Genomic DNA, 60948 nt, shown 5'->3' on the forward strand with positions numbered 1-60948 from the left:
GTGACTTTCAACGTGGCACCGTCAAAGGATGCCACCTTTCCAACAAGTCAGTTCATCAAATTCCTGCCCTGCTAGAGCTTCCCCCGGTCAACTGTAAGTGCTTTTATTGTGAAGTGGAAACGTCTAGGAGCAACAACGGCTCAGCCAAGAAGTGGTAGGCCACACAAGTTCACAAAATGGGACCGCCGAGTGCTGAAGCGTGTAGCATGTAAAAACCATCTGCTCTTGGTTGCAACACTCATTACGAGTTCCAATCTGCCTCTGGAAGAAATGTCAGCACACGAACTGTTAGTCGGGACCTTCATGAAATGGGTTTCCATGGTCAAGCAGCCGCACATAAGCCTAAAATCACCATGCGGAATGCCAAGGGTCGGCTGGAGTGGTGTACAGCTCGCCGCCATTGGACACCGGAGCAGTGGAAACGTGTTCTCTGGAGTGATGAATCAAGCTTCACCATCTGGGACTCCGACGCACGAATCTGGGTTTTGCGGATGCCCGAATACATAGTGCCAATTGTAAAGTTTGGTGGAAGAGTAATAATGGTCTGGGGCTGTTTTTCATGGGATGGGCTAGGCCCCTTAATTCCAGTGAAGGGAAATCCTAGCACTACAGCATACAATTACATTCTAGATCATTCTGTGCTTCCAACATAGTGGCAACAGTTTGGGGAAGGTCCTTTCCTGTTTCAGCATGACATTGCCCCCGTGCACAAAGCGAGGTCCATACAGAAATGTTTTTTTTTTCGAGATCGTTGTGGAAGAACATGACTGGCTTGCACAGAGCCCTTACCTCAACCCTATCGAACACCTTTGGGATGAATTGGAACGCCGACTGCGAACCAGGCCTAATCGCCCAACATCAGTGCCCAACCTCACTAATGCTCTTCTGGCTGAATGGAAGCAAGTCCCCGCAGCAATGTTCGAAAATCTAGTGGATAGCCTTACCAGAACAATGGAGGCTGTTATAACAGCAAAGGGGGGGACCAACTCCATTTAATGCCGAGTATTTTGGAATGAGATGTTCGACGAGCAGATGTCCACATACTTTTGGTCATTTTAGTGTGAACCTAAAAAGGGTTATGTATTTAAAACTGTTACTTCTACACTGAGATACATAAAGTACAAAATGGCTGCAGTCACAATCAATTGGACCTCTGGTAGGATGGGTGATAGATAGAATGTTCAATAAAGTATATAAACTAAGAATTTAATCATATCAACTGTATTGAACTCCTTAATTTGCCAAATTGGTATACTGTTTGGAATGTAGAATTTGGAATTATTATAAACCAATCTGTAAACATTCAAGTTTAGCAAGATATTTGTTTATATATTGTAACTGTTGATTAGTCCACTAGCAGTTCTGTAAGGAAAGCCTGTAAATGTAACTAAAAATGTGATATTTAATAAATTAACACATTTTACATTTTTACATTTAAGTCATTTAGCAGACGCTCTTATCCAGAGCGACTTACAAGTTGGTGCATTCACCTTATGATGTCCAATGGAACAAACACTTTACAATAGTGCATCTAACTCTAAGGGGGGGGGGGGGGGGTTAGAAGGATTACTTTATCCTATCCTAGGTATTCCTTAAAGAGGTGGGGTTTCAGGTGTCTCCGGAAGGTGGTGATTGATTCCGCTGACCTGGCGTCGTGGGGGAGTTTGTTCCACCATTGGGGTGCCAGAGCAGCGAACAGTTTTGACTGGGCTGAGCGGGAGCTGTACTTCCTCAGAGGTAGGGAGGCGAGCAGGCCAGAGGTGGATGAACGCAGTGCCCTTGTTTGGGTGTAGGGCCTGATCAGAGCCTGAAGGTACGGAGGTGCCGTTCCCCTCACAGCTCCGTAGGCAAGCACCATGGTCTTGTAGCGGATGCGAGCTTCAACTGGAAGCCAGTGGAGAGAGCGGAGGAGCGGGGTGACGTGAGAGAACTTGGGAAGGTTGAACACCAGACGGGCTGCGGCGTTCTGGATGAGTTGTAGGGGTTTAATCGCACAGGCAGGGAGCCCAGCCAACAGCGAGTTGCAGTAATCCAGACGGGAGATGACAAGTGCCTGGATTAGGACCTGCGCCGCTTCCTGTGTGAGGCAGGGTCGTACTCTGCGAATGTTGTAGAGCATGAACCTACAGGAACGGGTCACCGCCTTGATGTTGGTTGAGAACGACAGGGTGTTGTCCAGGATCACGCCAAGGTTCTTAGCGCTCTGGGAGGAGGACACAATGGAGTTGTCAAGCGTGATGGCAAGATCATGGAACGGGCAGTCCTTCCCCGGGAGGAAGAGCAGCTCCGTCTTGCCGAGGTTCAGCTTGAGGTGGTGATCCGTCATCCACACTGATATGTCTGCCAGACATGCAGAGATGCGATTCGCCACCTGGTTATCAGAAGGGGGAAAGGAGAAGATTAATTGTGTGTCGTCTGCATAGCAATGATAGGAGAGACCATGTGAGGATATGACAGAGCCAAGTGACTTGGTGTATAGCGAGAATAGGAGAGGGCCTAGAACAGAGCCCTGGGGGACACCAGTGGTGAGAGCACGTGGTGCGGAGACAGATTCTCGCCACGCCACCTGGTAGGAGCGACCTGTCAGGTAGGACACAATCCAAGCGTGGGCCGCGCCGGAGATGCCCAACTCGGAGAGGGTGGAGAGGAGGATCTGATGGTTCACAGTATCAAAGGCAGCCGATAGGTCTAGAAGGATGAGAGCAGAGGAGAGAGAGTTAGCTTTAGCAGTGCGGAGCGCCTCCGTGACACAGAGAAGAGCAGTCTCAGTTGAATGACTAGTCTTGAAACCTGACTGATTTGGATCAAGAAGGTCATTCTGAGAGAGATAGCAGGAGAGCTGGCCAAGGACGGCACGTTCAAGAGTTTTGGAGAGAAAAGAAAGAAGGGATACTGGTCTGTAGTTGTTGACATCAGAGGGATCGAGTGTAGGTTTTTTCAGAAGGGGTGCAACTCTCGCTCTCTTGAAGGCGGAAGGGACGTAGCCAGCGGTCAAGGATGAGTTGATGAGCGAGGTGAGGTAGGGGAGAAGATCTCCGGAAATGGTCTGGAGAAGAGAGGAGGGGATAGGGTCAAGCGGGCAGGTTGTTGGGCGGCCGGCCGTCACAAGACGCGAGATTTCATCTGGAGAGAGAGGGGAGAAAGAGGTCAAAGCACAGGGTAGGGCAGTGTGAGCAGAACCAGCGGTGTCGTTTGACTTAGCAAACGAGGATCGGATGTCGTCGACCTTCTTTTCAAAATGGTTGACGAAGTCATCCGCAGAGAGGGAGGAGGGGGGGGAGGGGGAGGAGGATTCAGGAGGGAGGAGAAGGTGGCAAAGAGCTTCCTAGGGTTAGAGGCAGATGCTTGGAATTTAGAGTGGTAGAAAGTGGCTTTAGCAGCAGAGACAGAAGAGGAGAATGTAGAGAGGAGGGAGTGAAAGGATGCCAGGTCCGCAGGGAGGCGAGTTTTCCTCCATTTCCGCTCGGCTGCCCGGAGCCCTGTTCTGTGAGCTCGCAATGAGTCGTCGAGCCACGGAGCAGGAGGGGAGGACCGAGCCGGCTTGGAGGATAGGGGACATAGAGAGTCAAAGGATGCAGAAAGGGAGGAGAGGAGGGTTGAGGAGGCAGAATCAGGAGATAGGTTGGAGAAGGTTTGAGCAGAGGGAAGAGATGATAGGATGGAAGAGGAGAGAGTAGCGGGGGAGAGAGAGCGAAGGTTGGGACGGCGCGATACCATCCGAGTAGGGGCAGTGTGGGAAGTGTTAGATGAGAGCGAGAGGGAAAAGGATACAAGGTAGTGGTCGGAGACTTGGAGGGGAGTTGCAATGAGATTAGTGGAAGAACAGCATCTAGTAAAGATGAGGTCAAGCGTATTGCCTGCCTTGTGAGTAGGGGGGGAAGGTGAGAGGGTGAGGTCAAAAGAGGAGAGGAGTGGAAAGAAGGAGGCAGAGAGGAATGAGTCAAAGGTAGACGTGGGGAGGTTAAAGTCACCCAGAACTGTGAGAGGTGAGCCATCCTCAGGAAAGGAGCTTATCAAGGCGTCAAGCTCATTGATGAACTCTCCAAGGGAACCTGGGGGGCGATAAATGATAAGGATGTTAAGCTTGAAAGGGCTGGTAACTGTGACAGCATGGAATTCAAACAAGGCGATAGACAGATGGGTCAGGGGAGAAAGAGAGAATGTCCACTTGGGGGAGATGAGGATCCCAGTGCCACCACCCCGCTGACCAGAAGCTCACATTTGATATAAAGTTCTATATGTTGCTGATGATTTCAATGGTAGCTTATGTACCAGGCCACTTCTCCTCTGCAACATAAGGGTGTGACACTGTAATGTCGAAGTGGCTTTGTTACGAAAGTATGAAAAATATGTCCAAAGTATTTGAGAAAACGCACCAAACAGACTTATGTTCCGGGTTTTGATTCGTACAATGCGTGGTTACTATCATTAGTCTGAATAGGTAAGGTACGTCAGCAATGCATTTCGCTGAAACCATCACTCCACACCACTGAAGTCTCAGCCAACATCATGGCAGCATTAGGACTCCTATGGCTTGTGAGCTGTGAGTATTTTCTACATTTCAAGTAATACAAACATTTTCAGATAAATATTTATGTTCATTTCCTGAACAAAATACTTTCCCTAAGTGTATTCATTTGTCCATGCAGCCACAGCATCCATCCTTGTCAAATGTGAAGATGCAAAATCTGAAAACAAAAGTAAAGTATTTCTGTATATTTTTTTTGTAGTGATTAGTATTTTGGCAATATTTAATACATCAGTGTATAAAATACAGTATATACTTTTAAAACACAAACTGCATTCTTAGTAATACACACACTTACATTTAAGTGAAATCCTAACTTCCACTTAAGTCAAATTTTCAAAAAGAAACTGAGGGGTTCACCCTTAATTGGTATTTGTTTTTTTGCAGAGATCTACCCAGCAAAGATCTTTGGATCATCTAATGTGACTGAAGGGGTAAATGTCCATTTTAAATGTAGCACTACTGGCATCAGAGAACCTGAGGACAAGTTTAATTTTTACCTTTGCAAGAATGGAGTTGGGATAAGAATTGCGGCGCTGGAGAAAGGTGACAATGACGCTATTTTCACCATGAAGGATGTTACAAGAGAAGACTCAGGCAACTACAGCTGTGTGTACACCAGAGATAAACCTATAACCAGTCAGGTGAACTCAACAGGAGAGAATTTACTAGTCTTTCAGGTTGATGGAGAACGGAAAGGTAAGATTCTGTCGATATTTGTGTATAATGTATGTTTGTAGTGATAAGATTGCTATCCATACGGTATATTTGTCCATTTGTTTCAGTGCAGTTTGAAATCTTGTGATTGAGTCACATTTTCAGCCAATATATTGCTTTGTAGTTAAAGGCTACATACTCTGACTCAGCAACAAGTTAAATATGTGAATCTTACAGACAGTTTTTTGTTTCTTACTTTTATGCAACTGGAAAGCCCAGTGATAAATAATACATATATTAACGTATGGCTTTATATTTGCATATTCACTGCTGTACCACATAGTCCAACTGCAACCTACGGACAATTATATCAGGAAATTAGACTGGCACTGCAAGGCTAATCATTAATTACACGGTATCAGACACATTTCAATGTTGCTGATGTGAACACCATAACAATGAAGATGAGGTCAGAGGACTGATGTGTTTCTTCAAAATGAATAATTCAGTTGACTAGACTCGAATTTGGTAAAGATGTCTGTCTCTATAGAAAACTGGTATTAAGGTCCATACCACAAATACACAAGGTAGAGAGAGTTATCTAATGTTTCAACAAAATGTTTAAACCGTGATCATATTCATCTTTATCCTGTGTGAGTATATTTCAAATAATGAACCTATTTTATCATATTTTTGTAACAATATTAACTTTCAATTTGTTTCACGTTTTGCAATTTATTCCTTGTCAAGAGGCCATAGCCCAAGCAAAAGGTATGTCAATGTTGTTTCATTAACATTGCTATCGTTAACCAAAAAGGTTGTAGTATGTTTTTGACATTTTTGAAGATTGAATTCTAATTTAAAGTTGCTACACATGTTTTTTGTTGTTGTTGAATTTTTGTATTTTAATTTCAGAAAATATTCATAACATATCTGTAGTAATAGTGGAATGATAGTGTTTCACAGTATTACTTAACCGCCAGTGTTGTGATTGGCTGTGATATTCGCCTATTGATTTTGTTCTGCTGTCGGCTTCTACGCCCCAGCCGGCTTGTCCAGCGCCCATGCCTCGGCCGGCCTATCAGGTTCGCCCAAGTGGGACGCCGGGTGGCGCCCCTAGAGGGACTCACCTGGACTCCATTACCTTGTTGATTGCCACTCCTATATCTGTCTGTTTCTTTGGTTAGATCCCTGTGTCAGCATTAATGTCGTTGTGTGTTCCTGTCCAGATGCTGTCCTGTCCTCTTCCATGTCCGTGGTTAATTAAATGTTCACTCCCTGTACCTGCTTCTCATCCCCAGCATTGTTCCTTACAGTGACTCCCCATCACTTACAAAGCCCTAGCTAAAACAGACTCAAAGATCGAATGTTGTTGAAAAAAATAAAATCCACTTCAGTAGATACCAACCTACACCGTTAGTCACTACATATGAATCCCAGAGCCTCTAGTCTCTAACTGTAATGATACAGTTATCAAGGTGACGGAGAACTAGAAAGTCAAAGAAGATGATAAAGTAGTAACCCATAGTAACTGATTGAACAAATACATTACATGTTTGGGTTGCATTGTAATCAGAACATCATATTATAGAAATTGTCCAAGTCACTGCTTCCTAAATGCTGCTGCATTAGCGATCATTTACCATACATTTTGCTGTTGTTAAATTCATCACAATAAATGCATGTGGCACACAGGTTTTCTCTTATTAAAGATGGATAGCCATTGTAATATATTATTTTCATGATCTCTTTTCTACGGATTATGTGTGTGTAAACAATCACATAGTTTATAATAAGCAGTTGTGCTGCGTCCAGCCATCTCACTCAATGTATTACCTGGTGTTCATCAGAAAGGTGTGTGGTAGTTGGGAGAGAACTCAAAGGTACAGTAATACCTAAGTACCGGTGCTTGTTATGGTGAATCAAAAATAAGTAACAACTAGTTAATTATTATGTAACTACTAGATGAAATGAACTAAGACATTTGACTATGTGTGTCTTTAATATAAGCAGGGCGAAGTGGGTCATTGGATCTCTGTGATGTAAACTCTCATCATGATCAAAGATGCTTCTAATAGGCCCCTATTGTTTCCCAGATATTCACACTCAAAAACTGTACATGATGATACCTACCTACCTCCTCAGTCTTTTATAGTGTCAGATAGGCCTAGAAATCACAAAAGGCTTCAAGTCACATCATGGGTTCCATCTTTCTTATGATATGTGAGTATCTTTACAAATGCAGATTAGAGTAAGAAAAAGGTCTCAAAATGATCCATACATACAGTACGTACTCAGTATGCAGTCAGTCTACTACTAATAGTTGTATGTTTATCTATTTTTATTAGGACTGCCTGTTTCGTAAATCTCCCATTATTTCTACACAGTCACAGTAACAGCAGCTGGTGGGAGGAGCTATAGGAGGATGGGCTCATTGTAAAGACGGGAATGGAATGAATGGAACGGTATCAAACACATCAAACATATGGAAAACACGTTTGACTCTGTTCCGTCTATGCCATTCTAGTCATTACAATGAGCCTGTACTCCTATAGCTCCTCCACCAGCCTCCTCTGGTTAACATTGACTATTCCTCTGGCCGATTATATACTTAATACTTCCGTTGAAGTAAGATTTGTCCTTATTGATGTTATAGGGGAAGTTTTAGGGTGTGGCAGATGGAGGGGGGTTTATTCCATGTCATTGACCACATGGATACACTTAGATAGAATAAGTTCTGTCTAAATGATGATGCATCCATCTACATTTGGTCTCTATTTCAGAAGCTGCACATGATGTGATACTGGTCAATGTAATCCGACTGATAAGTTCAGCTGTTGTGGTCATACTTCTGCTGACTGTGGTGGCTGTTAGTTCCTGCTGTTCAAAAAGAGGTAATTATGATGATTAATGTCTCTTTTCTGGATGACATACAGTAGTGATCTACTGACAGATAACAACTTTTGGTAACCCTTCCTGTGAATACTCTCTTCATAATGCATTACAAACACACGTACACTGACTGTACAAAACATTAAGAACACCTTTCCATGACATCGACTGACCAGGTGAATCCAGGTGAAAGCTATGATCCCTTATTGATGTCACTTGTTAAATCCACTTAGATGTTCTTAACTGACCTGCCTAGTTAGATGAAGGGGAGGAGACTGGTTAAATATGTTTTTTAAGCCTTGAGACATGGATTGTGTATGTGTGCCATTCAGAGGGTGAATGGGCAAGACACAAAATTGAAGAGCCTTTGAAAGGGGTATGGTAGTAGGTGCCAGGCGCTCTGGTTTGTGTCAAGAGCTGCAACGCTGCTGTGGTTTTCCACATTCAACAGTTTGCTGTGTGTACCACCACCTGAAGGACACCCAGCCAACTTGACAACTGTGGGAAGCATTTGAGTCAACATGGGCCAGCATCCCTGTGGAAAGCTTTCGATACCTTGTAGGAACGTTATACCCCGACGAATTGAGGCTGTTCTGAGGGCAAAAGGGGGTGCAACTCAATATTTAGGAAGGTGTTCATAATGTTAGGTATACTCAGTGTATAATGCCTTATGAGACATGCATAACACATTATAATTGCAGGAGCTAATAACTGCTCTTAAATATAACTACATTCATGAAGCATTAAACACTAGTTTTACTGTACTCCTCACACATGGCATAATTGTATTGAACAAGGGATTATGCTGTTACATTTTAGTGGGATATACATTATCAATAGGCTTTTATTTGTCTTTTGGCAAAAAGTTATTAACATGCTAAGATATGTGTTAATATATTGTAGAGAAAAGAGCCAAGCAGCGAGTGCCCAAGGAAGATACTTGAGGTAAGCCTAATAATAGTCTATTATCGTCTCCATACTAATGTTGCACAACAAGAGATATTGAAACAATAGACCTTGTTTCATTTTCACAGGCACTGAAGCTAAAAAGGACTACTACAGTACGTACTGTAATCTGCCAACCTGGTCCAATGGTACAATATGACGGTGACCCCAAGGGGCAAATTAGCTTTACAGGGCCAGCCTTTTGTCAAGAATATGTGGGAAATGAATGAGCAACCTACAATCAATAACCAATGTTACTTTGCTCAATGGTTATTTATAGTACTGTTTTTAGCATTAATTGCTATAAGTTTGTTGTAACATTACCTGATGCTATGGGGTAGTGACATTCACTATAAAGGAATTAATTCAGAATATATTGACAGAATGCTTAAGAATGTATAGCTTGTTTATTGGTATAATTAAGAAATAAGGCATGGGGGGGTGTGGTTTATGTCCAATATACCACGGCTAAGGGCTGTTCTTATGGATACCATATAGCCATATATCACAAACCCCAGAGGTGACTTATTTCTATTATAAACTGGTTACCAATGTAATTAGAGCAGTAAAAATAAACGTTTTGTCATACCCGTTGTATAGGTCTGATATATCACGGCCTCTCAGCCAATGAGCATTCAGGGCTGGAACCACACAGTTTATAATGCATCTTAAGATTCAAGAGTATAATGCGTTTTTTTGTATATTGAAGGAAAACTCTGCCCAAAAACTATCTTTTGGCATTTGTTTTATTAGTCCATTGTTGATATAGTCCCAAAATGTTTTGCATGTCATCAATGAAGTTTTGAAGATAAGGGCCAGATATCTCTATTTTTTAAAGTTATATATGATACATTTTGCATCATATAATGCAAAATGCAGCATCTGATACAAAATGCATCATACAGGCCAGATTTCTGTATTTTGAAAGTTACATATCTTTAAAACGTCATTGCTGACATGCAAAACATTTTTGGACTATGTCAACAACGGACTAATGAATATAGTTTTTGAGTGGAGTTTTTCTTTAATAGCCATTTATTTCACACAGTTTTTGTCTATGCAAAGATACATGCACAGTTCTTCTCTTATTTGTCTTTTGTCATTTACACTATAGCTACATGTGAAACTGTATCAGTTAGCCATATAACACTATGAATATAACAGAATCTCTTCATTTTTCTAATGACACGCCTACTCTTGAAACTGAACGTATAAGCGATTGAACACTTTGTTACAAAAGTATGGCTGAATCCATTCTCAGTATATGAGGAACGTTATCAGCTATAGTCCGTTTTTTTATTTGTACAATGTGAGGTTACTGTTGTGAGTCTACATTTGTGAGGGACATCAACATTGGATTTCTCTGAAACCAAACCTCTACACAATGTCTCAGCCAAAACATCATGGCAGCAATTAGGACTCACATGGCTTGTGACCTGTGAGTATGTTCTACTTTTCGAGTGATAGAAATGATCAAGAGCAACATTTCTTTAAATGATCTATGTTTCTAGTATCTTACAAAGCTCATCTACATTATAGAGAAACAGGACTTAATCAAGTATCCTTGTTCCAAGTAGTCACAGCATCCAAACTTGCCAAATCTGAATACACAGGTAAAGTATTTCTGTTTAAAAATATAGTATCTACATTATATACAGTACTCAGAAAACAAAAAACAAAATTTTATTCAAACAAACAGTTGTTTATCATCCACTTATTCTTGGAAGTTATCCACTTATTGAGTATTCTGATCTATGCAGATACCTACCCTGCAAGGCTCTTTGTCACAACATTCATGGTGAGAGAAGGGGGTAACATAGATTTTAAATGTAGCACTGTCGGCCTGGAACAACACTGGGTCGAGGTTCAGGTTTACCTTTGTAAGAATGGAGATGGGATAAGAATGACTGTTCTGTAAGAAGCTGAAGATGACACCAGTTTCACCATGAAGGATGTTACAAAAGAAGCCTCCGGCATCTACAGCTGTGTGTACACCAGAGATAACCTTCTACCAGATCGAGTGAAGTCAACAGGAGAGAATTTACTAGTCATCCAGGTCTATGGGGAAGAAAGTAAGCTTTTGTTAATGTGTGTGTATGTTTGTAATGATTAGAAATAATGGTGAGTGGATTGCTGTGCATATTCAGAATTGATCAATTAGATGTCTGGTTGAGTATTTTTTCTTCAGACACAAAAATACAGCATATACTATTAAACCACAAATTACATTCTTGATACTAAATCAGCTTACACTTATGGGCAAATTTTTACTTCCACTTGACACGTTGGCATGAATGATTCGGGAGACAGGCGCAGGAATGCGTAATAGGGGTTTTATTCAGCCCAAATTACGGCGTGCAGTGTAAAGGCACGGGGACAAGGCCAAACACGTAACAAAACACAGGGTTGAAACACAAACAAATAAGCGAGGAGTACCTCGAATAAATAACAGAAGCGCACAATGATTATCACACGGGACGAGACCCGTAACCATCTGTGCAATCCACAAGGGCACGAAAGCCCAGAAAACACAGCACAGGTACTCACACGACCAACGGACATAGTAACAATAATCAACACCACTATGGTGAACAAAGGGGACATATATATAAATACGATCAGTGGGAATAGGGGCCAGGTGTGCACAATGAAAGTTCCAGGGGGTTCCGTAACACCACTTAAATTAAATATTTTTTACGTAGAAGTTACGGTTCACAACTTATTTAGTATTTTGTTTCATGCAGAGATCAACCCCACAAAGCTCTATGGACCACCTAATGTGAGTGAAGGGGGGACTGTAGATTTTAAATGTAGCACTGCTGGCGTCAGAGGACCTGAGGACAAGGTTCATGTTGACCTTTGCAAGAATGGAGTTGGGATAAGGATTGCGGCGCTGGAGAAAGGTGAAGATTATGCTATTTTCACCCATATTGATGTTACAAGAGAAGACTCAGGCAACTACAGCTATGTATACACCAGAAATATACTCATACCCAGTCAGGTGAACTCAACAGGGGAGAATTATCTTGTCTTTCAGGTCTATGGAGATGTGGAAGGTAAGATTCTGACAATGTTTGTGTATATTGTATAATGTACACTACAGTTCAAAAGTTTGGGGTCACTTAGAAATGTCCTTATTTTTGAAAGAAAGCAACAAAAAAATATCCTTTAAAATAACATCAAACTGATCAGAAATACAGTGTAAAGGCGATTCCGTGATGCAGGTCTTCTAGGCAGAGTTCATCTGTGTTCTTTTGCCCATCTTAATATTTTATTTTTATTGGCCAGTCTGAGATAAGGCTTTTTCTTTGCAACTGTTGACGTTGAGACTGGTGTACTATTTAATGAAGCTGCCAGTTGAGGACTTGTGAGGTGTCTGTTTCTCAAACTAGACACTCTAATGTACTTGTCCTCTTGCTCAGGCCTCCCACTCCTCTTTCTATTCTGGTTACAGCCAGTTTGCGTTGTTCTGTGAAGGGAGTAGTACACAGCGTTGTATGAGATCTTCAGGTTCTTGGCAATTTCTCGCATGGAATAGCCTTCATTTCTCAGAACAAGAATAGACTGACGAGTTTCAGAAGAAAATTATTTGTTTCTAGCCATTTTAGGCTGTAATCGAACCCACAAATGCTGATGCTCCAGATACTCAACTAGTCTAAAGAAGGCCAGTTTCATTGCTTCTTTAATCAGGACAACAGTTTTCAGCTTTGGTAACATAATTGCAAAAGGGTTTTCTAATGATCAATTAGCCTTTTAAAACGATAAACTTGGATTAGCTAACACAACGTGCTATGGGAACACAGGAGTGATGGTTGCTGATAATGGGCCTCTGTACGCCTACGTAGATATTCCAATAAAAATCAGCCATTTCCAACTACAATAGTAATTTACAACATTAACAATGTCTACACTGTATTTCTGATCAATTTGGTGTATTTTAATGGACAAAAATGTGCTTTTCTTTCAAAAACAAGGACATTTCTAAGTGACCCCAAACTTTTGAACGGTAGTGTATGTTTGTGTTGATTAAATTAGATTGCTATACTATTATATTTGTCAATTCAGATTTTCTTTTGCCAATATATTGCTTTGTAAAAAAGGGCAATATGTACTCTGATACCATTGTTTTACATTAGATAGAGCGTCAATTCTGCCTGCACTGATCTGTCTTGTATCTCACAAAGCGTAATGGGATTGATCAAAAGTACTGTAGTTCAGCTACAATGTGCTGTCTAACATTCAAAAATATTATCTAGGTGACATCGTCTGCTGAATCCCATTTCTGCCTCATAACAGTCTGAATTAAAGATAAAACAATAATTCCGTAATTTTGCAGTGTTTGGGTGAGGAAGTCATAGTCGCCCCATTTTCCATCTAGCTAAGGATTTGTGTGCTTCAAAAAGCAGTATTTCTCAAGTTTGACAATAAAGCTAACATAAATAGGCCAGCAGCATACCACAATGCATCCCACTGCTGGCTTGTTTCTGAAGCTAAGCAGGGTTGGTCCTGGTCAGGGATGGTCCTCGGGATGAGAGACCAGATGCTGCTGAAAGTGGTGTTGGAGGGCTAGTAAGAGGCACCATTTCCTAGGTTAAATGTTTTTTCTCCCAATTCCCCAGAGCAGTGATTGGGGACAATGCCCTGTGAAGGGGGCTGTCTTTCGGATGGGACATTAACAAGAATTTAAGCTTTCTACCGATATCAGATATGTCTATGTCCTGGGAAATGTTCTTGTTACTTACAACCTCCTGCTAATCACATTAGCCTACATTAGCTCAACCGTCCCGCAGGGGACCCATCAATCCTGAAGATTAAAGTTCCATGGGAACTTTAGTGACCACAGATTCAGGACACCCATTTAACCCTTGTGTCCTGTTGAAATTCCCAATCTGGCCTTCCTACCATCATGGCCACCTAATCATCCCCAGCTTACAATTGGCTCATTCATCCCCCCTCCTCTCCCCTGTAACTATTCCCAAGGTTTTTTCTGTAAATGAGAATGTGTTCTCAGTCAACTTACCTGGTAAAATAAGGGTAAAAAATAAATAAATAATAAGGTGTCCAACATTAGCAACCTGCTCGTGCTAGCTGAGCCAGTCAGTGAAATGATGCTGCAAACCAACCAGCTACCTGCTTAGTGCTGCACACACAATGTTGAATGCTTTCATCAAAAGCTAGCTAACTAGCAGGCTACTGTAGTAGAGCTAATTCTAAAATGATTCAGAGTTTTCATGAAGCAGCTGTTCTGCCGTGAGTCATTGAGTAGCCTCCTGTCCCTAGTCAGCCGTTGTGCTCAGCTGACCCAACGAAGCAAGGTAGAGCTAGCTATGTCAGTAAACTAGCTAGCTAACGTTTACAACAGTAAACTAAGCAGCTGGTCAAGAGTAGCCTTCAGTCCCGAGTAAGCCGTGATCACAATGACAAACTATTGAATCACTGTCACAACTTTTGTAATAAAATAATGTGGAACTATGTTTTAACTATTTGAATGGTGGATGCTCAATATTTGAGTTTGAATATGAGTTCCACATCCTACAAGACAGATTGATTGAGGGACGAGCGTCGCATAGAAGTGACACAATCTGACACAAGACAATGCTCTGATACAGCATCAAGTGAAACACCAGTCTAATATATCAATGGTCTTTACAGAGGGGCCAGAGAGTGGAGAAGAAGTTGGGGAAGCATATGGAGTTGAACATGTGAGACTGGTCAATGTAATCCGATTGATAAATTCAGCTGTTTTGGTCATACTTCTACTGACTGTAATGCACTGTAAGATAAATATTCTTTATTGAGAAATATGTGGTTATACCATATAAAATACATTTTTTACTGTACTTACCACATATGGAGCATTTGTAATTCAACCTATAAATGTTAAAACTGTTACTTCTATAGTGGGATACATAAAGTACCAAATGGTTGCACCCACAGTCAGTTGAATCTCTGACTGGTAGGATGGGTGATAGGTGAAATGTTCAATAAACTATACAAACTGAGAATGTAATCATATCAACTGTATTGAACTTGTAATTTGCCAAATTGGTTTACTGTTTGGAATGTGGAATATGGAATTTTAATAAACAAATCTGTTAACAGTGAAGTTTATCAACATATAATAATTGTTCTTTGGCGTAAAATGAACAGCTTAGTAACATAAGATATTTGTTATATATGTTGAAATTGTAGATTAGTCCACTAGCAGTTCTGCAAGGAAAACCTGTACATTCTACAGTAAATATGCTATTTATTAAATAAACAAATTTGATATAAAGTTCTACATGTTTCTGATGATTTCATTTGATAACTTTATGGGCCTGTATGTACCAGACTGTCTTCATTAATGGCACTCCCCTTTAACATAAGGGTGTGACCACTGGCGTAGTGGAAACCTCAGCAGCCCCCGTAAGGCGGGGGGCCCACAAGCTCTGGGGGCCCATGCGCCAGTCATCTCAAACCTATGTCTAAATTGTATTACTTTTTAAAATAAATAATTTTGACAGTAACCCTCCTTTTTCATTTACACATGTAGCAAGAGAAGTGTTTGTGTTGTGTTGTCCAGTCTACATGTTAGTAGGTGAGTCAGACAGGCAATATAGTTTTCATGCCTCGATTTAGCCTATTTCTCAGCGACGCCGGCGGCATCAGGCCTCGGCCTCCTCGCCTATTGGGTGTCAAGTTAAAAAATGTTACGTGAATTAGGTCGTACTCAGATGGAGAGTGATAAACAAAAGACAAGACCAAGTGGCAGTGGCGGTGGGTGGGTAAAATTTACCGGGGAAGCCAAACCTGCTGACTCACCCTCCTTGTAGAGAAACGCCAATGCCATCCTCCTCTTTCATGTTCCCTAAACGGTCTTTTACTCTGTGCTTTTAGTTTTAGTTGTCCTTGGCTACCTGACTAAAATACTTGATTGCTAGCCTAACTTCCTTTCATGGGCAACGAATCGCCAGGCCAGCTAGTTAATATTAGCATATTACATCTACTGTAGCTACATTTTGAACTTCTATCCTCTCAGGCCAAGGGCACAATGTATGAATTTATGGTTGGATTACCGTTCAAATCATTGGTCAGTACGGAGAATTAAGTAAAACCACAAGTCCAAATCCCTATCGCCATCCATGTTAAATTCAGGAAAGGGATGATTTTAGCTAGCTGGCTAGTCACCGGAGAACAACGACACAACGAGATGCAACAATTCAAATGTATTTTTTCTGTCAATGACATTTGGCTTCTGATGTGATTGGTCTGAAGCCAAATCCAAATTGTCTTTCCTTTACATTTTTTTTAAAATTGATGTGCCAGCACCATTCACAGCTGAGCTCACTCAGTTTAACTCAATGCTGATTTGCTATTATTTTTTATCAAGGGAGGCCAAATGCTCGCTGGCCTCCCTTGCAGTGAGATAGATACTCTACACATACTGAGATAGAGGGGCACTGTTTCGTTCGCTCAGATGCTTCTTCGGTGAGATACATTCAGACTCCCGCGAATTCAAGGAAATTGATGAAACACCGAGAGACGAAAGATTAATTATAAAAAATGTTTAAAAAAAATTCTTGCCACATTTTTTGGGAAAGCCTGGCTTCCCTTGGCATCCATAAATACTTGCCACTGCCAAGTGGTGTACAAAAATGCAGCAAAAAAGCTTTGATACAAAAATCTGATCAAGCTCGTGCCAAATTAACAAAGATAACAACATTGGCAAAGCGACCACCTTGTTCTCAACTGATGAAACACCATCGCAGCTGGAAGCGAGTAGGCCTATTTTTATGCAGCAGCTAACACCAGCAGCGTCCCAATCTCGACGGAGAGTGGACTAAGTTTAATAGATTTAACCCTTTGCCAAAGTAAAAAAGAAATGGCATTGTTTAGAAGGTGTGCAAGGGACAGTTGAGTTACTGCACACGCACATTTCAAAGAATAGGTGCCAATAGGATCTCCCTAGCTCGTGTTTGGCTCTGCCCCCCTCCTTGCTTGTTCTGCCCACTATGACTAATTTGTTCCCATTGGAAACGACAGGCTGTGGTCGATCTTGGGTTAGTTATAAAAGTCTTTGGTTCTTCTAGTGAGAGTACACCCTTATTGGGGCATTGGGGCCTCCTCTCCCAGAAAACCAAGCTGACGACTGCCAGAGACCAAGCGGTGCTCAAGAAAGCAACCCCCATTCTGTGAACACTGATAAGCCTCAGAGTGATGAGACGGATAGCCCTGACAGCGTGGAGTCCGAGTTTCAATGCATAATATTATCATGACACAAGGCGAGATCCAGATGCAGACATAGGAGGCAGATGGTTGGCGTTTAAGATGTTTAATAATCCAAAAAGGATTAGGCAAGAGAATGGTCGTGGACAGGCAAATGGTCACAACCAGTTCAGAGTAGGTACAGAGTGGCAGAAAGGCTCGAGGTCAAGGCAGGCAGAACGGTCAGGCAGGCGGGTACAGAGTCCAGAACAGGCAAGGGTCAAAACCGCAAGGACTAGAAAAGAGGAATAGCAAAGGCAGGAGTACAGAAAAAAACGCTGGTTGACTTGGAACATACAAGACGAACTGGCACAGAGAGACAGGAAACACAGGGATAAATACACTGGTACATGGAGACAGGAAACACAGGGATAAATACACTAGGGAAAACAAGCGACACCTGGAGGGGGTGGAGACAATAACAAGGACAGGTGAAACATATCAGGGTGTGGCAAAATATAAATAGGCTACCAGCTAATACTGTACTGTCTGTATTTAGCTATCGATAGGCTAGTAGCCTAGACGGCGTTGTCTGCATAATGGAACAATACCTAGTAAGCTTTTGTTTTAACCAGAGGAGGCTCCTCAGAGGAGGAAGGGGAGTACCATCCTCCTCAGTGATTAACCTTTTTAACCTTTTTAGATTAAACTATATTAAATATATTCATATGTCACTAAATAACTGATTGAAATACACTGTTTTGCAATGAAGGTCTACTGTAACTTCAATAGCACTTTCTGGGGAAGAACCATGGCGTAGCCGGAGAACAGCTAGCTTCCACCCTCCTCTGGCTACATTGACTTCAATACAAAGCCTAGGAGGCTCGTAGGACTCACTCCCTTCCATAGACATACATTGTAATTATGACCACTTCTGGAGGACGTCCTCCAACCAATCAGAGCTTTTGCAGTATGAACTGACATGTTATCCATCCAATCACAGAATTCGGATCAGAGAACGAACCATCAATCAATCAATCAATCAATCAAATCAATCAATTAAATGTATTTATAAAGCCCTTTTTACATCAGCCGATGTCACAAAGTGCAATACAGAAACCCAGCCTAAAACCCCAAACAGCAAGCAATGCAGATGTAGAAGCACAGTGGCTAGGAACAACTCCCTAGAAACGCCGAACATAGGAAGAAACCTAGAGAGGAACCATGCTCTGAGGGGTGGCAAGTCCTCTTCTGGCTGAGCCAGGTGGAGATTTTAACAGTACATGGCCAAGATGTTCAAACATTCATAGATGACCAGCAGGGTAAAATAACAATAATCACAGTGGTTGTAGAGGGTGCAACAGGTCAGCACCTCAGGAGTAAATGTCAGTTGGCTTTTCATAGCCGATCATGCAGAGTTAGAGACTGCAGGTGCGGTAGAGAGAGTCGAAAACAGCAGGTCTGGAATAAGGTAGCACGTCCGGTGAACAGGTCAGGGTTCCATAGCCGCAGGCAGAACAGTTGAAACTGGAGCAGCAGCAGGTGGACTGGGGTGGACTGGGGACAGCAAGGAGTCATCAGGCCAGGTAGTCTTGAGGCATGGTCCAAGTGCTCAGGTCCTCCGAGAGAAGAGAGAAAAGAGAAAGAGACAGAGATAGAGAGAGTGAGCATACTTAAATTCACACAGGACACCGGATAACACAGGAGAAATATTCCAGATATAACAGACTGATCCTAGCTCCCCGACACATAAACTATTGCAGAATAAATACTGGAGGCTGAGACAGGAGGGGTGACAGGTGGGGAGAACCTAGTGAGTTGTATTGGGATTGTGCCACTTAGCATTATGGGGGTTCTATGTGTTGAGAAGCTTGGTGACATTGTTGGATGGAGATTATGAGTGAAAAGCGATAGTTGAGCATTTTTGGGGGGATATTATTCACTTCAAATTTGTTTTTTCAAATTACAGGAGATGGAGGAGATATATTATAAATTGTTTTCTTGGTTTTAGAAATGTATTTTTGTGTCCAGTCAGCGCAATTTATTTAAATTTGCCTTGCTAACTTCGGTACCTAGCTACAGTACCAGCACGAGTTGCAGTTGTCTCCACCAGAATGGTAGAATGGCCAACGCTGCCAAAATTGTTGTGGACTTTTTGTTGAAGAACCCATTTCGTTCTCTGGGGTACACGGAAAAGGTGCGAATTAAATGCGAGGGTCGACCTCTGCCTGAGATCAGTTTCATGAAGAAGAATGAAAAGGTGAGGGCCTTCAATACCAACTGGTATCAAAAGTTCCTGTCTCACTACCTCCCCCCTTCTACTTCTGCCCCAGCCCCAGAGAGACCCCTTCCTGGTGGCCAGCAAATTGGCACACACCCCTAACCGCCTGTCCCTGGTTCTGTCCATCACCCTCTTCACCCAGTCCTCTCTGCTTCCCCTCACCTTCCACTCTGTTGTTATGGCTCCCTCTCCATCCTCTTCTTGCCGCTCTTCCTCCCCTCTCTGTTCTTGTTCATTTTCTATTCTCATGTAAAAATACACTGAAAGCAAGGATGAGGATATGGAGAAGAGAGAGGGAGAGAGAGGACTGGGATGACGCCACAACAGGAGGAGACTTTAAAGATGACTGGAAATCTGTGTCCCAGATGACACCCTATCCCCTATATAGCCCTATGGGCCCTGGTCAAAAGTACACTGAGTGTACAGAACATTAGGAACACCTTCCTAATATTGAGTTGCACCCCCCTTTGCCCTCAGAACAACCTCAATTCATTGGGGAATGGACTCTACAAGGTGTCAAAAGCGTTCCACAGGGATGCTGGCCTGTGTTGACTCCAATGCTTCTTCAGCTGGTTAACAGGGAGCCTTTCATAAAGCCGCCTATATTGCTGGCCTTGCCTGCTTCTGGTAAAGTCGGAGTCTTGGTCGAAAGGTGGTTACAGTGACCCGAAGAACATCGATCGTTCAGCTTAATGGCAAATCAAAAGCAGGGAGCATATAAATGCCCACATCAGATTCAAGCTTTTGGGATAAAGCTGCATCGATTAGGACGAAGGTCTGTGTATTCAAACTGCGGAACACAATGAGAAAGTAAGAAGAAACAGGGATGTTCTCAAAAGGCTTATCAACACCACTGCGTTTTTGTGCATGCAAGAATTTGCTTTTAGAGGACACGACGAGAGGGAAAGTTCTGCTGACAAGGGCAACTACAAGGAGCTTGCAGAGGTAATTGCACGTTACGATGCTTTACTTACTGAACATATCGAAGTTTCGACTGTCCATTCTGGGATGTCGAAAACAATTCTGAATGATTTGATAACTTCCACTGCATCATCCATTAAAAGATTCAAGAAAGAGGTTGACGCAGCGCATTTTTTCAGGTGCACTCAAGTTGGCTTTCCACTTATTACGTATTTAATTAGAAATGATGATAACACATATTCACTCCAGACAGACACAAGCAAAAACTCATGATATAAATGTTGCAGCAGCATAGGCTACACCTAAACATTAGACATCTGACATGCGCAGTGGTCTAAGGCACTGCATCGCAGTTCCAGATGTGCCACTAGAGATTCTGGGTTCGAGTCCAGGCTCTGTCGCAGCCGGCCGCGACTGGGAGACCCATGGGGCGGCGCACAATTGGCCCAGCGTCGTCCACGTTAGGGGAGAGTTTGGCAGGCAGGGATGTCCTTGTTCCATCGCGCACTAGCGACTCCTGTGGCGGGCCGGGCGCAGTGCACGCTGACACGGTCGCCAGGTGTACTGTGTTTCCTCTGACACATTGATGCGGCTGGCTTCCGGGTTAAGTGGGTATCGTGTCAAGAAGCAGTGCGGCTTGGTTGGGTTGTGCTCACGACCTTCCCCTCTCCCGAGTCCGTACTGGAGTTGCAGCGATGAGACAAGACTGTAACTACCAATTGGAAACCACGAACTTGGGGAGAAAAAGGGGTAAAATATTTGTTTTAATAAATCAAATTCTGATATGCTGTATGGAATGAAAACTAGACAATTTTTAAGTCTGATCAACTGTAGGTTACTAATAAGAGCAGCTGCATACAGCCTATGTGCCCTGTCCATCTGGTCAGGGTAAACTAATTGGCAACGTAATGTATTTATTGTCCATTTGTGTGTCAGGAGAAAGGTCTACCAACTGAGTCCCGTGTGGCTCAGTTGGTAGAGCATGGCGCTTGCAACGCCAGGGTTGTGGGTTCATTCCCCACGGGGGGACCAGGATGAATATGTATGAACTTTCCAATTTGTAAGTCGCTCTGGATAAGAGCGTCTGCTAAATGACTTAAATGTGAATGTGATCAAAAAATATATATTTTCAAAATTGGGCTGGCTATATGTTTTTAATCCAACATTACTAACTGGAATTAATGAATCCACATAATAGTGATGACAGTAAAAATTGTGTAAGGCCTACAGTTGCATAGGCCTGCATGATGCAAACATGCATAAAGCAAGCTCAGCCCTGTGAGTTGTATTGTCTTTCAGTTGTTGTCTATGTGTCTGAGTAGAGGACATCCCCGTCCTAATCTAGTCTAAATATAATTTATATGAACAAATATAAGGTAGCTGCAGTTTGACAGGGTTTCCTTCCCCGCCAGGGCCAGGAGTTTTTTTCAGGAGTTTTTTATAACCATGTGACCTGTTTTGAAAAAACTGGTCCCATCATACCCTATATGAAACCTTTTTACAACTGATTAATCATTGTCATACCTTATAGCGTCCAGAGTTTTCCTAGTTATGGTTAACATATAAGGAAAAACTCCAGGCCCCAGGGGAGTAAAATTGCCCCACCACTCTGGGACCTATGGTGCCACCAGTCTGCTTGCAGTTGTCAGTTATCTTCAGGTATGCAGATGATCAGGGCTTTATTCAGTACATTTTTGGGATACTTTGACGTGTCAAGTTAGCGAGATGCACAGTCTGTGTTTGACTTCATGAAGTTTGAGATGTCTGAGTTTAAGTTCATAGAGAAACTCGTTGTCCAAACCTACGATGGCGCAGCTGTAATGGAATGTATCTGCTATTTGTATTTACAGCTAAGTCCCTTCCTGTTCCCTGATTAAGAGGTGATGACTACTCCACTACCATTGTCAACTTTCTCCTGACATGAACTGAAGCCACTTCTCATGTGCCCGCTCATCCACTGGCACATTAAATGTTTCCCCTCCAAGCACTGTGTGTACCCCTATCAATTTTCTCTCATTATTGAAAGTAAGCTTTTGTTAATGTTTGTGTGTGTTTGCAATGATTAGAAAGAATGGTGAGTGGATTGCTGTGCACATTCAGTATTTGTCCGTTTGTTGTGTGGTCGAGTATTTTTTTCAGATGCTAAAATACAGTATATACTATTAAACTACAAATTACATTCTTAATACAAAATCAACTTACAGTTAGGGGAATATTTTTACTTCCACTTAAGTCAAATTTAGGGTTTGCACCTTTTGTTTTATGCAGAGATCTACTCCGTAAAGCTCTATGGACCATCTAATGTGACTGAAAGGGGGAATGTAGATTTGAAACGTAGCACTACTGGCATCACAAGAAGCTCGGACAAGGTTGGAGTTGGATGTGCAAATGGCCAATGAAATCCGATTAGGGTTGCAAAGCTACTGGTAATTTACCAAGGTTACAGGAATCTTCAGTAATTTTGGTAATTAACAGAAAATCTATGGCAATCTATCGTAAAGTTGGCAAATTAAATAATTTATAATATTCATTTATTATATCTGTGTCGATATTGCCCATGAGTTTCTAGTAGATAGACCATACGGTTCAAGAGAAAATAGCTTAATTAATTTTTAAAAACTATGGTATTCACTAAGTTGATGGTTTATATTTAGGATAATTTTTTACAGCTTTGTCATGAATTTCTTTACATCTTATTTAATTGTTTCATATGATAAGGCCACACGGAGGTCCAGAGACTATTACAGACACCTGTGATAATCTGAAGTACCCAAAAGGGCCACTAGATGTCTTGTGATAGATTACATCAAATCCTTAAAAGATACCAACATTCTGGAAGTTTAATGGTAAAATGGGAAAGTTTCCAGTAATATACCCTCCCTTTGCAACCCTAAATCTGATTGATATGTTCAGTTATTGTGGTCATACTTCTACTGACTGTAGTGACTGTTAGTTATTGAAAAGTAGGCTAATCATGATGTCTCTTTCTCTTTCTGGAAGACAAACAGTAGTAATGCACTGGCAGATAAAAAAATAATTATTGAGAACTACACTATATAAACAAAAGTATGTGGAGAACCCCTTCAAATCAGTGGAATCAACTATTTCAGCCACAGTCATTGCTGAAAGGTGTATAAAATCGAGCACATAGCCATGTAATCTCCATAGACAAAAATTTGCAGTAGAATGGCCTTACTGAAGAGCTCAGTGACTTTCAATGTGAGCACTTGAAATGTTATTCGGGAGCTTCATGAAATGGGTTTCCATGGCCAAGTAGCCGCACACAAGCCTAAAATCACCATGTGCAATGCCAAGGGTCGGCTGGAGTGGTGTACAGCTCTCCACCATTGGACTTTGGAACAGTGGAAATGTGGAAATGTGTTCTCTGGAGTGATGAATCAAGCTTCACCATCTGGCAGTCCAACGGACAAATCTGGGTTTGGCGGATGCCCGAATGCATAGTGCCAATTGTAACGTTTGGTGGAGGAGTAATAATGGTCTGGGGCTGTTTTTCATGGGATGGGTTAGGCCGCTTAGTTCCAGTGAAGGGAAATCCTAGCACTACAGCATACGATGACATTCTAGATCATTCTGTGCTTCCAACATAGTGGCAACAGTTTGGGGAAGGTCCTTTCATGTTTCAGCATGACACTGTCCCCGTGCACAAAGCGAGGTCCATACAGAAATGTATTTTTTTCGAGATCGTTTTGGAAGAACATGACTGGCTCAGCCCTGACCTCAACCCTATCGAACACCTTTGGGATGAATTGGAACACTGACTGTGAGCCAGGCCTAATCGCCCAACTTCAGTGCCCGACCTCACTATTGCTCTTCTGGCTGAATGGAAGCAAGTCCCCGCAGCAATGTTCGAAAATCTAGTGGATAGCCTTCCCAGAACAATGGAGGCTGTTATAGCAGCAAAAGGGGGACCAACTCCATGTTAATGCCAATGACTTTGGAATGAGATGTTCGACGAGCAGATGTTATAGGTTCACATTTTAGTGTGAACCTAAAAAGGGTTGTATTTAAAACTGTTACTTCTACAGTGGGATACATAAAGTACAAAATGGCTGCAGTCACAATCAATTGGACCTCTGGTAGGATGGGTGATAGATAGAATGTTATATAAAGTATATAAACTGAGAATTGAATCATATCAACTGTATTGAACCCCTTAATTTGCCAAATTGGTATACTGTTTGGAATGTAGAATTTGGAATTATTATAAACCAATCTGTAAACAGTCAAGTTTAGCAAGATATTTGTTTATATATTGTAACTGTAGATTAGTCCACTAGCAGTTCTGTAAGGAAAGCCTGTAAATGTTACTAAAAATGTGATATTTAATAAATGAACACATTTGATATAAAGTTCTACATGTTGCTGATGATTTCAATGGTAGCTTATGTACCAGGCCACTTCTCCTCTGCAACATAAGGGTGTGACACTGTAATGTCGAAGTGGCTTTGTTACGAACGTATGCCTAAATATGTCCAAAGTATTTGAGAAAACGCACCAAACAGACTTATGTTCCGGGTTTTGATTCGTACAATGCGTGGTTACTATCATTAGTCTGAATAGGTAAGGTACGTCAGCAATGCATTTCGCTGAAACCATCACTCCACACCACTGAAGTCTCAGCCAACATCATGGCAGCATTAGGACTCCTATGGCTTGTGAGCTGTGAGTATTTTCTACTTTTCAAGTAATACAAACATTTTCAGAGAAATATTTATGTTCATTTCCTGAACAAAATACTTTCCCTAAGTGTATACATCTTTCCATGCAGCCACAGCATCCATCCTTGTCAAATATGAGGGCGCAAAATCTGAAGACAAAAGTAAAGTATTTCTGTATATTTTTTTGTAGTGATTAGTATTTTGGCAATATTTAATACATCAGTGTATAAAATACAGTATATACTTTTAAAACACAAATTGCATTCTTAATAATACACACACTTACATTTAAGTGAAATCCTAACTTCCACTTAAGTCAAATTTTCAAAAAGAAAATGAAGGGTTCACCCTTTATTGGTATTTGTTTTTATGCAGAGATCTACCCAGCAAAGATCTTTGGACCATCTAATGTGACTGAAGGGGTAACCATCGATTTTAAATGTAGCACTACTGGCATCAGAGAACCTGAGGACAAGTTACATTTTTACCTTTGCAAGAATGGAGTTGGGATAAGAATTGCGGCGCTGGAGAAAGGTGAAGATGACACTATTTTCACCATGAAGAATGTTACAAGAGAAGACTCAGGCAACTACAGCTGTGTGTACACCAGAGATAAACCTGTAACCAGTCAAGTGAACTCAACAGGAGAGAATTTACTAGTCTTTCAGGTTGATGGAGAACGGAAAGGTAAGATTCTGTCGATATTTGTGTATAATGTATGTTTGTAATGATAAGATTGCTATCCATACGGTATATTTGTCAATTTGTTGCAGTGCAGTTTGAATATTTGTAATTCAGTCACATTTTCAGCCAATATATTGCTTTGTAATGAAAGGCTACATACTCTGACTCAGTAACAAGTTAAACACCAGCGTTTACTGTATTCCAGAGTCTATTATATCAATGTTCTTCACAGAGGGACTAAATAATGTTGGAGGACAAGGGGGAGCAGGACATGGAGCAGGACTGGCAGCAGCCTTGGTCCTCCTGTTTCTGACTCTGTCTGTACTTCTGTTACTGTGGAGGTACTGGGGAATCCTGAAACGAAGTAAGTCAAGTTGATACTCTCTGTTTGGTTTAGGCCAGGAATCAATTCTTAACACAGTGCGCTGGACAGCCGAAGATTCAGCTTTAAAAGGCATTTTCACCACCGTTTGCGGAGATCGCATTCACAAAATGCTGCAGATGACGGCTCAATCGGAAATTCCCTTTAAATGTCAAACAAGCAATGTGGGATTTGGAATTTTGATAAACTAATCTGTTAACAGTCAAGTTTAGCAATATATTTGTTAATATATTGTAACTGTAGATTAGTCCACTAGCAGTTCGCATTCACGAAACACTGCAGATGACAGGTCAATCAGAAATCCCATTTAAATGTCAAGCAGCCTATAACGCAGATCTAACGCGGATATGATTGAATCCCATTCTTACAATCACCATGTCTAGCTATGTGACATTGTCGGGGAAAGTGAACAATGTTTGTTGTTAAACTAAGTGTCTATGTATTTTAACACAATGGTTTAAGTCATTCCTTACTGTTGCTTTCTGTTACAGTGATAAGCATTGACCATCAACCAAGGTATAGAAAACCTACCAAACGAAAACAAAATATTATTGATTTATCAACATCCACATTGTTGAGACAGGGCAAAAAACATTTTTATTCTTCCCTTAGTGAGAATCAGGATACGGATCAAACATACAGTCTAATCTCAGTTGTACCAGGTATTGTATATCAGTTCATATTTTTACATAGCATATTTTGCATGACATATTGTTCCTTTTCTTAAGTTCTTTAAGTACTAAGTTAGAGTGTATGTTTTCTGTCTTTGATTTTCATATGCTGGATGTTCTAGTCACAGCTGGTGTAATGTAAGTTTCTCTTCAGCACCATTTAAAAAAAATGTCCAATTATGCTATTTCACCACACTATTGAGATTATACAGTTTTCATAAAAGTGTCATAGGCCTGGGTTAGTTTTTCATATTTTGGTACAGAAAATATATCTGATATGCAGTATCTTTGATGAAACAATGAAGTTACCATATAGGTTTAGTATGCATTTTTTAAGAGTACTTTTCATACAATAACCTTTCATAGTCTAACATGATATCCCTTTTCCATGGCTTCTGTAAGTTGTTTACAATGGTGTCAATGTCTTGTCTGTTCAGTAGTGAGGTCCCCCTTGATGGTGATGAAGGACCCTATTCTATGATAGGTGACTGGAGAGATACAGTTTGTCTAATCATTACACTACTAATAATAACCTAGCAGAGAAAACCCTTTGTTTATGATATACTGTATCTGACTATTAAAAAAACATTTCTAATACAGGGCTGGAATCGTCAGGGAGACTAAGTTAAGACATTTTAGTAACTACCACATTATTTCTAAAGATATGACACAAATAATAACATTTCATTTGTAAAGCGCATTTCCCACACTCAAGATGCATAAACGATCAATGATATATGTCAAATGATAAATGATATATGGCTGTAATATTTCCCTTAAACAGGAAGAATCCTGAGCCCTTGGGTTCACAAGGTGTGTCAGGTATGTATGCAATCTCATAGTTGTTCCTCTCTTTTCTGGAGTCCCTTAGCCTTTACAGTACATAGAACTGATCTCAGTTTTATTCCCAGCAGGCACGGGATCGGTTGTTCATCAGTAAGTCTGAATCCTGCTTTTACATTTCCTTCCGTATCAGGGACATTTATGAGGCGTATTGTTGATATTTCTCTAATTACAGATTTACATTTCTGAGTTTGAAGTTCATTTTCTGTTTCTGTAGCTCTCCAACTGATCTTACAGGAGACGAGGCACTGTACAGTGTAATAAGAGGTGGGTACTAAAGAAGAAACAAGTAGAACAGAATATGTACATGTACTGTCTGATGGGTTACAAAGGTAGGTTCACATCATACCTATTTTTATCTGTTGTCTGTTATACTGACGTAGAGGCAGCCCTGGGGCATCACACGTAACCACATGCTACACAGGTTGTGGATTTTATTTGCCACATACACACAGAGACCAACAGGCCTGCAGACAGAGGAAGGCAACGTGAGCAAAGACTCATAACACAACTCAAGTCCCTCACAACTCAAACCACAGTGCACTGACGCAGCTATACTTATATAAAGATATACTTAACTGTAGCGATTTGGTTTTCCACAGACACTTAATTCTCAGAACACTCAGTTAACTTTCTCTACATACAGTATCCAGCATGTTTGACTAAATCTAGCAACCTCTCCCCTCAGTGAAAAGACCAGAACAGCAGGGTGAAACTGCCATCTATGCCAAAGTGACCAAAACAAAGAAGAAGAAAGAAAAACAGGACCCTGTTTACAGTCTGCCGATGAAAACATAAACAGAGAGGACACCATGATACTATATACTGTGTCATTACAAATACAGTAGTGCTATACAGTAGTGATATACAGTAGTATATGACATGCGAAATGACATGACAGAACATGTGGTTTATCTGCCATTTTGGTCATAGAAGTCTGGGGATATTAATACTGTACACCTAGGTGTATGCCAAGATGTGTTTTTTTAAATACTGCTTTGGTTTTGAACATATTACTCTGCGTTTGATGCAGTCTGCAGTCTGGGTGCTATCTTTGAGCCTAGCAAAGATGTAGATGACTTTATTCCACCTTTTATTCAATAAAAACAAACCAAGCTTGAATAAAAGCAATATAAATTCAAACAAAGTGTTAGCCAATGTTTTCCACAGGTTTGTTATGCCAACATGGAAATATGAACTAAGACACACAAATGAATGATAAGACAAGACCGAGACATACATAGAGAAAGAGATGTGGACAAAGGAGAATATGTGGCAGGCTAATGTGGTTACAGTGTTTCTATAGAAATCTCAGTCTAATGGGAGAGGGAGACAGAGCTTAGTAATAGACAAGCCACCATCATCATGTCTCCCAGCAGAGGGGAAGAGGGGAGGAGAAGAGGTGAGGAGGGAAAGAGTGGGAGGCTGTCTGCAACATATTACCATTTCTCCACACACACCATGACCCAGGGGCTAGGCAGAAGAGATTGATTTTTTCCTTCCAGCATTTTCCATTTGCTGTCACTCTCACAAGGCATCGTCATCATAGACCCATGTCACACACCAGATGGTTTCACTCCTACGTGACGCTCATCCCTCAACTCAACAGTGCAGACGGCCGTCCCGCTATCTGACGTGAGACAATGCATAATAGACATGATGGAGTTATGTGGCTCACAGACATGCATACACACACACGCACACACACACACACACACACACACACACAAAATAACATCTCAAAATCGAAATCTTCTCATCACACAGGTACTCCAGCTACTGTAGTATCAGGGGAATGGATGCTGTATATTAGACAAGCTCTCAACACACACATACAGATACACACTCCTCCACCACTATTAACCCTGACATTAAACCTGAAGCAACAGTCTGAGGCTACCTTAGTTAGACGTATGGCTAAGGCAGTCTCGCTGCTAGACACTGTCTGTGGGGAGAGAACGAGAGAGAACAACAGCAGTGTGCTGGATCTATGTAGGTAGAGCTGCTGGGGCAGGGCTTGCAGTGTAGACACTTGGCTGTGGATAGACTACAGGCTGCAGGGAGTGTGCTGCTGGGGAAGATACCTGGTAGTGATTGGTGATCAGACTCTTCTGGGGGAGAGAGGGGGCCTGGCTTTCTGGAGGAAGTTGAGGAGGAGGGGGGAAAGGAGGAGAGAGAGGAGAGAGAGGGGGGCTGGTTTTCTGGAGGGGTTTGAGGAGGAGGAAAAGGAGGAGAGAGAGGAGAGAGAGTGCACTACCGTTCATTTGGAGGCAGCAGCAAGGGACTGAAGCATCGCCTGTCTGAGCTGAGGCAGGGCTGCATTGAATGGGGGAATACTAGAGAGCAGCGCTGCCTGTCTGTCTGTCGACACTGTCTGGACTCTCACGCTGCATCCAGGATAGATTGTGTGTTGAGTGGATGATAGGAATAGAGGATGCAGGTCTGATATGCACAGTATGTCTGTTTGTGATCATATGTGTATAGGTTTGTGTGTGTTCACTACATCCAAGCAGGTGAGTGTAATGTGTTCGCATGCACACTGTTGTGCATGTGTGTATATGTGAAATGTGTAAGATGAAATGTGTGTGTATGCAAATGTAAAAATGAGTTTCTGTGTGTGTATGCCGTATGCGTCTGTATTCATGTTTGTGTGTACATGTAAGGTATCTATACGGATGTATACATGTCCCATAACTTCTTCTGTTTGTGTACTGTGCCGTGATTTTATTGCTGTGTTTTCCTAGGCTCCAGCTGTGTTGTAGTCATGGCTGCCTGAGGGACTGCTCCCTGGCTGTGTGGGTCTGGAGCCCCCTCTGATATCATGCTGAGAGTTGGGCCAGCGGCCACCACTCTAATCCTGCTGCTGTCATACTGCTGCTGCCACCTGTGTCACTCTCTGGGTAAGTTCTCCTCACAGTACCACCGTGGAGGACAGGGAAGACACTCTCAGAGTGATGGGACATCAGAGATGTTATCAGACTGAGAGATACCCGCTCTGCACAGCTACGATCATCTACTGGGAACAGGATGATAAGGAGATGAGCGGCAGGGCAGATGGAAAGTCTGAGGATAGGAGATAGTGAAGAGGCTACTCCAGCTGAGACTAATCCTAAATTAAAAGAGGAACTGATGGTCATTAACAGATGGGCTGAGTAATGTCAATATGACCACTCAGTATATCCAGACCTAATGTCCCTTTTAAGTAGATTTCTAATCAAGGTGTATGGTCTCAGAGACTTTGCCAACATGTATTATGAAGGTCAGTGGTTTGGTATCCTGCTCTCAGTTAATTCCGTATATATGATACGCAGCCCTGTCTGGTTTAGTGCAGTAATTTCCTGTGGTTGGTGACCTTCTGTTCAGCTGGGAGAGGTGATGAGCTGAATAAGGGAAGAAATATCTCTGTTAATGACTTGGGGAAAGAACCTCAGTTCTAATAACTCTGTCCAGTCAATATCAGAAATATAAGCTGGCCAGCCCAGATAGCTCCACACGGCTGCCTCCTCCATGCCAGCCAGCCTGTGCAGAACCAAGATTGATTCTCGCACTGACTGTGAGACGCTGATTGTAATTTGTTTTGGATAAGAGCTTGAGCGTTTGCTGAATAACTAAAATGGAAAAATGTAATGGAGCTCCTCTTCTGAAATTCTGTCCTTCGTTAGCGGGCTGGGTTTAATAACATGGGCTGTGTGGACAGCAGAAGAGGGTTAGGAGATGTGTAAGGTCACAGATTTTAATCTGCCATCTCTTAGGGCGTTTTTGTAAACCCCACATCTTCGAGTTAACTCATTAAATATTAACATCTTTCATCAGTACAGTACACAGCTAGGGATCCTCTGGAGAGATAGACTGGCCTAATGCCTCACTGGCCACACACTCAGGTTACGCTAATTGTAGATACACCCATTGATTGAACATAATGAAGATACGACTGAGCATTTATAACACAATCTATACACTGGATTAGAGATATTGTAAAGGGTTGGGAAGTGGTCTTTAGATTGTGTTTATCATTCAATCATGACAATTCATGCTGAATTGTTGCTCCATTACAAAAATCAAAGGAAGCACCTATAGTGTAGTCCATGTATGTAATGCCCTTGCTCTGTGAGGATGTTCCAGTTGTGCAGACTCTTCACCTCTGATTTGATATAGATGTTTTTGCTCACTTTAAATGAATAGTGTCCCGTGGTTCTCAGCATACTTGCTGGTGTTAGTCTAATGAAGGACAACAGAGCCAGCTGCAGAAGAGATTTGGCACGAGTTGTCTTTACTCACTTAAATGATTTCTATTTCATATATACCTTATTTAAAAGTATTACTTACAGGTATCTCATTGCTAAGTTACTACTTGTAATGACATACAATAGATGATGGTTGTGCTGTAGGTGTTATATGACACATTGTTGGATCATATTTATGGTGGTTTTCACAAAAGGGTAGTGTTCAGAATCTCCCAGAGTAGCCAGACGTGGAGCAGGATTTTCTGCAGGAAGCTGTGCTGAGAGTGACAGAGAGAAAGTCTAAGGATGATGAATCTGCTAATCACAGTGATATTGACTGAGGTCTAAGAATGCTGCTATTGATCCTGAGCCTGAGGATGACACAGGGGTGTTATTAACTGTGGTCGGCCCCGTCATGGGCCTGTCATCCTCAGGTAAATTTGCAGCCAAATTGAACGCACATAAAATAAGCCCATAAGCATGTGGGGAATGATTTAAGAGCATTGTGTCCGTCAAGAATTGAATCAATACTTCTTCATTTTCTCCTTGCGCTGGAGAGCTGTTTCCAGCAATAATACAGCAACTTCACATCCTTTGCTTGAACTAAAGTGCTGAATATAATAAATGAATCCTGAGAATTGCTTGTGCTTAATTCTGCATTTACAGAGACTAACTCTAGATTTTCCTCCCATTCTGCAGTTCTATGTGGACTAGAGTGACGGCTGACATCTTTAATATGGAAGGTGCACCTCCGTTCTCTCTCTGTCTAAAAACCCAGCTAGCCCTTAGGGGGCACAAAGACCTCACTTTGTCCTTCACACATAAAACGCCTCCTCTATCTAAAGCTCCATCCTCCAGCCCTTCTCTCCATCATCAACCCCCCCTAGGATCTACACCACCAGGCCAGCTGATGCACTGATACAATGAGTTATCCATCAACCACAGTCACAAGATCAGACCCATCTGTAATGAAGTTATGGAGAGTAAAACTCATTGGAGCTTCCTTCCTCATAATCCAGATAGAAAACACACTGAGACAAATTCAATTAGAATAGCGGGGGATGACTGACTGAGGATTTACAGAGAGAGAGACACTAAATAGAACAGAGCTGATAGGAAGAAACACATTAGTGTTGGATGATGGAAGGAGGCTGACTAGACTGGCAGCCCACACTATTGAACCCTTCCCACTTGACACTGGTGGTGGCATCACACACATGGAACAATGGAGTCATATTTAATCTCTCCATGTCTATGCAGCCCGCTGACAGTGAGTCGTCAATTACGGAGAAACAAATGCTACCCTGGCTGCTATTTTTAGTTTATACTGTGCCAAACCTTCATCAGCTTTGAAAGGTTTGGACAGCCTTTTGTTGCCTGAACCCCAGCCAAGTGACTCTTACCTTTAATCACTGTTAGATTGTCTATAGGCCTACTTCCATGGCGAAGAACTGGAGATGAAGCACCACTCTGTATTGGTAGCAGAGGAGTCTCGTCCATGGAAGAAGAGGAGGATTAATTTGAGGGGAAATACAATAAAATGTATTATTCAAAAATCCTCCTTGTAAATAAAATTAAACCTCTGTAAATATTCACCAACATATTTGATCAAACGTACTAGTTTGCAGAGAATTCTAACAGGAAGGACACACTTGACCTTTATCTCCTTCCATGAGGAGTGGAAAACACCAAATCATGAATTAAAGGTATTGACTATGTTGCCATGACAAAGTGACAGTTAGCTTTCTTCCTCTCTAGAAAGTGAATGTCTGGTCCTGATCTGGGGGTAAATATGGACCAGAGATGTGATTGCCGTGATGCTGAGAGTGCTGGGGTGATTTCCTGCATGTTAAACTGGAGATTGATGGAGTTATTGACAACGTGTCAGGTGCCAGGGACTATGAATCATTGTCAATGTGCTTTAGCTGGGCTGAACATGGGCCATGAGCTGTTACCAGGATAATGCCCCCTGTTAACACGTCGCTGACATGATGCAGCTTAAGGAAGGCTAATGTGGTGTTTCCCTGCCTCTATAGGAATCCCTAAACTGTCCTCCTATGCCAAGACAGAGGACAAACTGTTCAAGAACCTCTTCAGAAACTACCAGAAATGGGTGAGGCCTGTGGAATATCTCAACGGCACAGTACGGGTCAGATTTGGACTGGCCATCTCCCAGCTAGTGGACGTGGTGAGAAAAATATGATTATTATGGGATATTGTGGTTTGTGTCTTCCTGATGATTATTTTGATGTTTTTCAATGCAAGCTGGACTTTCAAGGCAAATAATCAGTGGTGGAAAAAGTACCCAATTGTCATATTTGAGTAAAAGTAAAGATACCTTAATAGAAAATGACTCAAGTAAAAGTGAAAGTAACCCAGTAAAATATTACTTGAATAAAAGTCTAAAAGTATTTGGTTTAAAATATACCTAAGTATCAAAAGTAAAAGTATAAACTATTTCAAATTCCTTATATTAAGCAAACCAGACGGCACCATTTTCTTGTTTTTTATTTATTTATGGGTAGCCAGTGGCACACTCCAACACTCAGACATCCTTCACAAATGAAGAATGTGTGTTTAGTGAGGCTGCCAGATCAGAGGCAGGGGATGACCAGCGATGTTCTCTTCTAAGCGTGTGAATTGGACCATTTGCCTGTCCTGCTAAGCATTCAAAATGTAATGATTACTTTTGGGTGTCAGGGAAAATGTATGGAGTAAAAAGTACATTATTTTCTTTAGAAATGTAGTGAAGAAAAAGTAAAAGTAATCAAAAATAGAAACAGTAAAGTACAGATACCCAAAAAACTACTTGAGTAGTTGAAAGTATTTTTTACTTAAGTACATTACATCACTGGAAAGAATATGTCACTATAAATATATTTGTTTTTTTACCACATTTACACACATACTGACAGTATAACAAACACAAAGGTACAGATAAAACCTTTACAGTATGGTCTCTCCATTACAGGACGAGAAGAACCAGTTGATGACAACCAATGTGTGGATGAAACAGGCAAGATCTTAAACATATTTTGGGGGGACATAGAATATTTAAGTGATCATTCCCGAGAAGGTAGTGTTTGGAGGATATATTGGCACGGGTGTTGTTAGGCAAACCATGCCAATATGTCCTCCAATCACTGGCTTCGAGGGCATTATCACTTTTATACAACGGGTTACCAACATACAGTGGGGAGAACAAGTATTTGATACACTGCCGATTTTGCAGGTTTTCCTACTTACAAAGCATGTAGAGGTCTGTAATTTTTTATCATAGGTACACTTCAACTGTGAGAGACGGAATCTAAAACAAAAATCCAGAAAATCACATTGTATGATTTTTAAGTAATTCATTTGCATTTTATTGCATGACATAAGTATTTGATCACCTACCAACCAGTAAGAATTCCGGCTCTCACAGACCTGTTAGTTTTTCTTTAAGAAGCCCTCCTGTTCTCCACTCATTACCTGTATTAACTGCACCTGTTTGAACTCGTTACCTGTATAAAAAACACCTGTCCACACACTCAATCAAACAGACTCCAACCTCTCCACAATGGCCAAGACCAGAGAGCTGTATAAGGACATCAGGGATAAAATTGTAGACATGCAACAGGCTGGGATGGGCTACAGGACAATAGGCAAGCAGCTTGGTGAGAAGGCAACAACTGTTGGCGCAATTATTAGAAAATGGAAGAAGTTCAAGATGACGGTCAATCACCCTCGGTCTGGGGCTCCATGCAAGATCTCACCTCGTGGGGCATCAATGATCATGAGGAAGGTGAGTTATCAGCCCAGAACTACACGGCAGGACCTGGTCAATGACCTGAAGAGAGCTGGGACCACAGTCTCAAAGAAAACCATTAGTAACACACTACACCGTCATGGATTAAAATCCTGCAGCGCACGCAAGGTCCACCTGCTCAAGCCAGCGCATGTCCAGGCCCGTCTGAAGTTTGCCAATGACCATCTGGATGATCCAGAGGAGGAATGGGAGCAGGTCATGTGGTCTGATGAGACAAAAATAGAGCTTTTTGGTCTAAACTCCACTCGCCGTGTTTGGAGGAAGAAGAAGGATGAGTACAACCCCAAGAACACCATCCCAACCGTGAAGCATGGAGGTGGAAACATCATTCTTTGGGGATGCTTTTCTGCAAAGGGTACAGGATGACTGCACCGTATTAAGGGGAGGATGGATGGGGCCATGTATCGCGAGATCTTGGCCAACAACCTCCTTCCCTCAGTAAGAGCATTGAAGATGGGTCGTGGCTGGGTCTTCCAGCATGACAACGACCCGAAACACACAGCCAGGGCAACTAAGGAGTGGCGCCGTAAGAAGCATCTCAAGGTCCTGGAGTGGCCTAGCCAGTCTCCAGACCTGAACCCAATAGAAAATCTTTGGAGGGAGCTGAAAGTCCGTATAGCCCCGCGACAGCCCCGAAACCTGAAGGATCTGGAGAAGATCTGTATGGAGGAGTGGGCCAAAATCCCTGCTGCAGTGTGTGCAAACCTGGTCAAGAACTACAGGAAACGTATGATCTCTGTAATTGCAAACAAAGGTTTCTGTACCAAATATTAAGATCTGCTTTTCTGATGTATCAAATACTTATGTCATGCAATAAAATGCAAATTAATTACTTAAAAATCATACAATGTGATTTTCTGGATTTTTGTTTTAGATTCCGTCTCTCATAGTTGAAGTGTACCCATGATAGAAATTACAGACCTCTACATGCTTTGTAAGTAGGAAAACCTGCAAAATCGGCAGTGTATCAAATACTTGTTCTCCCCACTGTATTTAAATAATGATTTGCATATTTTCAATAAAAAGTTATTTTGCGGAATTTATTCATACTATTTCATCGTTCCACAAGATATAGTCCCGACACAAATCTAGGTGTTGCTACCCAAGCCGGCTTGTCATTGTTTTTGTATCTATGGACGCGACCCAGTCGTTCGTTCTAAATGTTCTATTGCCATACTGGCTGGCAACGTTTTTGCTTGCTAGTTAACCAACTATGGCTAACTTATAGTCACGTCAAACAGTGCAGACAGAATAACAACAAAGTAACTGAATTTGCATTTGTTTAAGCTGTTTTCTAGTGACATTTATTTGGATACATCCATAACAATGAGCTAATGAGGCGCGATTTCACCTGGCATAGAAAATGTGCTCTCTCGTCAGGACACTGTTGTTCAGAGGAGCAAGTCAACAACACAGCTAACACAATCACTTCAAACTGAAGCTGGACAGACTGCAAACTAGCTGCACTTCATTTCATTTTACCTGTTTTCTATTGACATTTCTTTGTATATATCCATTAAAATGTTGACTGGCTGAGAAAAGCTGCCTGCCTATCTGTCTTGTCCCGACTCCCAACCCCTACACGTTCATTACTATGGGACAGCTGGAGATCAAGTTTCTAAATTAACAATGTTACAAACGTCAGAGAGACAGACAGCGAGGTTTATTCAAATCTCAACTATTGAAAACCAATTGCTAGTTTTAAAAGAAATAGGAGATAATGTCTAGACGCTTTTTACATTGGAGATCAAGTTTATAAATTGCCTGGTTGGGCTGATCAGACAGTGGATTGTGCAGTGAGATTGAACAGTGCAAATAGGCATTTCAACGTCATAGCTTCAGATGGTGGTAACTTGTGGAATAGACAACGGCTAGAATGCGGTTTTAACCAATCAGCATCCAGGATTAGACCCACCCGTTGTATAATTCATAACACTCTACAGCAGTGGTTCACAACCAGGGGTACTAGGACCCCCGGGGGTACTTGGCCTATCTAGAGGGGGTAATTAAAAACTCATAAGTCCATAGGGTTACATGCACATAAGCCGGATACTTCAAGCGTACTCCAGGCAGAGCAAAATTCAGTTGGGAGTACAGTAACCAAAAAAGGTTGGGAACCACTGCTCTACAGCAGCGTCAGCTTGACAAACAAAGGCGACATGGAATTTAGAGTAACAATCAACCTCCCTTCCTCCTGCATGTCCCCTTGTTCTGGTGGCATTTCACAAAGAGCCCACATCTTCATTTCTCCCCACCCTCCTCCACCTTCCCTTGTGCCCACACGAGCAACCCAGTTTGGAACTCCCGCCCCCCGGCAGCCTGCCTTGCCCCCAGCCCTCTTGGCAGCTTAATTCATATCCTCTGACTGCATCTGCTCTCTGCAGCCAGGGAATCATCACTCCAGACCAGGGTCTGCAGGTCAGCCTCTCTCTAGTCTGCCACAATGACAAACAACTCCATGCAAATCAGAGGACAGAGGGCAATAGCTAACATGATGGCCACATCTATTCATCAGCGGTGAATGAGGAGATAAGGTTGAAGATATGGCTCTGTCCACATCAGTGCTTCTCTCCCACTATCTACTTTATTTGGCCATACATTTTTATATCCACCATGTGATGATGCAAAAACTCTGAGATATTACATCTGCTTATCACAGATATGCAGTTGCATTGTTACACATACACTGACTGTACAAAATATTAAGAACAGAACACTTGAGTGTGAAAAACCCATCTGCGTTGCAGTTGTTGACACAAACCGGTGCGCCTGGCACCTACTACCACAACCCGTTCAAAGGCACTTAAATATTTTGTCTTGCCCATTCCCCTCTGAATGGCACACATACACAATCCATGTCTCAATTGTCTCAAGGCTTAAAAATCCTTCTTTGTCCTGTCTCCTCCCCTTCATCTACACTGATTGAAGTGGATTTAACAAGAGACATCAACAAGAGATCATAGCTTTCACCTGGTCAGTCTATGTCATGGAAAGAGCAGGTGTTCATAATGTTTTGTACACTCAGTGTATACCTGTAGTGGAATCAATTTCCTCGCAGGAGGAGAAAAGTAATTTATGGCGAGCTCCAGTAGCAGTCTTGTCAAATGAATCCGCTTGTAAAAAGAGATTGCCATTCATGAATGATGTGAAGGTTGTATCATCTGTGATCTACATCTGTTTATATTAGTTACTATGCTGTTACTAAGCAGTAATGTATTACGGCAGTGTTATGTTACTGTGTCAAGAAGCAGTGCGGCTTGGTTGGGTTGTTTCAGAGGACGCATGGATCTCGACCTTCGCCTCTCCCGAGTCCGTAAGGGACGTGCAGGGATGAGACAAGACTGTAACTACTACCAAATTGGATACCACGAAAATTGGGGAGAAAAAAAGGGTAAAATAATAATAATAAAAATTTAAAAAACACCTAATAGGAAATGCACATGCGCACTATTGTACCGGGGGCGGTAGAGCACCAGAGGTTTTGACTACACAAAACAAACTGTACTTCCGTCTCCTGCCTGGTCATTTCAACACAACACAAATATTACACTGGCGACGAGGTGATTAAGCTTCTTAAACAGACATTGCTTGAAGGGAAGAATGTTGCGTGAGTAATTAAACCTTTGTTTACTTTTTTCGCCAGTAGAAAAGGCTAAGCACTGCTCGTAGGTACAGTGTTCAGGAGCTGCCAAGTAGCAAGCCCATTGGAGTCCAGAATGGCGACACTGTCCTCTGGTGGTTAAATTTTAAAAAACTGTAAATGAACCCATTGAAATTAGGCGATCTCAGTGGAGAAATATTGTAAAAAAAAAATTTTTTTTAAAGGAATAAGAAACGTAACACATAGTAATGTGTACATTATTACAAATGAGTGCAGTGAATGAAGTAATTGCAGAAACTTCTGAAATGAAGAAAGTGATGAATTGGGTGAAAATTCTGAAAATTAAGGAATACAAGGAATAAGGAAACTGAATAATTAACTGTGAAAATGGCAACCATTGGTTGAGTACTAGAGTTTGAGGCTACAAAACAGGATTTTAATTCCTATTTAGAGCGTTTTGAGCGTTGGCTGGCTGCAAATGAAATCAAAGATGAAAGGAAAACAGATGGGATTGCTGAAAGGTCTCATTGAACCAATAAAAGCAGTAGAGTTGAACTATGCAGAACTGACTGAAACTCTTTCAAGGCATTTCAAGCCTAAGCCAATTCTCATTGCAGAACGTTTCAGATTTTACCAACGTCACCAGAGTCAAAGGGGAAACTGTGGCTGACTACATCCTTGCTTTGAAAAGGCGGGCAAATACATGTGAGTTTGCACGATTTCTTGATGACGCTCTCCGAGACAAGTTTGTATGTGGTCTCACAGGTTATTAAGCATATCACAGAAGGCTTCTGTCAGAGAAGGACCTGACCTTTAAGAAAGCCTGTGATATCGCATTTGGACTCGAGCTTGCCCACAGGGATACTATTGAGCTATCGGGACATGCAGAACGTCAGAAAGGTGTTCACATGGTCAGTGATGCACGTGGTGAAAAAGGCTCACAAAAGTCACACTTTTCTCAGTCCCATCCTCAAGGTTACACAAGAACAAAGCAGCCCACATCACAAAGGTCTAAGCCAAGTTGCTACAGATGTGGGGGAGATAATCATCAGCACAGTGAATGTCGATTCCAAAATGAAAAGTGCCACAATTGTGGAAAGGTTGGACATCTACAGAAAGTGTGTAAAGCTCCAAAACGCACAGCAAGAGCGCACAACGTGTCTGTCACGATCATGTGGAGGAGAGACGGACCAAAACGCAGCATGAGGAAAATAAGCCATCTTCTTTTTATTATTGAAGAAGGCAAAACGAAACAAAACACTTACAAACTACCAAAACAACAAACGATCGTGAAGCTAAATAACGTAGTGCACACACACAGGCTACAAACGTTCTACATAGACAATTCCCCACAACAAACTAAACATAAAGCCAACTACTCTAAATAAACCCCCTAAACCTTACAATCACCCTGGACACTACAAAACCCACATAAATACCCATGTCACACCCTGACCTAACTAAAATAATAAACAAAACAAAGAATACTAAGGCCAGGGCGTGACAGTGTCAGACGCAGCACAAGAAGAGGAAGGTACAACTGAAACAGTATTGGAACTGTTCACAGTGTACACAGCTCAACAACAAAAAGATGGAATCTATCTCAGCATGGAGTTAGAGGGAAAACCAGTGAAAATGCAGTTGGACACCGGAGCGTCTGTATCGCTTGTTCCAGAAAGACTCTACCATGAAAAACTGAAAGAGTGCCCTCTTCAGCCAGCATCCATCCACCTTTCTTCATACACTGGTGACACTATTCCTGTGTTAGGGCAGATCCAGGTACCAGTCCGGTATGAGGGGAAGGAGTGGACGCTACCGCTTGCCATTGTTAAAGGAGAATATTCAGCCTTGCTAGGCAGAAACTGGCTACAAAAGATCAAGTTGAACTGGGGAGAAATCTTCAGTCTGAGAAATGACAAACCAGTGAGTCAGGCTACACTCACTAACATGCTGGAGAAGCATAAAGAACTTTTCAAAGATGGCTACGGCGAAATACAAGACTTCACAGCAAAAGTCAGAGTGCAAGAAGGAACCAAGCCTATCTTTCACAAACCACGTCCAGTTCCCTATGCTCTTAAGGAAGCAGTAGAGAAGGAACTGGACCGCCTACAGAAGAATAACAATCACAAACGTAGCGAGGAGCGACTGGGCCGCTCCGATCGTTGTAGTGCCAAAGAAAGACAAGACCGTCAGAATGTGCGGAGAATACAAGGTCACAGTAAATCGCTGCATACTACCAGAGGAATATCCACTACCAAACGCTGAAGATCTGTTTGCCACTCTAGCTGGTGGGAAGGTTTTCAGTAAGCTGGACCTGGCATTCGCTTATCAGCAACTGAAGCTGGATCCGGAGTCAGAACAGTATCTGACCATCAATACACACAAGGGGCTATTCAGATTCAATCACTTGGCCTATGGAATCTCGACAGCTCCAGCGATATTCCAACACACAATGGATCAGATCTTGGACGGTTTAGACAATGTTGTGTGCTTCATGGACGACATCCTCGTGTCAGCACCAACCATTGGAGAGCACCTTGCTCCTGAACTATTACGGAAAGTTTGTGGCAAACTTGTCCACATTGTTGCATCTGCTTCACCAACTGCTGCAGGCCGATACAAAGTGGAATTGGTCCCCACAATGCAAAGAAGCATTCAAGACTTGCAAACAGCGTCAACTAAAGAGCAAGTGGCTTGCCCACTACGACACAGAGATGAAGCTGAGACTCACGTGTGATGCATCTCTATACGGAGTAAGAGCCGTCATCTCACATGTTCTACCGTCAGGTGAAGAACACCCTATTGCGTTTGCATCACGGACTCTGTCACCAAGTGAGAAAAATTATGCTGAAATTGAGAAGGAAGCCCTGAGCATAATATTCGGAGTGAAGAAGTTTCACAAATACCTCTACGGAAGGAAGTTCCAACTGCTGACAGATCACAAGCCTCTGTTGGCCATCCTTGGACCAAAATCAGCCATACCAACCCTTGCTACACTTCGAATGCAACGTTGGGCTCTGATATTGCTAGCCTACGACTACGAGATCGAGTACAGACGATCCAGTGATCACGCAAATGCAGATGCACTATCAAGACTACCATTCAATAGTGACTCCAACAGTGAAGATGATAGAGCAGTCTTTCAGATCTCTCTCATCGACGAACTGCCCATATCTGCTTCAGACATAGCAGAGGAAACGAGGAACGACTCAGTGCTTTCCAAAGTCTTGGACTTAACATTAGGCGGTTGGCCAACCTTCGTAAATGACGATAACCTTCGTCCATTCATCGACAAGAAAGACCAGTTGTCCACTGATCAAGGATGTGTTATCTGGGGATCAAGGGTGGTGGTACCGCACAAATTCCAGAGGAGACTGCTGTCTGACCTGCATGAGGGACATCCAGGGATCACTCGAATGAAAGCACTCGCCCGCAGTTATCTGTGGTGGCTGGGACTGGATCAGGACATTCAACCTTGTGAAGCTGTTTGCAACAAGCCTGCTGCTGCACCTCTTCATCCATGGTCCTGGGCTGCTACACCATGGGAAGGCATCCATGTGGATTACGCCGAGATTGACAAGCAACATTTCCTTGTTGTCGTCGATGTCCATTCCAAGTGAATGGAAGTGTTCCCTACTCAACTGACCACAGCTGAGAAGACCATCAATCTTCTCAGACACCTGTTCGCATCCTTTGCACTAGTCAAGGAGCTCGTATCGGACAATGGCCCTCCTTTCACGTCAAACGATTTTGAAATGTTTCTCAAGAACAACAGAGTAAGGCACATCCTGTCACCACCTTACCATCCGGCATCAAACGGAGCAGCGGAGAGAGCCGTGCAAACCTTTAAGAAGGCCTGGACTAGACTCGAGGTTCAGTCTGGGCCCACCCACCAAAGGCTTCCCTGGTTCCTGTTTACTTACCGTAACACACCACACACAGTAACGGAATGTACACCAGCTGAACTGTTTCTGAAACGCCAACCACGTACCTGCCTAACATTGTTGAAACCAGACTTGTCAAGCACTGTGGCAAAACACCAGCTACAGCAGAAGAAAGCTCATGACAGACACTCAAAGACTGTCAGAGAATTCAAAGAGGGAGAGAGGGTGATGGTACGTGATTTCAGACACCCCAAGAGCCTGTGGAACTCAGGTGTGATCTGAGACGCAGAGGACCTTTGACTTAAGTCCAAATTGGTCATCGCCATGTCAACGTTCATGTGGATCATCTGCTACGGTCCAACGCCCCAGCAGAGACACGCCGAGAGAACAAGAACAATAACGACCCCCAGGACTATTCTCCTGACTGTGGACGTACGGGAGAGACAGAGCCTGACCTTCCACCCGAACCTGGCCCACCACCGGAAGCACAGGAGGAGCGGAGATATCCTATTCGACAGCGAAGGGCACCTCAAAAGCTTGACCTGTGAGTTGAGCTGTTTCAGGAGGTAACAGAGTAAAACAAACACTTAAAATATGTCCTAGATTAAAGGAAAGAAAACGGACATTACCTGGGTTAGTTATTAGGACACAAATTCCATCTTCGGGGCAGAATAATCCCCTGGATTTGTGCTGGGCTCTGAAAAGTCTGCTTCAACCCAGTAGTTGAAAAATGTTAAGAATGCATTGTTCAGATATTGCATTAGTAGTTCCCTAACATATGTACCTTGTTCTCTGGGAGTTAAAACACTATGGGGGAGGAGGGTAGTATCTGGGATCTACATCTGTTTATATTAGTTACTATGCTGTTACTAAGCAGTGATGTATTACGACAGTGTTACGTTACTACACCTAATAGGAAATGCACATGCGCACTATTGTGCCGGGGGCTGTAGAGCACGAGAGGTTTTGACGAAACAAAACTAACTGTACTCCCGTCTCCTGCCTGGTCATTTCTCCACAACACAAATATTACAAAGGTGACTCATCCATCTCTCTCTCGCTCCTGTTTAGGAATGGTTGGACATGAAGCTACGCTGGAACACTGATGACTACCTGGGCATCACTACCATCAGAGTCCCATCGGACTCCATCTGGATCCCAGACATTGTGCTCTATGACAAGTAAGTACCATGCCCATGACTGCCAACAGTTTAGAACAAAAGATGTCACTGATATTGAACTAAAGCTTTCTGTGCAATATAATCTCCACATTAGGGTGGATATATTACCAGTGGTTGACTTGGGGCATAGCTGTCTGGTGTTGTGTCAAACCCCCCCCCTTGTAATTTCCTTAATTTTGTGGCTAGAGTCAAATACTTTCTGTGGCACACATCAGAGTCAAATACTTTCTATAGAACAAACTTCTATAGAACAAACTTCACGTCAGTATAGGCAACTGAAATGAATAATTAATGTATGTGTGTTATATTAAACATAGAGGGAGTAAAATGTTGGCAAGCAATAAACATTTCAGAACAACTATGGCTAAATTATTATCCTTACACTTTCAAAAATACTAGTCGAATAAGACATGGGTGAGATGACGAATACGGCGACATGGGCAGCCCTGGGGCGGCATGGGGCACCCCCTGGTGCGGGCGGGGGCGGGTGCTGAAGGCGGGGTTCGAAGCGCTACATACACTTGAAACAAATAGCCAAATCGAAAACTGCAGACAAAAATGCTTTCTGCTTCTAAGATCAGTGAAATGTAGGAAGAGCAGAAATCTCAACTAGCAAGCAAGTCGCAGCAATGAAGAATGCGAAGGGTGGAGAATTCTGACAGGGGGAGATTTTCAGCACAACCCTGGAACGCCATATTAGCACGCCATACCGGAACTTCACATTTTTGGGGAATTGCGTACCAGTTTCTCTATAAAAACAAAGTAGCCTTTCACTGGCCCAGATTCACACACACAGAGGTAAAAAATGTTGATCAAAGCAGAATGAAGGTGGGATCTTAACTGAACAGCAATGGCGAGTGGGTATTCGTTTCCTGATTCTGCTTTGTTCAAGTTTATTTGCCGCTAGGATCTGTGAGTGTCAATATAGGCTGTTCGAGATAGCGCAGATTGAAAATGTGGCATGATACCTGTTCCAAATTGTCAAATGAGGTTTTGTAAGGTCATGACAAGTCTTGGAAATTAGCTTAATAATTGTTTCTAATGTAATTCATAAAAGCACACTTTTAAATATGGCCAATCAATAAAAAAAACGACATATCAGCCATTATCGGATTGACCCTTTAGTGCATGTCTGTGTTGTTGCGTGAGTGCCAGTGCGAGTGGGCGGTTGCCGGAGGAGAGAGTGCGCAACATTTCTGCAGAAGGTATACAGTAATGACAGACAGACTAACTAGATCACCAATTCAAAATATAACTTGTAGCAGTTCATTTCGTTGTTGCCTTTCCACCGGCACTGTAGAGCCTAAATATATCTGCAACGTTAAACAACTTGGATTCCCCTCTATTATTTTATTTAACCTTTCTTCAAACAGGGAGTCACATTGAGATTCAAAATATATTTTACAAGAGAGCCCTGCACACATTACAATACAATAAGAATATTAAAACAACATACACGTGTATAAAACAATACAATTCAGCACCATAAAAAAAATCAATAAGCATTTAATAAAAGCAATCACATTGAACTCTATAGAGATCCTCAATCAATAATGGAAACAGCCTGAGAGGCACCAGCACATTTAACTGCAGTGAATTTCGCAGATTTTCCCAAATTTGTGGAGACTGGAGGGGTCTCTAGTGTTATCCATTAATGTGAACGGGTTTGGTAACTTATGATTCTTATCTTAATTAATGATGTTACATATAGAGAGGGTTTCTGTAAGATTGCTTGGTAAATAAATCAACGAGAATGTAGCTCTCTTCTTACAGACGGAGAGGTCCATCCCACATTTTATACAGAGTACAATGAGTCCTAAAGTTGTCACCCTGTGATAAACGTATTGCTGAATGGTAGACTGCGTCCAAGGGTTTTAAAACAGAGGTTGCCGCATGCATGTAAACAATATCACCAAAATCCAATACAGGAAGAAGCGTTGTTTGAATAATCTTTCTCCTATTTTTATTACTAAGGCATGATTTATTTCTATATAAAAAAACTATCTTGGATTTTAGCTTCTTAGTCAGATGTTTTATATGCGTTACGAAGGACAACTTGTAATCAATCCAGACACCCAGGTACTTATATTGAGAAACAAGCTCAATTTGGGCTCCATTTATAGCGCAAATATGCAGGTCCTCAGGGTCAACATTTCATGACCTAGAGAACAGCATGAGCTTGGTTTTACTTGTATTTAACACTAATTTAAGATCTGTAAGTGATTTCTAAATTGAATCAAAGTCATGCTGAAGTTCACAAATGGCCTGCTGCACTGAGGTGGCACAGGAATACAACACTGTGTCATCTGCATAGAGATGAATGTTACAAGTATTAACAGTGTTTCCTATGCCATTAATATACAAAGTGAACAATAATGGACCCAAAATCGAACACTGATGAACATTTTTTTTAATCTCAAGAAATTCAGATTTAACCCCATCTATGAAGATGGCCTGAGTTCTGTTGCTAAGATAATTCTGAAACCATAAACAGGCTGTATATCCCAGGCCTACTCTTGATCATTTCTTCAGCAAAACAGAATGATCAACAGTGTCGAATGCCTTTGACTGGTCAATGAACAAGGCAGCACAGCTCTTTTTAGCATCCAAGGCATTGACAAGATCATTAACAACTCGCGTGGTTGCTGTGGTAGTACTATGCCCAGGCCTAAACCCTGATTGGTTTATATTAAGAATACAATTATCAGACAAAAAGGAACAAAGTTGTACAGTACATGAACCAAGGATTCAAGAATCTTAGCTAAACAAGGTAGTCTTGAAATGGGGTGATAGTTGTCAAGATCATTTGTATCCCCACCCTTATGGAGTGGCAGCACATATGCAGATTTCCTGTCACGCCCTGGCCTTAGTTATCTTTGTTTTCTGTAATATTTTGGTTAGGTCAGGGTGTGACAGGGGGGATGTTTGTGTATTTGTCTCGTCTTGGGTGGTTCTATGGTATAGGGGGTTTTGGTAGAGTATATGGGTTTGTGTTTGAGTGTAGGTGTCTAGGTATGTCTATGGTTGCCTGAATGGTTCTCAATCAGAGACAGCTGTCATTCATTGTCTCTGATTGGGAGCCATATTTATGGCAGCCATAGGCAGTAGGCTTTTGTGGGTAATTGTCTATGTGTAGTGTTTAGTGTCAGCACTATTTTGTTTGAATAGCTTCACGGTCGTTTGTTTGTTGTTTTTGTTCGTTTGTTTCGTCTTCATAATAAAGAAGATGTCTTTCTATCACGCTGCGACTTGGTCCACTCTGCCTCATTACGACGATCGTGACATTTCCATGCTTCGGGAACACTTCCTGATAACAATGTTAAATAAAAAATACGGGCTACCGAGCCAGCAATAAGTCTGCACTATTAAGCAGACCAGGCTCCAAATGATCAGCCCCTGTGGATTTATTTTTGTCTAATGTTAGCATAGCATCCAGGACTTCTTTATCAGTGCATTTCCAAAAAGAAAACTCCTGACCAGCATTTTCAGAATCATTCAATAGATTTTCAACATCAACATCCAAACTACCCTTTTCAAGAGCTGGCTTTGAAATACATTCAAATATAAAGCCTGCAGAGATACAATGGTGATTAAATGCATTAATGATGATCAATTTTGTCAGTAAAAGTGCCAGAATCTAAATTAATTTGATGGGGGAGAGAAGAGGAGACACAACCCTTCAGTGATTTAACAGCTTTCCAGAATTTAGCTGGATTCCCTGTACATTCAGATAGTGTATTAACATAATAATCCTATTTTGTTTTTTTAACTAGTTTTACACACAGATTTCTCAATTGCCTAAAAGACTGCCAGTCTGGGCCCGAGTCTGTGAATCTAGCTTTGGCCCAGGCAGCATCTCTGTTGTGTATAACTTCAGATAGCTCTGGACTGAACCAAGGGCAAGACCGATTTCTAATTCTCCGTTTTTTAAAGGGAGCATGTTTATCATGTTTAATGAAAACATTTGTGAAGTGGTTCAAAGACAACTCTGGGTCACGTATAGATGCAATGCAATCAAAGTCACAAAATCAAGGTCACAAAAAAAGGCCTGTTCTTTGAAATGTAAAAAATTCCTCTTGTTGATAAAACAAGGTTTGGATCGAGGCATCCGTATATCCCTGACACATACAATGGGACAATGGTCACTAATATCAAAAGCAAATCCCCATATGAGGTCAATCAAAGTCGATTTCGTAGAGTCATTTAAGTTTGGACGAGTGGGCTTTGTAATCAGCTGGGTCAAATTTAAATTAGTACAAAAATCATTTAAACAGTCAGCATCCTGCGTTCCCCATGCAAGATTAAAGGTCATGGAGAAGTCTGAGTTCAAATCAAATCCAAATCCAATTTTATTTGTCACATACACATGGTTAGCAGATGTTAATGCGAGTGTAGCGAAATGCTTGTGCTTCTAGTTCCGACCATGCAGTAATATCTAACAAGTAGTCTAACAATTTCACAACAACTACCTTATACACACAAGTGTAAAGGAATGAATAAGACTATGTACATAAAAATATATGGATGAGCGATGGCCGAACGGCATAGACAAGATGCAGTAGATGGTATAGAGTACAGTATATACATACGAGATGAGTAATGTAGGGTATGTAAACATTATATAAAGTGGCATGTTTAAACCATTAACAGTGAATAATCAGAGGTCTCTATAGCATAATGTCTAATGGACCGACTTGAAAAATACAGCTCCTGCACTACTTCCATCCCAAGTCAAGCACTGTATAATACTGGAAACTTTCTAAGTATTTTCAGGGATTTTATGTAATCTATTACAAGACATCTAATGGCCCTTTTGGGTACTCAGATTATCACAGGTGTCTGTAACAATCTCTGGCCCTCTGTGTCTGCTTTTACACAGGCATCCCAATTCTGGGATTATTTTTTTCTACCTATTGGTCTTTTGACCAATCACATCAAATCTTTTCACATCAGATATTTTTCAGAGTTGATCTGATTGTTCAAAAGATCAATTAATAGCCTCCCGAGTGGTGCAGTGGTCTAAGGCACTACATCGCAGTGCTAGCTGTGCCACTAGAGATTCTAGGTTCACGACCGGGAGACCCATGGGGCGGCGCACAATTGGCCCAACGATGTCAGGGTTAGAGGAGGGTTTGGCCGGCAGGGATGTCCTTGTCCCATCGCGCACTAGCGACTCCTGTGGCCGGGCGCAGTGCACGCTGACACGGTCAACAGGTGTATGGTGTTTCCTCTGACACATTGGTGCGGCTGGCTTCCGGGTTAAGTGGGCATTGTGTCAAGAAGCAGTGTGGCTTGGTTGGGTTGTGTTAAAACTAATTAATTCTATATGTCCTCTTTTTTTTTATATACACTTTTCAAGTATAAATTACGAAAATTACGATAGGTTGCCATAGATTTTCTGTTAATTACCAAAATGACTGAAGATGCCAGTAACTTTGGGAAATGACCATTAGCTTTGTAGCCCTACACAGCATAGACTATATTTTGAACAGCACAAATTCATTTAATCCAACACATCAAGAAAAGCCTGATTCAACCCTGTAGAAGAATAACAGATGTTAATCCATTCCTCTAACAGTGCCGATGGACGTTTTGAGGGCTCTGTCACCAAGGCTGTTGTCAAGTATGATGGCACCATCACCTGGACACAGCCCGCTAACTACAAGTCAGCCTGCATCATCGATGTCACCTTCTTCCCCTTTGACCTGCAGAACTGCTCCATGAAGTTTGGCTCCTGGACCTATGATGGCTCACAGGTTGTAGCCTACACAGCATTGTGCAACAGTCTACAGTATATTAATGACCATACAGTCTTTAATTGATGTCAGAAATATGTTAATCTCTTGTTTATACTTTGGGGAGTTAAAGGGAAGATACGTCTGTTGATGTTTAATCTTTTCTAACGTTTTATTCATTCAATAGGTTGATATCCTCCTGCAGGACTTCCATGTAGATAAGAGGGACTACTTTGACAGTGGTGAATGGGATATAGTGAAAGCAACAGGCAGCCGTGGTCTGAGGATGGACGGATCCTGCCACTTCCCCTTCATCACCTACTCCTTCATCATCCGTAGACTGCCGCTCTTCTACACCCTCTTCCTTATTATCCCCTGTATTGGCCTTTCCTTCCTCACCATCCTGGTCTTCTACCTGCCCTCCAACGGCGGGGAGAAGATCTCCCTGTGCACCTCTGTGCTGGTGTCCCTCACCGTCTTCCTTCTCGTGATCGAGGAGATCATTCCTTCCTCCTCCAAGGTCATCCCTCTGATCGGGGAGTACCTGGTGTTCACCATGATCTTTGTCACGCTCTCCATCGTCATCACCGTCTTCGCCATCAACATCCACCACCGCTCCTCGCCCATGCACCAAGGCATGGCGCCCTGGGTGCGCCGTATCTTCCTGCACAGGCTGCCTAAGCTGCTGTGTATGCGCAGCAACGTGGACCGCTATGCTACCCCCGGTGGGGCCAGGGCAGGACTGTCAGGGAGAGAGCGTGCAGGACTGTCAGGGAGAGAGGGGGCAGGACTGGCAGGGAGAGAGGGGGCAGGACTGGCAGGGAGAGAGGGGGCAGGACTGGCAGGGAGAGAGGGGGCAGGACTGGCAGGGAGAGAGGGGGCAGGACTGGCAGGGAGAGAGGGGGCAGGACTGGCAGGGAGAGAGGGGGCAGGACTGGCAGGGAGAGAGGGGGCAGGACTGGCAGGGAGAGAGGGGGCAGGACTGGCAGGGAGAGAGGGGGCAGGACTGGCAGGGAGAGAGGGGGCAGTAGAGGGCATTATGAAGTCCACCCCTCATCTCTCCTCCACGAATGACCTGCAGGCTGCTTTGGACTCTATCCGTTACATCACCATGCATGTGGTCAAGGAGAACGAGGTCAGAGAGGTAAGGTCCTATAGAGTTACAGAGAATCAGTCTGTCCCTGCAGTATCTATGACACAGTTGGCATGAGAGAATATTGTGTTTGTTATGATACAAAATCAATTCTCCAGTACTGAATTTAGGTTTTTGAAGTCTTACTGTAATTCTCTCTCTATATTAATCTTCTCCATACTGTATATTTGTCTCCATCCTCTGATTGTCACATGCAACTGCACCTCTGAGTGCAAAGCCCTCCCAGCCGGTGTCAACGAGGTCATGTGTTGGAGTCTGAAGGGCATGTTTGGTCTCTCTCTCTCTCCAGGTGGTGCAGGATTGGAAGTTTGTGGCTCAGGTTCTGGATCGTGTGTTCCTGTGGACCTTCCTCCTGGTCTCAGTACTGGGCTCTGCTCTGCTCTTCATCCCTGTCATCTACAAATGGGCAAAGATCATTGTCCCCAACCATGCAGGCGGCAGCGGATAAGACTAAACTGAGTCTAAGTGCACTGAGCACAACAAATTCAGAGACACTACAGTCAGTGCAGAGGCAGAGACACTTACTCACATGTGGGTGTGGGAGACCAGTTATAATTGCAATGGATTCTAGTTCCATCATGATTTTTGATTTGTGTATATGAATGAGGGATTATTGTCTCTATGTTTCTGTATCTGTTTATAGATTAAATTACATACAATTGTTTTATATTCTGGAAGGATACCTCCCTATAGACATATCTCACAAAGTAAAGTATAACAATGAATACAATTCTCCAGGTTATGTAAGGACCGACGCTGGAGAAGAGAAGCAGGTACAGGGAGTCGAACATTTAATATGGAACAGACATCAAACAGAGACAGCGTCAGAACTGGGTATGCAAAGACAAACAAACATTCATCCTGAAGCAGGGAACAGACCTTGGGAACAAACAGATATAGGGGAGGTAATAACACAGGTGATTGAGTCCAGGTGAATCCAATAATTGCTGAAGTGCGTAATGATGGTGGCAGGAGTGTGTCATGCTGGGAAGCCTGGCGCCTTCGAGCTCCAGGGAGGGGGAGCGGGTGCAGGCGTGACAAGTTATTGTTTTTCTTGCCTCTGAAAAACAGGCTTCTTACAGTTAACGAGACAGGATTATGGAAGGCTGGCCACATGAGACTAGCTAATAATTAACAGGGGTGAATAAATAACTTTTAATCCACCCCTTTATAAATAAGTGTACAGTAAATAAGTGTACAGTACCCTTTACCATTACCCTTGTATATGACCCCTTTACCTTTTATATTTAAGTCGACATTCCTCTTTTATACACATTACCCTTTTATATACACTACCCTTTTATATTACATTTTTAAATATATTACCTTTTTATATACACTACCCTTTTATATTACCCTTACATTACTCTTTTATAATTTGTTAAAATAATGGCCAAAACGTAATTAACTGGGCCCTAGGTTGGTAAAATACAAAATAAAATACCAGTTTTTTTGACAGTGGCTACATTCTCAGAAAAGCAATATTACATAACAAGATCAAGCAAGAGTTTAATTATAATCCTCTTGAATAAGCTTCACTGAAGAATTCAGCTGTGAATGCTCTTGTATGAGCAAAAACTACAACTGTTTGGCTTGTGGGATACAGTTAATTTAGCAGACAAATCATTGTTACAGTGAATTCATTTTTCTACTTTCTAGCTTCTAAGACCATCTCTTTGCATTAGAAAGGTGTCTTGAGATTAGCTTTTAAGTCTGTGAGTCTGTTAGACGCTGGGAGACTTAGTTGGGGACTTAAAACTTCTTCAGGATTGGTGGGTCCCCTGTGGGACTGTTGAGCTAACGTAGGCTAATGCGATTAGCATGAGGTTGTAAGGAACAAGAACATTTCCCAGGACATAGACATATCTGATATTGGCAGAAAGCGTACATTTTTGTTACTCTAACTGCACTGTCCAATTTACAGTAGCTATTACAGTGAAATAATACCATGCTATTGTTTGAGGGGAGTGCCCAGTTTTGAACATGAAAAGTTATTAATAAACAAATTAGGCACATTCGGGCAGTCTTGATACAACACTTTGAACAGAAATGCAATAGTTCATTGGATCAGTCTGAAACTTTGCACATACACTGCTGCCATCTAATGGCCAAAATCTAAATTGCACCTGGGCTGGAATAATACATTATGGCCTTTCTCTTGCATTTCAAAGATGATAGTACAAAAAAAATACAAAAAACGTGTTTTTTCTTTGTATTATCTTTTACCAGATGTGTTATACTGTGTTATATTCTCCTACATTCCTTTCACATTTCCACAAACTTACATTTACATTTACATTTAAGTCATTTAGCAGACGCTCTTATCCAGAGCGACTTACAAATTGGTGCATTCACCTTATGATATCCAGTGGAACAACCACTTTACAATAGTGCATCTAACTCTTTTAAGGGGGGGGGTTAGAAGGATTACTTTATCCTATCCTAGGTATTCCTTAAAGAGGTGGGGTTTCAGGTGTCTCCGGAAGGTGGTGATTGACTCCGCTGACCTGGCGTCGTGAGGGAGTTTGTTCCACCATTGGGGTGCCAGAGCAGCGAACAGTTTTGACTGGGCTGAGCGGGAACTGTACTTCCTCAGAGGTAGGGAGGCGAGCAGGCCAGAGGTGGATGAACGCAGTGCCCTTGTTTGGGTGTAGGGCCTGATCAGAGCCTGAAGGTACGGAGGTGCCGTTCCCCTCACAGCTCCGTAGGCAAGCACCATGGTCTTGTAGCGGATGCGAGCTTCAACTGGAAGCCAGTGGAGAGAGCGGAGGAGCGGGGTGATGTGAGAGAACTTAGGAAAGTTGAACACCAGACGGGCTGCGGCGTTCTGGATGAGTTGTAGGGGTTTAATGGCACAGGCAGGGAGCCCAGCCAACAGCGAGTTGCAGTAATCCAGACGGGAGATGACAAGTGCCTGGATTAGGACCTGCGCCACTTCCTGCGTGAGGCAGGGTCGTACTCTGCGAATGTTGTAGAGCATGAACCTACAGGAACGGGTCACCGCCTTGATGTTAGTTGAGAACGACAGGGTGTTGTCCAGGATCACGCCAAGGTTCTTAGCACTCTGGGAGGAGGACACAATGGAGTTGTCAACCGTGATGGCGAGATCATGGAACGGGCAGTCCTTTCCCGGGAGGAAGAGCAGCTCCGTCTTGCCGAGGTTCAGCTTGAGGTGGTGATCCGTCATCCACACTGATATGTCTGCCAGACATGCAGAGATGCGATTCACCACCTGGTTATCAGAGGGGGGAAAGGAGAAGATTAATTGTGTGTCGTCTGCATAGCAATGATAGGAGAGACCATGTGAGGATATGACAGAGCCAAGCGCTGTGGTGTATAGCGAGAATAGGAGAGGGCCTAGAACAGAGCCCTGGGGGACACCAGTGGTGAGAGCACGTGGTGCGGAGACAGATTCTCGCCACGCCACCTGGTAGGAGCGACCTGTCAGGTAGGACGCAATCCAAGCGTGGGCCGCGCCGGAGATGCCCAGCTCGGAGAGGGTGGAGAGGAGGATCTGATGGTTCACAGTATCAAAGGCAGCCGATAGGTCTAGAAGGATGAGAGCAGAGGAGAGAGAGTTAGCTTTAGCAGTGCGGAGCGCCTCCGTGACACAGAGAAGAGCAGTCTCAGTTGAATGACTAGTCTTGACACCTGACTGATTTGGATCAAGAAGGTCATTCTGAGAGAGATAGCAGGAGAGCTGGCCAAGGACGGCACGTTCAAGAGTTTTGGAGAGAAAAGAAAGAAGGGATACTGGTCTGTAGTTGTTGACATCGGAGGGATCGAGTGTAGGTTTTTTCAGAAGGGGTGCAACTCTCGCTCTCTTGAAGACGGAAGGGACGTAGCCAGCGGTCAAGGATGAGTTGATGAGCGAGGTGAGGTAAGGGAGAAGGTCTCCGGAAATGGTCTGGAGAAGAGAGGAGGGGATAGGGTCAAGCGGGCAGGTTGTTGGGCGGCCGGCCGTCACAAGACGCGAGATTTCATCTGGAGAGAGAGGGGAGAAAGAGGTCAAAGCACAGGGTAGGGCAGTGTGAGCAGAACCAGCGGTGTCGTTTGACTTAGCAAACGAGGATCGGATGTCGTCGACCTTCTTTTCAAAATGGTTGACGAAGTCATCAGCAGAGAGGGAGGAGGGGGGAGGAGGGGGAGGAGGATTCAGGAGGGAGGAGAAGGTGGCAAAGAGCTTCCTAGGGTTAGAGGCAGATGCTTGGAATTTAGAGTGGTAGAAATTGGCTTTAGCAGCAGAGACAGAAGAGGAGAATGTAGAGAGGAGGGAGTGAAAGGATGCCAGGTCCGCAGGGAGGCGAGTTTTCCTCCATTTCCGCTCGGCTGCCCGGAGCCCTGTTCTGTGAGCTCGCAATGAGTCGTCGAGCCACGGAGCAGGAGGGGAGGACCGAGCCGGCCTGGAGGATAGGGGACATAGAGAGTCAAAGGATGCAGAAAGGGAGGAGAGGAGGGTTGAGGAGGCAGAATCAGGAGATAGGTTGGAGAAGGTTTGAGCAGAGGGAAGAGATGATAGGATGGAAGAGGAGAGAGTAGCGGGGGAGAGAGAGCGAAGGTTGGGACGGCGCGATACCATCCGAGTAGGGGCAGTGTGGGAAGTGTTGGATGAGAGCGAGAGGGAAAAGGATACAAGGTAGTGGTCGGAGACTTGGAGGGGAGTTGCAATGAGATTAGTGGAAGAACAGCATCTAGTAAAGATGAGGTCAAGCGTATTGCCTGCCTTGTGAGTAGGGGGGGAAGGTGAGAGGGTGAGGTCAAAAGAGGAGAGGAGTGGAAAGAAGGAGGCAGAGAGGAATGAGTCAAAGGTAGACGTGGGGAGGTTAAAGTCACCCAGAACTGTGAGAGGTGAGCCATCCTCAGGAAAGGAACTTATCAGGGCGTCAAGCTCATTGATGAACTCTCCAAGGGAACCTGGAGGGCGATAAATGATAAGGATGTTAAGCTTGAAAGGGCTGGTAACTGTGACAGCATGGAATTCAAAGGAGGCGATAGACAGATGGGTCAGGGGAGAAAGAGAGAATGTCCACTTGGGAGAGATGAGGATCCCAGTGCCACCACCCCGCTGACCAGAAGCTCTCGGGGTGTGCGAGAACACGTGGGCAGACGAGGAGAGAGCAGTAGCAGTAGAACTTCAAAGTGTTTCCTTTCAAATGGTACCAAAAAATGCATATCCTTGCTTCAGAGCCTGAGCTACATACAGGCAGTTAGATTTGGGTATGTCATTTTAGGCAAAAATGGAAAAAAAGGGTCCGATCCTCTTAAGTCGGTCAGAGTCCACCTGATACAACAACAAGAGTTGTTGTTTTGCATTCTGTTCAACCTGCCGTCTGATTTCTCCTATCATTCAGATGAAAGATGGCAAGCTACAATGGAAGCATAAGCTCATACCTTCTCATATCTTTACTGGTTGCTTCTTGGAGAATCTACGATGGTGGGAAAATTCTGGTATTTCCCTTAGAAGGTAGTCACTGGGTGAACATGGACATTCTGATCAAGGCTCTTCACTCTCAGGGACACACCATCACAGTAGTACGGACAACTCAAAGTTGGTATATTAAAGAAGAGTCTCTACATTACAGTTCTATTACAATACCTGTCATTGATGGTGTGGAATTTGAGGAATTTGTAAAGCCAATCGTAAAGAAAGTAATTGATATAGAGAGGGGAACGAGCTCTGTATTAAACTTTATAAATTTGCAAATCGAGATGTTCTCTGCAATGTCTACTGTTCATGCACTGGAATGTGACATGGCAACTGCTGTATTGGAAGACAAGGATTTAATGAAGACCCTGGAGGAGAACCAGTATGACCTGGTCCTTACTGACCCAGCATGGGGGACCGGTATTTTGGTGGCTCACTATCTTCAGCTACCTCTAGTCTACAATGTACGGTGGATAACCAGTGGAGAGGGACATTTAGCCATTGCACCATCCCCCATATCTTATATTCCAATGACTGGATCAGGGCTCTCACACAAAATGACCTTCACACAGAGAGTAAAGAATATGCTTTTCTATTTGCTTTGGGAAGTTCAGTACAGACTTGTAATCCGGCCACATTACCAGGCTGTTTGTGATGAGTTTTTCCAACCAGGTGTGGACTTCTATGAGTTATTACAGGGGGCTGATCTATGGCTCATGAGAGTTGACTTTGTGTTTGAGTTCCCTCGTCCCACCATGCCTAATGTTATCTATATGGGAGGGTTCCAGTGTAAACCTGCCAAGCCTCTTCCCCAAGAACTGGAGGAGTTTGTTCAGAGTTCTGGGGAGCATGGAGTCATTATCATGTCTTTGGGGACTTTTGTGTCTGAGTTTCCAAATGATATAGCTGGTGTGATAGCTGCTGCTTTTGCCCAACTGCCTCAGAAGGTAATCTGGAGACACAAAGGAGATAGGCCAGCTACTCTGGGCAACAATACCTTACTAGTTCAATGGATGCCGCAAAATGATCTGTTAGGACATCCAAAGACAAGGCTGTTTGTAGCTCATGGAGGAACAAATGGGGTTCAAGAGGCTATTTACCATGGAATTCCTGTTGTGGGTCTACCTCTGTTTTTTGATCAATATGACAACCTCCTTCGTCTGAAAAAAAGAGGAGGAGCGAAGCTTTTATCCATGGCAACAGTAGACAAGAACAATAACTTCCTGGACGCCTTGCAGGAAGTTCTGGATGAGCCGTCCTACAGGATGAAAATGCAGAGACTCTCCAGGCTACACAAGGACGTGCCAATGGAGCCCCTGGACACTGCCCTCTTCTGGATTGAGTTTGTCATGAGACACAAAGGTGCTGCTCACCTGCGTACTGAGTCCTACAGAATGCCTTGGTACTCGTACCACTCTGTAGATGTTGTCCTGATATTGTTGGCTGTTGTAGTAGTGCTTCTTCTTCTTCTTGTTGCAATAGTCAGATATTTAAGCGTTAGAAGTTGCTTGAAAAGAAAGATTAAAAGTGAATGAACAGATCCAATTCTCCACATTCTGGTGCACACAAATAATAGGATAAGTATGAATCAAAGCTGTAATATGTAGCTTTTAGGGTGAACCAACAAAATTCACATAGATATTTGTGTTATAGATCTGTCATTCTCAATGAAAGCAAGTGTATAATGCCGTAGATATATTCTATGCTCGCTATTTCTATGATTCCCATGTCTAAGTTTAGTTTTTGCGTATTTTACTTTTGGTTTTGTACACCAGCTTCAAACAGCTGCAAATGCAATATTATTGGTTAAGGAAATATATATTTCACAATGCTTTAGATGGTAAAATGATTATTTACACTAATCGTGCTTGTTTTGTCACATAAACTGAATTTAGGCAAACTATTACAATTTTATTAACCAGAAAATGGCAGAGCGATTTCTGCATAGTGCATCTTTGAATCATGAAAATGTATAATATTGAATTGATGCCAACATAATAAAATGTTAATGTGGAATTTAGTGTGGAATATATTTGTTCGTCAAGTATTTCCAGTTGGTTGTGCATTTTGTGATTCAATGCCACACTGCAAACATTTACTGTACGTGTTAAATTCACAGTGTTAACGTTTTTTTAACTCTGTGTAGTGTAGAAAAATGTAAATAAAATCCTGCCCATCATTATCACATTTCCCACCATGCTCTATTGCAGGTTGATGTTTAGAATTGTTTGTTTCAATATCTGTGTTTTTGCATTTACATTGATTTATTTATTGATTTCATGCTACAGAAAGATACATACTTTGCCAACCAGCATAATGTGATTTGCAGACCTGATGTGGCTTGAAAGCCAAGAATTTCAGACCACTGTGTTAGGGAAAAACTAGGCCATCAAAGAAAGGCCATAACATATATGTAATGTATTGTCATAAAGGGTTTAATCTTAATTAAACGATAACACTTAGGCACTCACTTCGTGAAGGCTACAGGACTGGAAGTGAATGAACGAATGCAACAACCTCTGTCACTAACAAACACAGTCATGAGTGGTAACTCGATCATTACCACAAAAGGCACACTGGTAAATATACAAATAATGCTTTACACCCTACAGTGTTTAAATATAATAAACTGCGAGAGTAAAAACTTTCATAACTGTTTTTTTAACACCAGTTAAGTTGAACTCATACATACATTATGATCTAGTACAATGTACAATCTCTGAGTTCAATGTACACTGGTGATTTTGCTATGTACAGCTGAAATTGACAACCTCATATCCTTAAATAATAACAATGTATGAAATTTACCAGATTATTTTATCCAAAGTTTTTGTATATATTGGTGGCCCCAGCTCTCACAAAAACATATTGTATATGGCAAACATTTACAAATTGGTGAAAGTCCACAAACATATGTTATGACGTTGGCCTGTGGGTAAGGTTTATGACCCCCCCCCCCCCCCCCCCCCATAAATACCTTTCTCCCTTCCCTCTCTCTCTGACTCTACTGAGGGACTCTTGAATAGCCTTTGTTAAACATAGAGAGTCTGGGAACATCAAACAAGTGGAGGGAAAGGAACCATATTTCGGTAATAGAACCAGTTGAAAATATGCGTTGGTACTTAAAACTTCTTATGGCTGCAATCCCGTTAACGGGATCGATAACAGCCAGTGAAAGTGCAGGGCGCCAAATTCAAACAACAGAAATCTCATAAATAAAATTCCTCAAGCATACAAGTATTTCACACCATTTTAAAGATACACTTCTTGTTAATCCCACCACAGTGTCCGATTTCAAAAAGGCTTTACAGCGAAAGCACCACAAACGATTATGTTAGGTCACCGCAGAATCACAGAAAGCATTCAGCCCTTTTTCCAGCCAAAGACAGGAGTCACAAAAAGCAGAAATATAGATAACATTAATCACTAACCTTTGACGATCTTCATCAGATGACACTCCCAGGAATCAATGTTACACAATACATGTATGTTTTGTTCGATAAAGTTCATATTTATATCCAAAACCTCAGTTTACATTGGCGCCATGTTCAGAAATGCCTCCAAAATATCCGGAGAAATTGCAGAGAGCCACATCAAATAACAGAAATACTCAACATAAACTTTGATGAAAGATACATGTTTTACATAGAATTAAAGATACACTTGTTCTTAATGCAACCGCTGTGTCAGATTTCAAAAAAGCTTTACGGCAAAAGCACAATATTCAATAATCTGAGAACAGCGTTCAGCCACAAAAGGAAGCCATACAGTTACCTGCCAAATTGTGGAGTCAACAAAAGTTATAAATAGCATTATAAATCTTCACTTACCTTTGCTGATCTTCGTCGGAATGCACTCCCAGGACTCCCACTTCCACAAGAAATGTTTGTTTTGTTCGGTAATGTCCATCATTTATGTCCAAATAGCTATTTTTGTTAGCGTGTTTGGTAAACAAATCCAAAGTCAGGAAGCGCGTTCACTAACGAAATGTCAAAAAGTTCCGTAACAGCCAGTAGAAACATGTCAAACGATGTATTGAATCAATCTTTAGGATGTTTTAAACATAAATCTTCAATAAAGATCCAACCGGAGAATTCCATTGTCTTCAGAAGTGCGATGGAACAGAGCTCCCTTTCATGTGAACGCGCATGGTCCGAGCATGGTCAGCTCATGGTAGACCTTACTCATTCCTGTCTCCTTCGGCCCCACTTCACAGTAGAAGCATCAGACAAGGTTCGACAGAATGTTGACATCTAGTGGAGCCGTAG

General features: G+C 42.4%; 2 protein-coding genes and 1 pseudogene across 2 annotated transcripts; all 3 read left to right on the forward strand.

The window, feature by feature from the left end:
- Window positions 1-25023: 25023 nt before the first annotated feature.
- Window positions 25024-28801, forward strand: LOC139562982 (uncharacterized). The gene is made up of 9 exons (XM_071381206.1): window positions 25024-25094; window positions 25201-25251; window positions 25466-25777; window positions 26007-26138; window positions 26648-26672; window positions 26769-26818; window positions 26950-27763; window positions 27888-27937; window positions 28359-28801. Exons 1-7 carry the CDS (start codon window positions 25061-25063, stop codon window positions 26967-26969), a joined length of 624 nt encoding a protein of 207 aa, XP_071237307.1. The 5' UTR covers window positions 25024-25060; the 3' UTR covers window positions 26970-27763; window positions 27888-27937; window positions 28359-28801.
- A 1080-nt stretch (window positions 28802-29881) lies between these two features.
- On the forward strand, window positions 29882-53270 carry LOC139562985 (neuronal acetylcholine receptor subunit alpha-5-like). Its single transcript, XM_071381207.1, has 9 exons — window positions 29882-30183; window positions 30415-30570; window positions 33930-34081; window positions 34865-34909; window positions 44258-44367; window positions 49946-50123; window positions 50290-50827; window positions 51092-51246; window positions 51545-53270. The coding sequence occupies exons 2-9, from the start codon at window positions 30492-30494 to the stop codon at window positions 51701-51703; spliced, it is 1416 nt and encodes a 471-aa protein (XP_071237308.1). The 5' UTR covers window positions 29882-30183; window positions 30415-30491; the 3' UTR covers window positions 51704-53270.
- Window positions 53271-56616: 3346 nt separating this feature from the next.
- LOC139562984 (UDP-glucuronosyltransferase 2B13 pseudogene) lies at window positions 56617-59200 on the forward strand (annotated as a pseudogene).
- The last annotated feature ends 1748 nt before the right edge of the window (window positions 59201-60948 follow it).

The sequence above is a fragment of the Salvelinus alpinus genome, chromosome 33, assembly GCF_045679555.1.
Source record: "Salvelinus alpinus chromosome 33, SLU_Salpinus.1, whole genome shotgun sequence".
In the NCBI taxonomy this organism is placed as follows: Eukaryota; Metazoa; Chordata; class Actinopteri; order Salmoniformes; family Salmonidae; genus Salvelinus; species Salvelinus alpinus.

What these genes read in the sequence shown, in the direction of transcription:
- LOC139562982 (XM_071381206.1), top strand. Translation starts at nt 25,061, where the DNA reads ATGGCAGCATTAGGACTCCTATGGCTTGTGAGCT. An exon ending in ACTCCTATGGCTTGTGAGCT is followed by an intron (nt 25,095 to 25,200) that starts GTGAGTATTTTC and finishes CTTTCCATGCAG; the next exon opens with CCACAGCATCCATCCTTGTC. An exon ending in AGCATTGACCATCAACCAAG is followed by an intron (nt 26,673 to 26,768) that starts GTATAGAAAACC and finishes TTCTTCCCTTAG; the next exon opens with TGAGAATCAGGATACGGATC.
- LOC139562985 (XM_071381207.1), top strand. Translation starts at nt 30,492, where the DNA reads ATGCTGAGAGTTGGGCCAGCGGCCACCACTCTAATCCTGCTGCTGTCA. An exon ending in TCTCCCAGCTAGTGGACGTG is followed by an intron (nt 34,082 to 34,864) that starts GTGAGAAAAATA and finishes TCTCCATTACAG; the next exon opens with GACGAGAAGAACCAGTTGAT. An exon ending in AGGAGAACGAGGTCAGAGAG is followed by an intron (nt 51,247 to 51,544) that starts GTAAGGTCCTAT and finishes CTCTCTCTCCAG; the next exon opens with GTGGTGCAGGATTGGAAGTT.